We start from the raw sequence: 71,104 nt of genomic DNA, 5'->3' as shown, positions 1-71,104 counted from the left end.
GAGGGACTGATAAATAGATCCTTCCAGGAGCCAAGGCCAGTAGGAAGAGAAGTGGGTCAGTGCTGGTGGCTTGACAGGGCTAAGCTTGGAGGAACAAAAGAGGCAGGAGGGGCTGGCGGCTTGATCGGAAAGAACCCAAGTGCTAGGTCAGCCACTCAATGATGAAGGACTAGGAGCTGGGGAGATGGCTCAGCAGTTAAGAGCACGTGTTGCTCTGCAGAGAACTGGGTTTGATTTCACACACACACACACACACACACACACACACACACACACACAACCATATATGTCTCCAAATTCAGGGATTCCAAAGTCCTCTTCTGACCTCCTCAGACATCAGGCACACATGCATCAGACACGCATGTGGTGCACAAACATTCATATATGTAAGACATATTTTTTTTATTTTTTTTTATTTTTTTATTTTTTTTACAAATACATTTTTAAGTCTACCGTGGCCACAGTGTCTGGCCATCAAGTATATTAACACACAGCCACATCATACGTGAACTACCACATGTATGGCCTGTATATTAAAAGGAATTAATTTTCCTTTTCAGCTGCACATAGAGTCGCACTCTGTCATCGGCTGCTAGGACAATGAGGTAGGAGGATATCGTAGTTCAATGTTAGCCTGGATTTTATAGCTAGGCTTTGTCTATGAACAAAACAAGGCTAGGCTTTGGTGACATGGGCCTTTAATCCAAACATTCTGGAGGCAGAAGTAGGTAGATCTCTGTGAGTTCAAAGCCAGCCTGATCTACACAGCAAATCCTAGTCTAGCCAGGGCTAGGAGACCTCATCTTTTGGTTTTGGGGACAGCTCAGTAGACAGCAAAGCACTCACTGTGTACACGAGGACCTGAATTTGGATCCCAGCAATTATGTAAAAAGGCCAAGCATGGCTGTGGGGATGCGAGCCTGTAAGTCCATTGCTGGGAGTGGAGATGGGTGGGGATTGAGGGGAGGGCAGAGACAAGAGGGCGGCTGGAGCTTGCCAGCTCACATCCAGGAATCCAGCTCAGTGACAGACCCTGTTTTAAGGTAGTAAGAGAGAGAGATGCCTGCCATCATTTTCTGCCACTACATCTACATATATGGGGGTGCTCATTAGCACACACCGGGGGTGTACAAAACACACTCACGTACGCACACACATGCTTGCATTAAAAGAAAATTGAAAATTAAAACCGTTTTTTTCTGGACATTGAGGACAGGAAACAGAGTAGTATCCTTGCCATGTGTATTGAATGAAAGGCCCCCAATGGTCGCCATTTTTCAGAACCCTGCCTGAGACTGCGTTCTGAGCTTCACAGTCATTCCCACACTGTCCTGGACCTGTGGGGCTCTCCAAAACTGACACCTCCCAAGGCATCCTGTAGACCCCTCTTTATCCTAAAAGGACTCAACCCTCCTGCCTGTTGTAATAAGACATTTAAAGGTGTTAGCTTTTTCTAAACCGGCTAGCCCCCAAAGAATGAGACGGAGACCGATTAGACTTCTTTAACGAGCTTGAAGCACAGAACTGAGCAGATTTTCATCTGTGCTGATCCTCTACCCTGGTCTGGCTACTGTGCAGCCACATCCCCAGACTCACTTGCCCTCTTAGAGATGACCCGACTCACTCTCTTCCATGCCTGTCCTCCTGGTGAGTCATGGTGCTCTGCCTGCCTCATGGTGACCTTCTCCTGGGCCCTTACCGGACTCACAGCAAACTCCTCCCTCCTCTCTCCTGTGGAACCCCTAACTGGATCAGAAGTCCAGCCTTCCTATTGGCTCTCATTGATTGTTCGCTTTCCTATGGACCAGTCAGAGATGACTGTGGAGCATTCTGTACACCACGTTGATACGAGAGATGGCTCACTACTCATTACAATGCCCATGTCCCACGTCTGGGCTGCTAGCAGATCTCAGGACACAGAAATCAGCATCTGAATATGCAATGCACAAGACCCTCCTCCAACAGCTAATTTTTTTTTACCATCCTCACCAGATGAAACACTTTCTCCCACACTGAATTCTGAGCTCTCCACAATGAGGGCTGAGCCCCATATCCTCTCTCTCTCTCACTCTCTCTCTCTCTCTCTCTCTCTCTCTCTCTCTCTCTCTCTCTCTCCATGGTGTCACCACCATCATGGAGAACAATCAGCTTTGTGAATGACAGGGCATTAAATCTGGGACAGTGAACAAGATGGGCCAAGTGAGTGAAGGAGCTTACTGTGCAAGCGTGACGATTGGTCAGTGCCTGGAAACCATGGGAGTGTGGACGACAAGAACTAACTCTGCAAAGTTGTCCTCTGACCTCCACTGGAGCGCTGTGGTGTGTGCTCTCTCTCTCTCGCACACACACTCAGAATAAACTTAAAGAATTTTAAAATAAAAAATGCCTGGAAATCTGCATACCAAGAAGATATATGGGCCAAGCATTTTGTCTTATATTTTCCACTCAGACACGAGACACTGTCTTTGAAAATAAACATTGGTACCTCAGGCCTGTCACTCGAGCTTGGGAGGCTGAGGCAGAAAGATTGCAAGTTCTAGCCCAGCCTGACCTACATAGACACTTTCTCAACAAAATAAAATAAATGAGGCTTGGGGAATAAATGCTCAGTTGTTAAAGAGCTGGCTCCTGGCTCCTCTTTCAGAGAATATCTGTTTCAGTTCCCATCACCCACAAGACAGCTCACAACCCTGTGAGACTCCAATTTCAGTGCATCCGGTATCCTCTTCTGGCCTCTGCAGGTACTGTGAGGGGATTTGCTAGAAAACCCAACTCCGCCATTTTGAGCCAAATTTAAAACAAGCATCTAATAAATAGTAAATACTGACCAAGAGGTGGACGTTAGCCAGGGCCATTCCCCCCCTGAAATGCCAGCTACAATGGCCTTGCGCCACCTGCTGCAGGGGCTTATAAGGACAAACCAAAAGGATTACGCATTTTCCCATGAGGCCTTGTTATTTCCCAAGAACTACAATTCCCAGCATTCCAGGAAGACACCTGGTTCTTGGCAGGTGGGACGCACATGTTAATTTTGGGAGTTACATCTCCTCCTGGAGTTGCACATTAGATCAGTCTTTGACCCTATGACAGGCATTTGTTTGTTTTGGATCTGATACCCATCAGCACTGCTATCTAGAAGGAGCCTGCAAATGGGCAGGACCTTTTCATGTTTTTTAGTGTAGCCAGATTAGAATCTCAAATGGTTTGTTTAGGAACAATAAGTTCTTAAATCCATGTAACACTTTTTTTTTTGCTTTGCATAAAACAGGCCAAGTGTCTTAATATGTTGTAGAACCCTTTTGCTTAATGAATCTATCAGTTGACAAAGGTGGGCCCATGCTTGGTAAGTCACAGGGAGCCATTTGTCCCTATTCCTTTTGACTCAGTCTGTCAGCCAGTTGGGTGGGACAGTGGATGATTCCAGCTGACATTAGTACATTGCTGTCAGGGCCTGGGAAGTCTGAAAGGCCAGTCAGATGCTGTGTCTGCTTATGAAAGACCCCCGGAGCGGGGAGACCCTCACTCAAGTCTCGGGATGATGCGACCCCCCCAAGAACTCACGTGAGACCGTCCTTGCTGTAATAAACATGAGGTTTATTGATAGGAACCAGTGCACTGGGGTCGAGACTCATATCCCATGCAGGGGCAGTGAGTTCGACCCCCAGTAACTAAGACAAGGGGAATTTAAAGGAAGAAACCTCAACCCAAGCGGGTAGGGAGGGCGTCATTGGAAAATGTCGAGAATACCAGTGAAAAATCACAAGGAGGAGCTTCCTGTTTCTCAAGATTGTTTACTTTATGGTCCATCAGTTCCTGGGAGAAGCTTCCTGCTTCTCAAGATTGTTTACTTTATGGTCCATCAGTTCCTGGGAGAAGCTTCCTGCTTCTCAAGATTATTCTCTAAGATTTTAATCTAACTTTATGGTCAGCTAGTACAGGTAGAGGGCAGGGTCTGGAATTTGAGGTATTTAGGGCTTTTTTAAACTTCTAACTTCTTAGCTGCATTTTTTTATTCTTTCACTTACCTGAGTTAGCTGGATAGATGAGCAATCCCATTGGCTAGACCGGCTTACGTCAGCCTCCAGCAAGCCAGAGCTCGGCAGCTTGCAGTGCACAGGTGATCCCTGGATGGACTCTGTCAGACAGGTGAAAATTCACGGAGAGAAATACAGACTAGGGACTGAAGCTAAAACTGTCTAGTTATTGGGGAAGGTGAGAAATCCCAAGACCAAGAGAAAAACCCATTTGTAAGAACAGGCAGATGTACTCATCTGGAGTTCGACCTGTGGCAGACAAATCCAAGTTTAGGGCTTCTTTGAGCTTCTGAGGCTTACATGAGTTTTTAGCTTACAAAAGGAGGTGGTAAAATCCATACAGTAGAAAAAGGAGTTAGCAGGGGTCTTTAAGACAGTAGGAGTAGACTCGTGTCTTTGAGCAGGTCGTAGCAAAACTATAAATCATGTTTCTTTAGTGAAAAGTTACATCTAAAATCTGTCTTTTAACGTGAGGCCTGTGAGCAAGGCAAACCTGTTTGTCCTCTTTTAATAAGAGCTTTAATTAATTAATGAAGCGATTGATGGTCTGAAATGGTGGTTGGTCACCTTGGGATAAAGGAGGTAGTTGTCTGTTGTCCCCTACCTGACAAGCTACAGTTAGTCTAGCCACCAATAAGATCAGAGACCTGAGAAGGATGAGTTGTACTCTATTTATGTATATGAGTACACTGTCGCTGTCTCAGACAGCCCCAGAAGAGGGCATCAGATCCCTTTATAGATGGTTGTGAGCCACTTCATGTGGTTGCTGGGAATTGAACTCAAGACCTCTGGAAGAGCAGTCAGTGCTCTTAACCACTGAGCCATCTCTCCAGTCCAAGACATACATTTTTAAATCAATCTCTGTTAGACCTTAGGTCAGGAGAGACATATTTTTAAGCTATTGATTAACCTTTTTAAATGTTGTAAGCCTCTAAAACTTTTTTTTTTTTTGGTTCTTTTTTTCGGAGCTGGGGATCGAACCCAGGGCCTTGCGCTTCCTAGGCAAGCGCTCTACCACTGAGCTAAATCCCCAACCCGCCTCTAAAACTTTTAAATGAAGTTTAATACCTCTCAGCTGGGATTTTGCAATATCTAAATAAAGTACCTTTTAAAGAGACAAGTCATAGAACATAACCATATTTTTCAAAAGGTAACACCAAGTTCTAACAGTGTAAACAATATATTGTTTCTAATGTTAATACTAAGTAGGTTATTTTTATGTTACAGTGTGGCTGGCAGCATGGAGGCATAGTTTTGATATCTTATTAAACAAGCATTGTTTTAAATTCTTTAACAAATCTGATTTAAAAAGACAGAACAGGGCTGGAGAGATGGCTCAGTGGTTAAGAGCACTGACTGCTCTTCCAGAGGTCCTGAGTTCAATTCCCAGCAACCACATAGTGGCTCACAACCATCTGTAATGGAATCCTATGTCCTCTTCTTGTGTCTGAAGACAGCTACAGTGTACTCATATATATATATATATATATATATATATATATATATATATATATATATACAGAGCAGAAATTACCATAAGTCATGTGGCAGCCCTTAGTTAATTGCTGGCATTCTAGGAAGTTACCTGACTTCTGGGTGAGGCTTAGAGATTAATTTGGGGAATTACAGTTCTTCATGCAGGCAACCACCCATACTCATAAGATAAATTTTAAAAGATTTGACATATTTAAAATATATGTAAAATAAGTTAAATTAAAAATTAATAAATTGAACAATATGCCCATTGTCTCTCCTTTGGTTCTCATTGAATGAAAATCAGGGTTTTATTGTAGATATGAAGGTGAGTACAGCCAGAGGCATCTGGAAGAATCTAGACTGAACGTAGCCAGCAAAATAGACCAGGCCATGAGAGGAGAGGTGGGGTTGGGGGTGGGCAAGAGAGAAAGACTGGAGAGAGGGTGCCAAGAGGACCCAGAGAGTGCATAGGAATCACAAGGGGAGTAGCCAAAATGGCCGAGTTATATAAGAATTGAAAGCTGGCGAAGCTCAGGGGCTAGAGAGGTTCAGAATAGGGAAAGGGTATGCCATGCAGGAGGCTCTTGTGTGTAGGGAGCAGCACGCATATATAAAGATGGCGACGACATCCGGTGTACCAGTACCATTCTGGTGGTAAACAACAGCACTGCACATGTGCAGAGTTGCCTTGGGCACTTGCCCAACTTGGGCGATACTATGCTAATGAGGCGATTTATGTTCCACCAATCCCTGGGGGACAAACAACATAACCATTGCCTGCTATCCATAAAAGGCGAGCGCTTTTGTCGCTCAGGGTCCCCGTATCAACAATGAGGTGGTCCTACAATAAAGGCTGTTGAGAAGAATCCGATAGTGTTGCGTCTTCTTTGCTGGCCAAGTTGGGCGAGACAACTGGTGGCCTATACGGAGAACCGAGCACATCCTCGTGGATTCAGAACTCTTCAGTTCCAGGATGGTGACGTCAATAAGTTCCCGGGTAAGGGACAATAAAGTTCTCTGGAGGTAAACAGAGACTATGAAAGCCTTGGTTTAAAGGCTAAAAAGTTTAAGGAACACAGCAATGCTTTTCTCCCCCAATTGACCCTTTGTGGGAAGGACTTGTAATTTTGTTTCTTTTCTTCTTTGTGTGGTGGATTTGTTTTCTTCTGAATTGCCACTATCCCGGACGGGAGTACATTTGCTGGGAATAGCCAACAAGTGCCAGGCTACGAAGTCGTGTGTAAACAAACAGGCCGGCCCACCCTGCTCATAAAACCGCTCGTAAATAAAAGTTCCCCAGATAACGTGGGACAATTCAAGTCCACGGTAGTAAGCGGTGATAAGGCATCCAGGTATGGAGCAAGTGTAGTGAGTAGGAAATTTAATTTTATGGACCCCGCTCTAGTGGTGGTGTGTTGGTTGATAGCCAACGTTATTTTTTTTTTGAAACATAGTGTTTTATCTGTGCTCATGCTCGCGGCCCACACAGTAGGGGGGGAGCGAAACTAGCCACGGAACCACTACAGTGAGCATGGGGACTTCTCAGTCTCACCCAATTTTTCTGGCTCTTCAAGAGCTGTTTAAAAGAAAAAGGCTTAGGATGAAAAGAAACACTATAGAGAGATTTCTTAGTGAGTGTGATGCCATTGCACCTTGGTTTGCTGTCTCTGGGAATCTCATGGTGGGCAGCTGGGATAAGCTGGGGAAGGATTTAGATTTTGCTTGGGAGCAAAGAACCTTAAAGGTGGGGGTTCGGCCGGTATGACACTTAGTGCGTAGCTGCCTAGAAGATCAGAAATGCTGTCAACAGGCTATAGAGAAGGGACAGGCTGTGTTAGAAATGCTACAGGAGGAACGATCTAAAAAGGCTGAGAGTGAGGCGTGGGAAGACTCTAAGGAAAACAAGGACAAAAAAGGAATTTATCCATCCCTCAAAGAACAGGGTCAGAGAAAAAAAAATTCCAGTTGCTGCCTTTAGTGGCCTGATCTTCAACACTTGCTCACAGAAGGAGAGCGTTCATTAAAAGAAGTTCTTTCAGGGAGCCTACCTTATCTGCTGGCCTTACTCCAAGAGAGGTGTTGATCTCCAACATTAAGTTACCTTTCCCGTTGGTCATCATTGACATGGAGAGTGCCTTTGATCCTATCCCCTCAGCAGCCAGTTCCTGCCCCTATGGTCAAAATGCCCCAGGTTTGGGGACAGGGGAGCCCCTGAAGTAGTTTCAGAAAAAGTCTACAGCAGACTGTGAGTAACTTTGTTTTGCCAGACAGAACAGGCTTTACTCTAAGATGATAAGAGGAGAAAGTCTTGGCACCGGCTCTTCAGCTTACTCCAACTGGAGGCTGTGGCCAAGGTCAAGATTAATGTTTTCTTTTCCATGGGCCTTTAGCCCACTGAGACAGTTTGATAAAGGGCTGCTACTGAGGTCCTGAAAGTCCCAGGTGAACTGGTTACAATTCTTTTGTCAGCCACTTGACATCTAACACCCAGGTCTACCGCCAGGCTCCAAGGGTGGGTCTCCGAGGGGCTGGAAAATGCCCCACCAATCTGGCTAAGGTTATTTTGCTTTCCGCTAAAGATTGTGGCACCTTAAAAGCGGCCTATGCGAAAGTGGTTAAGGTGCTTGAAAACAATCAATTGTTCATAGCACCTGAAAAGGTTCAAATGGGCCAAATGGGGAAATATCTAGGAACTAAAATCACTCCTCATAGTATTCCCCCTCAAAAAAATTGAATTGCGGAAAGCTTATTTAAAAACATTAAATGACTTTCAGAAATTACTAGGAAACATAAATTGGATTCAACCCTATATTAAAATGCCCAATGTAGATTTACAACCACTCTATGAGATCCTAAAAGGGGATTCTCAACTTACTTCACCCCGTGCTTTAACCAAGGAAGCACGATTATCCTTATGGAAAGTAGAAAAAAGACTAAAAAAGACAATGCTAAGGAGGTACAAGGAAAAGGAGGATCTCCTTTTGTGTATACTGAGAACCTTTTGTCAGCCTACAGGAGTGCTATGCCAACAAGGACCGCTTCTTTAGATTTATCCCCATATTTCTCCTAATAAGACCCTTGAATATTACCCTTCTGCTGTTGCACAGCTTGCTGTGTTAGGTGTTAAATCTTGCATTCAGCATTTTGGTATTTTACCCAAGAAAATTATTATACCATATACAACAGCTCAGATAGAAACATTGTGTGCCTTCATAGATAATTGGGCCATATTACACTATAGTTTTGATGGAGAGTTTGACAATCATTATCCTAAGGATCCTTTGCTACAATTTTTTACTGAACATCCAGTGATCTTTCCTAAGGTCACTGCCTCAGAGCCTTTGTCTGGAGCGTTAGATATTTATACAGATGGCTCCAAAACAGGTGTAGGTGCCTATATGGTTGATTCTCAAGAACCAATATTAATTCAATACAGTTCAGGCACCCCCAAAATTACAGAATGTAAAATTGTATTGGAAGTTTTTAAAAGATTTCGTGATTCTTTTAATTTAATTTCTGACTCTGCTTATGTAGTTAATGCTGTGCGCTCACTTGAAATTGCAGGGCCAATCCGGTCGACTAGTACCATATGTCAATTTCTTTTAGAGTTACAAAAGGTGATTTGGGCCAGAAAAAAATAATTTTTTCATACAACATATTCGAGCCCATACTAGTGTGCCTGGTCCCATGAGCAGTAATAACGCCCTGGTGGATGCTAGCATCCGCAGAGAACTTATATTTCATGCCACTCCGGTAGACCTTGCTAAAGATTTTCATCAAGTTTCATGTTCCTGCTTTTACTCTTCAACAAAAATTTAAAACCTCTAGAGCTACAGCCCATGATGTGGTGTTACGTTGCCAGAATTGTGTTCAATTTCACCACCCTCCTCATGTGGAGATTAACCCTCGTGGTCTGATCCCGCTAAAACTTTGACAGATGGATGTCACACACATATCTCAATTTAGAAATTTAAAATATGCTCATGTTTCTGTTGATACCTGTTCTGGTATTATACACGCTACTCTGATGACTGGTGAAAAGGCTCGTAATGCCATTAGTCATTGCTTAGAGACATGGGCGGCCTGAGGAAAGCCTGATAGTCTCAAGACAGAAAATGGGCCTGCCTACACAACAAAGTCCTTTCAGACATTTTGCCAGACAATACAGGTCGGTCATACTACAGGAATTGTAGAAAGAACACATCGTACCTTAAAAGAGCTTATACAAAACAAAAAGAGGGAGTTGCCAGCGGCCGAACACCAAAAGAACAACTTTCTTTAGCTCTTTTTACTCTAAATTTTTTAATTTTAGATGCGCATGGCCGCTCTGCCGCGGATCGCCATGCAACTACTATACCTATGACTAATACAGAAGTAAAGTGAAAGGATGTCTTAACTGATAAATGGTGTGACCCAGATCCTGTGATTTCGAGATCTAGGAGAGCTGTTTGTGTTTTTCCACAAAATCAAGAAAATCCAATTTGGGTACCTGAGCGCTTGACTCGAAAATTGCCTTCTGCTCTTCCTGAAGATGAGACTACGAGTACTATTACTACTGGGAATGGTAATACAGGTTGATTCGCTCACCCTGTGGGCTATTGCCAGATCCTGGCCAGTACCCATGCCAGTTCATAACAATTCCACTGTCTTACCAACCTTATTCTCCACCTCCTGTTTGCGTGATACTCCATGTATAGTGCCAAATGGAGAAGTACCCCAACAGTATGATGCCACTAATCTTTCTCTATCACATACCTTATGTTTTACTGTTCAGAACTCCTCTCTGCCCTACATTTGGATACGTAGAGCTACATTAGCTAATTGGTTGGATCCTATGAGCCAAAACACTATGGACACTAGACCAATCTTAGAAACCTTCACTCAAATCATCCAGGGACAACAGTCAGACAGCGGTAACTTATCGAACAGCCAATCCGCTGATCTAAACATCACAACATTTATTATGATACATAATTATAACATACCATCGCCCCCGGGACAAGTAACCATATGTAACTTCACCCACCACAGAGTTTTGCCCATTTGCCCCCCATATCAAGAGTTCCCACCTGACTTTACCCCGTGTCAAAGTCCGGCACATCGAGTAAAACAAATCTTGCCAGGATTTGAGTTTTCCCCACCTCTTAACAAAACACAATTTAATTAGAAACAGAATAAGTCTGACATGAAAAATCTCTGGCCTTGGTTTCAATGGGTGCTGTCCAATGAACAAGAGACATATACATCCCTGACCCCCTTTGCTAGATTGCTGGGTGAGAATTTTACACTATATAATGTGTCAGCTACTAAAACATATGATACCAGTTTGTATCACATTCAGTATAATAGTCTCTTGACAAATGATGCTGCCACTAATGCTTCAGTATGTGTCAAACCGCCCTTCTTCTTTTTGGTAAGTAGTTATACAAGTAATGATGCTTTAAATTGTAATAGCTCAGATATAGAATGTTATTTGGCCGAATGTTGGGACGACACTAACAGTACTGTTGTACTGGTTAGACTTCCCTCTTTTGTGCCTATCCCTGTAGAAGCTAATCCAGATAATTTTCCCATACTTCATTTACTAAGAACCAAAAGGGATTTTGAAATTACGACAGCTATAATTTCAGCCATTGTACTATCAGCTGCTACAACAACTACAGCCACAATAGCCATGACTAATCAAGTACAGACAGCTGAGACTATAAATAAAATTGTAAAAAGAACTACAGTGACACTAGAGATACAAGAAGAATTCAATTTGACGTCAGGTCTTTTATTAGCTAATCAAAAGATAGATTTAATTCAAGAACAAATAAAAACACTATATCATATGGCTCAATTGTCCTGCGTTGCTTCCCTTAGAGGTTTGTGTATTACCCCCTTACAAGCTAACTTTTCTCAACATTCTCAACAGAACAAAGAAATCTCAAATTATCTAAAAGGAAATTGGTCCATTAAAACAAAACAACTATCGAGACAATTGCTAATACAGATTGTGATCCTTAACCGTACTAAGTTAAACCCCATCATGCTTAAAGACTTTACCTCCTGGATCACCAACGCTCTCTCATTTTTCAAGGAATGGGCTGACATGACAGCCTGGGGAGCTATTGTCCTCCTGGGATGCGGAGTATGTCTCTGGCTCTTCTGCCGTTTAAAAGGAGAACATGCCCGACACAAAGCTGTTGTTTATCAGACAATGATTGCTATAGAGATTGGTGCTTCTCCCAATATCTGGCTGGCCTCTCTGAAGAATTGAGAGTTCGCCCTAGATCATTTGTATCACTGTCATATGAGGTCATTGTATACAGAGACGGACAACTTTCCATGAGCTTGGACCAACCTAAGACACGGGACCCGGTGGCGATAAGATAACCCTATGACGAGTAAGGCCGAGTTTTGATGAGAACGACCTAAGACAGGAACAATGACGTTTTGGCAGGATATCCTGATCTAGACTAGTCATCACTCTCCAAAATTCCCCAAGGTGATCTTTTTATAAAACAAAAAAGGGAGAGATGTAGGGAGCGACACACATATATAAAGATGGCGTCGACATCCGGTGTACCAATACCATTCTGGTGGTAAACAACAACACTGTGCATGTACAGAGTTGCCTTGGGCACTTGCCCAACTTGGGCGATACTATGCTAATGAGGCGATTTATGTTCCACCAATCCCTGGGGGACAAGCAACATAACCATTGCCTGCTATCCATAAAAGGCGAGCGCTTTTGTTGCTTGGGGTCCCCGTATCAGCAATGAGGTGGTCCTACAATAAAGGCTGTTGAGAAGAATCCGACAGTGTTGTGTCTTCCTTGCTGGCCGAGTTGGGCGCGACACTTGTGGGCCTCGACATGCTTATAGGCACCAGAACCGGTATAGGTTAATGGAATACTCATATGTCCCTTCTGCCAAAGATAAGGGAACTAACTACTTTTAGCAAGCAAAAACTATCTTACGTCCCCGAGAGAATGCTGGCTTTTGTCTAAATGCCGGACTTTGGGAAAAGGAATTTTTTGCAAATCCCATATTTCAAGAAAATAGAGTGAAGCCTTCAGGACTTTTGCCTCTTACAGTGAGTGAAAGAACAAATGGGCGTCTGAACTTCACCCCCATCCTTTTCATTTTCATTTATTAAAATACACTGGAGCTCCAAGAGCCACAACTTGTAGCTGCCTCCTGGCTCCAAGACCTGGCAGCACCGACCTGCAGTCGGCTTGGCAACCAGTGGTGTCTCAGCGTTGCACCCTTGATGTCATAGGTGGGCAACATACTTAAAGAAAGTGCAGGAAGCTGCGACTGCAGCTGAGCCCAGTGACAGCCAAACTAACGCAGCAAGAGCTGATACTGAGTTGTTGGACTACAGAAGAGATGGGGATGACCCAAGTGGCTCGCCCCTGGGATGAGAAGTCCAGTTGGTGCGTCCTGGGACGCTGCACAAAGCAGGATCCCTGACACCTGTTTGCATACTCTTAAGTGTTGCTGGAACCCCTCTTTATCCAGTGTGAAAACAGGATCTGCAAAGTAAGGGGGTCTCAACAGCACCTCACCTCCTCTGCCACTCTTACCCTAAGCAAAGATGCCACTAGGCAGTTAGCAATGGCTGTTCAATTGGGGACCAAATCTTCAGAATCAATAAACCATGACCCTATTGTGAAAAACCATTTCCTGGGTGGAGACCTCTCATAACTATCTCTGGAAGTGACCACAGCTAGTCCTCTCTTAGAAGAAAGAGAACTCCACTGTGGAATAAGAATACCCTCACACTTAGTGAGAAGGCCACCCTCTCAGTGACAACCCCCGACCCCCCGCGCGCCCACTCCTAGGAGCACTACCCTCTTTCCTCAGAAGTGAGAAATCTTGGAACTTTCCACCACCATAAATGTGGGGACCGTGAAGAGTCTTCCTCCTGGGCAATACCCTAAACATACCTCATGCTGAATCCCTTCAGTCTGGGTCTGGGTTAGGGTGCTGACATCTGGACCCACATCGCGCAGGATATGTGTAATCAGAGGTCAGCCAAACCTACTATGGGGGAAGGGGCTAGAGAGGGCAAAGACATAGGCAAGGCCTGCAACAACTCCTCTCCCTCCATCTTCCCAATGCAGGAGTGTCCAGATGATGTGGGGAAACCTACTCTTGTAACTGCTCCTTAAAATCACTGATTCCTGTCTTCTCCAGTCTTGTCTAGCCTTGTCCATGACCACAGCCTTCACTTGCTGCCTTCTCTCCTGAAAGCCCCAGCCATCTCCTAACTCTGGTTTTATTTCTTTAGGTATGGCCATCTGGGCAATCCAAAGGTAGGAAGACTGTCCTCTTAAGATTCTCTTTCAACCAAAATGAACTTGCAAATATTTTTGCTCCAGCCTGGAGGTGTTGAATATGTCAGGGACACTGTGTTACAAAACAGCCCAGCTCTTTGCACTCCCACAGTTGTAGTCCAGGGGGAGTCAGGCACAAGCTAGATAGTGTAGGGAGCAATGGTATGAGGACGTGGGGCATTGGTGTTGGAGAGAGGAAGGTCCTGAGTTCTATAGTCTCAGTACTCAGGAGGAAGCAGAAGGATCCCATGAGCCCATGAGCCAGCCTGGGCTACAGAGTGAGGCATTGTCAAAAATAGGTTTAAAAATATCTGATGAGGGGCTGGAGAGATGGCTCAGTGGTTAAGAGCATTGGTTGCCCTTCCAGAGGTCCTGAGTTCAATTCCCAGTAACAGCATTGTGGCTGACAACCATCTGTAATGAGATCCAATGCCCTCTTGTGGTGTGCAAGTATACATGCAGATAGAGTACCTGTATATAAAATAAATAAATCTTTTTAAAAAATCTGATGAGAGGAGATGAGGAAGGGCAGGGTTGAGAGGGCTGCTAAGGAATACCAGGAAGAGGTCAAGACTAGGAGAGCACACTAGAGAGATGGCTCAACAATTAAGAAAGCACTTGCTCTCTTGAAGAGGACCCCAGTTCAGATTCCAGCATCGAGAACAGATTGTGATTTCAGTTATAGGGGATCTAACACCTTCTTCTGACCTCCACTGGCATCTGTATGCATATGGTACAAAGGACACACATTTTTAAAAAAAGACTAAGACAGAAGCTGGGTATGTTGGTATTTGCCTGTTATCCCAGTCGTTGCATGCTGAAACAAGAGGACTGTGAGCTTATGGCCAGTCTGAGCTAGTTACACATCAAAACCCTGTTTTAATAAAAGTTAAATACATAATAAAAAAAGCATCTGACAGAGATGTAGGAGGTACCACACAGGCAGAAACCCAGAAGATGGTGAGGCAGTCTCAGAAGGGAGAGAGACAGAGCACTTCTAGTGCTGTGTCAGATCCACACCCCTTAAAAAACAAACAAAAATCTGTTATGCATCTCCCAGGAGATGAGATGAGGAACCTAGTGATGCCCAGAAGGTAGTCCAGCCAGGCTAAGCCCCAGTAAATCCAAGCATCAGGCCTCTGACCCTGTACCTGATCCCACCAGGTCTGTCAGAAGTTGGAGCCACTGTGGCCTGTCTCCAGGCAGAAAACCGAGAGCTAGACCAGAGCCTGGAGTGGATGGATCGAGACACTGAGGTTCAAGATAACTCGTGAAGCCAGACAAATGGGCAGTAAAACCGTGGGTGGGGGAGGTGTTGACAGTCTCTCCTGTTCCACAAGAGCTGGGTACTGGGGGCGGAGGCTGATGTGGTGCACAAATGTCTGCTCTTCCCAGGGCCCCATCCCAGTTACCCTTTTCTTTTCCCAAAAAGCAAAAGTGTCAGCAGCCCCAGCCCTAGAGCCTGAGGTGTTAGTAAGAATCCTGAGATGTTAAGGGACTATGAGGAGTCACGGATCAAACAGAGGCCTGGAACCCACTCAGCCCACCATCTTCTCCCTAGTATGATGTCCTCTAGGCAGCCTGCACCCTCCAGATTCAATTCCTGTAGAACCTTCTGACCCTTAGACGAATTGATGTTTTCTTAATTCCTGATAATGATTTTATAGAACTCTTGGATCGATTCAAGTAATTTTAATGCCCCTGTAGAATAAAAAGCTGCAAATAGAGTTCTGTGCCACAAGCTAATTGCACTGGGAGGATAAAAGAGGCTTGAAACAACGTATGACATGAACTATTGCTTTAAATTTACTGTGAACTTATGGGATGTGAAAGTGTTTGGAAAGACGTTGTAACGGATTATTCTGCTGTAACAGTTCAATCTGACAATTGCTTTTGTGGCTATGACGTAATTTTTTGTCTAAAAAGTTATTAAAAGCTGAAAGCAAAAATGAAGGCGTGATGTAACCTTTTTCTGCTTCATCTAGTGTGCATGTATGTGTGTCTGTGTGCCTGACTTTGTCTATGACTCACCAATGTTGTAAAGAATATTTTTAAAACCCTGGTGCAGAATTTCTTCCTGCATAGACCATTTATGTTCTTGAATGAAAGACACACACAAGTCATATTTTTTAAATATGCCCTAGGCAGCACAATAACTGGGCTTCACCCAGGCTCCATCACCAAGAGAGGGTCCCAGTGGGTCTGAGAACGAATCTGGGACCTGTCAACAGGATTCAAGGAGGGGGAAAAGACTCCGGATTCCATCAGTGTAACCACCAAGAGTAAAAGGGGAAACCCCCTACAAACCAGACTGGACTGAGTGTGCCTACCTAGCAGCCAGTTGACGGGAGTCCGCCATAACCAGTTAAGGTTGTGGCAGTGCAGTCTCCCCAATCCTACAGGTGAGAACGGGAACACTGGACACTTAGTGTCTATCATCCAACAACCTGGGGACTGTCTAGAATGGCCAGACTTGGGGACTTGCCAGCCAGCCACTGTTGGATGAAGGAAACAGGGCTCCAAGAGTACCATGAGAAACAAGGATTGGGGGATCACTGGTCCATCCAAGTCATGACACAATAAAGGAGGGATACTCCTGCACAGAAATGGGGTGGCAGGGGTGTTTCTTTTCAGACTCCGGATTAGGCACAAATCACGGCCAAATACAGACACAGTGCACAAGAAGATATTCCAGCATCTCCCCCTTTTAGTCCAATAAAAGACTCTAACATTAATAAACTGTATATAATAAGAGCAATTACATGAACTATCAGGTAATAATTATACTCACTGGGGGCTGGAGAGATGGCTCAGTGGTTAAGAACACTGACTGCTCTTCCAGAGGTCCTGAGTTCAATTCCCCAGCAACCACATGGTGGCTCACAACCATCTGTAATGGGATCCAATGTCCTCTTCTGGTGTGTCTGAAGACAGCTAAGTGTGCTCATATATTAAATAAATGAATAAATAATTATTTTTATAAAAGAATTACATTCACAATGTCTAGTCCATTTGTATTTTGCAACTTTGTGAATCCAAAGTTCTGTACCTAAATCACTTTCTACCGTAACTTAGATTTATCAACCTAAAAACATGTTCTTAGATCTTAAATCATCTTTTTACATCCTAAACAACTTAAACTTACCTGTGAAACTAACTATTTGGTCTTCAGTCCCATCACAGACCTGAGAAGGATCAATATTGCCTGAGTAACAGGAATGACAGAGACTGACGGCTGCCCGACCCATCACCCAAAAGTCCCCTGCTATGTGGAAGCATCCATTTTCATTCTATAGGGCCAGAATATCTGACAGCCATTTCTGTGAAGCGGGAATTATGAAGGCCTCGTCTCAGCAATGTTCGGTAGTCCACTTCCTTATGCCCTGCTTGTCCAGTTTGGACAGCATGCAGTCAGCAATTGAGGCATTGAAGCAAGGGCAGCTTTATGCCCAGTGGCTTAGCTCTGTCACATTTGAAGCAAACTCCACATGGAGGTTCTCTGATAGATGTCATCTTCTTTTAATTACATTCGAAGTGCTGCCAGAGGCAGGCATGTCTCTGTCAAAAAGCCTTTTATTATTAATAATCTCTTTTTAAATATTAATATTTATTTGAGTGTGTGTGTGTATGTGTGTGTGTTGTGTCTTCAGGCACACCAGAAGAGGGCATCAGATCCTATTACAGATGGTTGTGAGCCACCATGTGGTTGCTGGGAATTGAACTCAGGACCTCTGGAAGAGCAGTCAGTGCTCCTAACCTCTGAGCCATCTCACCAGCCAATACTGTTGAAGTGTCTTGAACTGTTATATTCTGTAGATCTCTGAAGTGTTTGAAGACAAACCTCAGTCTATAGTATCTATGGTATGTTTGAACAGTATGGTTCTTTGCTTCTAGCCATTTACTATCTGATTAATTTGAAAACATCTATGGGAGGCTAAATAAAGATTAGTTAAACTAGTACATAACAAGACCTCAAGTCTGCTTGACTGACTACTAACTTGCATTTCTTAATTATCCTAAACTGTTTGTAATAATAGCTTTCGAGAACTTAGAACTTTATATCACATTTTTAGATTCATTTCATAAGTACAATACCTTAAATATATGCATACATGTATATATATTACCCTTTGAATATATATAATATTCTACCAAAAGATAACCTTAAATTTGTATCAATATACAAAAATCCATATCAATGTAAATTATTTGACACGTTGGTGCTCTTTAATTTAAAAAATAGATTCAGTAATCTACCCTTGTACATTTCTCCTCTTCTTTCTTCTCATACCCTCTCCTCCCTTTCCCCCAACACTAGATAGGAGAGAAAGGAGGTTAGAGAAAAGGAAAAGAAAGAGCGAGATCCCTGACTCTAACCTCCTTTACCTTGTTTCCTCCCTGACCAATAGCAGCTTATGAACACCCCATCCCCCCACCCTCCACCCTCCACCCCCCACCCCCACCTTGCTTAAGTGACAACAAGCACCTGTCACCCTCTGAATGACCAAAGCACACCTCTTTAGGAATGGGGGTGTGTAGTTCTCTGGGGCCCGGTGTGCTCTCCCACGGAGATCTCTTGCCTGGCTAGGTGTGTGGGTTCTGGCCAGAGGAGAGAGAACTCGGGCAGGGAGGGGAAACAGCTTTCGCTGCCCTCGCTGCCTTCGCTGCCCTCGCTGCCAGTCCTTCTTTGTGATTGGGTTGCTCCCGGCTGGGCTGAGCCAGCAGGGGCTGACTAGCTGGCAAGGGGTGCAGGAGAGAGCTTCTGGTGGTGATGATTTTGGGAGAGTGGATCTCTTCCCCAAGTGGCAGTGTTACAGCTCTTACGACAGAAGCTCTCAGATGATGGAATGATTCCTGCACACCTTTAATTCTGAACTGGACACTCAAATACAGTTTTCTGGACGGGTCAGTGTCTGACAGCAGGTTCATCCTATTGCTTTGGCTTGAGAGCTTGGGAAGACCTCATCTACGTATTTGGGGATGTGGTACTGCTTCTATGATTGATCTGTCTGGAGCCTATGTGACCTGTGGAGGAGGGGTTTCGGGGCATTACCCTACATTACTGCTCTGTCTCCAACCTCTCTGCAGGGGTCTTTGGGGCTGCAGATATGTGACACCCTGGTATCCTAGGAGATGGGAATGCACCTGCACCCCTTTTAGGGTCTCCCGGGGATTTGACCTATCTCCACCAGGAATCAGGGTACCTTTCACTGCCCTCCACCCTACAGGGGTGCCACCCTCTTAATACTGCTTCCTACTGTCTAGGATCAATGGCATCTTCTGGGGCCCTAAGAAAACTGAGGTATTTGTCAAGTCCCGGAAGAGTTAGCTGCATCATTTGCTGCCAGTCTCTGCAGAATGGGAAAGTGCAGGGTTAAACTGAAGTCCTGACTGGAACAGGCTGTGAGGCTGGACCGTCTTAGCCATTGTGAAGTTGTTCTGGATGCAGGTTCTAAGGAAGCAGCTACTGAGGCAGTCTGTGGGTCTGGATTGCCTGGACTGCTTGTCTTGTCTTCACTGGTGTCTGGTCCTTCTGGTCTGAAAACACAGAAACGTTCACTGACACATGCATGCAGTGTGCACAAATCAGCTTAGGATGATTCTCTGCCCTATGGTTGAGCAGGTGAAAGGCATCAAACTTTATTTGGACTGTACAGACGAACTATAATATAAATCTCCATCCATGCCACGTAGGATGGCAAGTAATCCTAAGTCATGAGGGCCCAAATGGCCAACAAGATGTGTGGCTACGCGGAGGCTTTCGTGTCTCAGCCAGACACAGAGCTGTCCCCATACAGAGGGATCGGCATTCACGTCACCTGTTGCTCCTTCCTCCAAGTCACAGCCAAGATTTTCAGGAGTTCTTCCACAGTCAAATCTGTGCTTAATTAATTGAGAAGGAATTCCCAGCTTCTCACTTCCCACTGAAACAAAAACGCATCCTCTCCCCGATGCAACACATTTCCTGACTTCCATTCTGAGGCCTTTTGTCCTCATCCCAGCGCTCTCTCCCAATGGGACCAGGATCCCGCCATTTCTGGACTCTGCTTCGTCTTCCAGCCCTGTGTGTGATGGGGTCTGGACACCGTGAGAAAAAGAAAGCAGAGGACTCGGGACCACAGCATTCCTCACGTTACTACAAGTGGGTGTCAAGTGTCTGTCTGCTTCACGTTTGCTCAGAATTGGGATGGGTGGACCACATGACAGCTCTACACTCTGTGTCACCATCCCCCTCTCCCTGTGGTTGCCAAAGTCAAGTTCCACAGATTTCAAGGCCAGTCTATGGCAAGACAGTGAACTGGCCAGCCCTCAATGGTGACTGACGACTGCAGCCATGCCCTTGACCCATGCTGCAGAACTGCCTGTTGTGGCTCCCTAGCCCTTCAATAATCACTGCCCCTCTCATTCCGTCTGTGTGGGAATCTCCTGAAGTTGAGGTTTCCTCCTCACTCTGACTGAAGCTCACTGACAAGTCCCCCAGAACCTAGTAGAGTCATCCAGGTGAGCGCCGGCCTCTGAGTCCATTTCTAGTCCTTCTACAATCGCAGAGCTCCTGTGTCCACTCGGCAACCCTGTCTAATGCTCCCGACCATTCTGTGTGCATCACACAGAGGGCAGAATCACCGACACTGCAGCACGAAAACTCCACAGTCAGGGGTTCGACACTGCTGTCATATACTTGCTTCTAGGTTCCCCTCGACTTTCCACTTTATTCAGAGCTTGATGTACGAAACGAGCAAAGACAAACAGGGGCTTCCTGAGCATGAGCCTGGTGTCCAGACTGCAGCATCAGACTGTCTCTTCATACCCAGGGAGTCTCCCAGTGCTGGTGTTCTCCCTCTGCCTCCCAAAGCCACTGGGGGATGCTTCCCACTGCATTAAGGTCACGTTCCCATTGGCTGCTTTTGCCTCTGGACCAAAGGCTTTATCAGCATCCCCACCTCTGAAGTGGCAGGCACACTGGGTGACATTTTTTGGCATGTCACCGAGAGATGGGCTCCGCCTGTGAACCTGGAGGGTCCTGCAGCCCCACCCTGGCTCTCTTCAGGAGTGTGTGAATGTTCCAGTTCATTCTATGCCCTGATCAGGGGGGTCTCCGTCGTGGCCAGCCCATGGACAGCACAGCTTTCATGGCCGTTTCGTGGTTCTGCATCTCTCTGTGGTGTCCTCTAATGACCGAGATAAAGCTATGCCGAGAAGAGCGGGGAAAGTGGGGACAAGAACAGCTACAGAAAATAATGACAAGAACGTTAGGAAAAAAAAATGTGTGTACACAAGAGTCTACTGTCTGACTATAGATTGAGTCTCAACTGGTCCCTGAGCTGAGGTATGAAAGGCACTACCTCTCGGTCACCTGTTCCCACCAGGAAAAAACTCACAGCACTGCTCCCATTGTCAGTGGCTGAAAATGTTGATCTGATAAAACACTGAGATGTTTTGTTTCTCAGGAATGACTCTAAAACGCCAAACGTAGAGTAAATTAGAAGAGACACCAGCAATAGCTTAAAGGCCCAGTGTCACCTGCTGTCCTTCCCTGAGAAGCTTCATTAAGATGGCCATCAAACCCCAAGTACATGCATATGGGATGATGCCCGTCTTGATGTAATGGCCAGTTGGTCCCTTCATCCAGCCCTGCTTAAATCCCATCTGTTAAGAGAAAAGGAGAGCTATTCAACAGCCATCAAGCTAGGTGAGCTTAGAGAAAAGAGATTTGGCGGGACTCTACTGTAAGAGACAAGAATGGACCAGAGGAGTGTGTGGTGGAGGATGCTGGGGGTGTCTGGGAGGAAGCAGTGCATGATGGTTCCAGATGCAGAACCTGGGCTTGAGGCAGAAGAAGCCATGTAGGCAGATATCCAGGTGCCAGACATGGTGGACACAGCAGCACCACTGTCTGCATAAGAGACCCCAGGATGAGGGGCAGCCAAAGTGGAGGAGGGGGGAGAAGCATTTTGCTGGAGATCGTGAGTGGACAGAGCAGGGTCATTTAGGAGGTGAACTAAAGGGGGTCCCACAATCTATGATGGCTGCTCTTTCTTCCTCAAGTCCACAGAGAAGTCCCAACCAGTTGTCAGGGATTGAGAAGGGCATGGGATGTGGAGCTAAGGTTGTTTCATGGGTCAGCCAGGAGGGTGGGGTTGGGGTGGTTTCCTGCAAGTAGATTCTTTTGTGTAAGTTAGGCTGTGCTCTAGAGCGTAGGACTTTCACTTTCGGTGCTGTGCATAACCAGCAGGCAGCTGCTCCTTACTGGGATCCTGATGTTCAGCTAGTGAGCGGATACGCACGGGAAGGACGGCTGTGTTCCCTTCTACCTCAGGCACAGGAAGATTTTCTGGTAAGCTCTTAAGCTCCCCTGCCTCTTCATATTCCCAGCAACTCTTAAAGAGAGAAACGACCAAGGTTAGACATCAGGTCAGAACACAGTCTAGACTTGCAGCCAAGATGGCTCTGGTTGTCCCTCTCTCCCTCTCTGCCATGAGCTCAAGAGGTGGAGACCTATCAGACGAGATCGCTCTGCTCAAGGACTGCCTGAGACCAACTCAGCCAGCTCCCAGGGGAAGGTGGCTGTTGGGGGTCCCCACTCCTTTGGGGATGGAGGATACGAAGGCTGTAGAGGAAGGCAGGCAGGCAGCCACTCAGGGCCCACTGGTCCATGTGTCCTGTGCACCCTGAGATTGGCCCAGGGTACCTATTGCCACCAAGGTCACAGGAGACAAACTTTGCCTGGCATGGGAGATACAAGGTGCCCAGGAGCTGTGCCACACACTGTGTCTCTCAGCATGTGTCTACGAGAGGCCTGGGGGAACCTGGACCTTGGTGGGGATGTCTTGAATCAGGCTGAGCAGGTAAGTGGCAGCCCGGCCTCCCCTGGACTCTGCCCAGCCTGTGAGGGGTGGTGCAGGAGGACAGGCTGTCCTGTGTGTTTGGGTGGGTAACAGTGTGGGGCAGGGAGGGAACAGTTGCAGAACCACATATTCACCTATGAGCCTTGTAATCAAAAGGTCAAAGGCCAGACCACAGGTGGGGTAGGGAAAATTATTTCTGGGTCTGCAAAAGCAAAAAGTCCTAGAAATTTTAAATATTTTTTATTAAAATCCACACTTTTCCTTCAGTGAGGCTGTGTCTTCAGGAGCTAGAGGCTCGATGTCAAATGAATGTCTCCAAGCCTAGACTGCAGCAGGCTAGGCACATTGAAGCTGTTTCAGTTGATCCAGGCACCACAGGTCATTTAGGAGGTGAACTAAAGAGGGTCCCACAATCTATGATGGCTGCTCTTTCTTCCTCAAGTCCACAGAGAAGTCCCGACCAGTTGTCAGGGATTGAGAAGGGCATGGGATGTGGAGCTAAGGTTGTTTCATGGGTCAGCCGGGAGGGCGGGAAGCTGCTTGTGGTGGCAGTGGGGGAGGGGAAAGAAAAAGGGAGGAGTAGGAAGAGGGGGAGGAGAAAGGAAGAAGGGAGAGCTTGTGCACAGTTAGGGAAGGGAGGCTCCCAGCCAGGTCTCCCCCTGGCCATCAGAAGGGAAGGGCTGGGACCTCCCACACTTCCTCCTGGCACACATGCAGCAGGCATCCTGAGAGGCTTTTTAGAGCAGATCAGTAGGGAACAGAAGGGAAGGGTGAAGGAGGCCTGGCCTTTCCTTTCTCTGTTGCTCTCATTTCTTTTGTGGTACCAGACATCAGTCCCAGGACCTGTGCACTGAACAAGTGCTTTACCACTGGGTTATCCCACCAGTTCAGAGTGATGCAGAAACAGAAAACTCAGAGTGCACATGTGTCACCCATGTAGAGGGTCTCCCCAAACCGCAGTCTTTCTGTCTGACAGCCTCTGGGTCATGTATCCTATAAAACAGGACATAAGAGGTAGGGAGAGAAGGCTCTCTTGTCATTCTGGTGCCTTTGGCAAGACCCTATCTTGCCTTCCGTGTGTCTGGTTGCTCATACACCTGGGTCACTCAGTCATTGTGTTACTGACTCCAAGTCTGGAAAGTCATGTCTGCAGGAAACAAGGTCCAGAAGGAAGGGCAGCCTGGCAGAAGGCTGGGCAGGCATCTGTGACAATCACGGTGACTATCCTCCTGAGGTGAATGAAGGCCAGCAGCTGAACTTTAATTGTCCTAGGACAGGGCAGGACAGCTGTGGGTAAAGGACCAAAAGGAAGCTTTATGTGCCCCTTGTCACTGACAGGGGTGCCTTGTTGCTGCCTGGCCTCACTCCTCCCTCCCCACGTGACAGGATCTACAGATTTCTGTGTAGTCTGTGCTCTGCTGTCCTGGTAAAGGGACACTGCTGTCATCAAATGACCCTGTGTTGGTTTTCTCTTCGATGAAAAGGGCTCACCATGGGGATCGTAGGCTGGACCTAGGGCAGTAGAAAGAGCCTGTCATAGGATCATGGCTTTGGATAGGAAGCCTGAAGGAGAGTCTAGGTATGTGCTGCAGAAAGCTAAGACCGGTGTGTCCATGGTATCTGTCAAACTCCACAGACAAAGAATGGGAGGCAAAGCTGTACTCGACAAAGAAATAACACTCATTCTTCCTCACTAGTGAAAGGCGCCTCAGGACGTTCTGAGGCTATAACCAGCTACCTGTGAAGACATGTTTTACCAAGAGAGATTAATGTAGCACACAGCAGGAGGATGGGAAGGCTCAGAGGACGGCACAGACACCAGCTTCCGGGTCTGGCAGGGTCACTGCATTATAATAAGGGTATGGTGATGGGAGAGAGTGAGGGATAATCCAGAATCCAGGGTCAGTGACTCTTTAAAACAACTCTCTATTGATTTTTGTGAATTTTACATTCTGTACCCCAATCACACTCATCATCCTGTCCCTTTGTATCATTCCTCTGCCCTTGCAATCTCCCTCAAAAAGAGAATAAAATAAAATATAGATAGATACATAGATACATACATAGATACATAGATATATAGATTGATACATAGACACACAGATACATAGATATATAGATACACAGATACATAGATACATAGATATATAGATACATACATAGATACATAGATAGATACACATACTGATACATAGATACACAGATACATAGATACATAGATATATAGATAGATACGTAAATACATAGATAGATACATACATAGATACATAGATTGATGAGATACATAGACCAGTTCATGGATACAGCTGTGATGTCAGGGAAGGAGCAAGACCATCTCTTCCCAAGTGCTGCAGAAGATGAGGACCTGGGAGAGATCTCCTGCTCTCATGACCTCAGAGCCATGTCTCTCACCTGTCACAAGTGGAGAGGGGTGTTGGGGGGTTGTAGTCACCCTTTGACCTCACTTGCTCTGGTATCCAGAGAGAACCATGAGACACCAGCCGTCATTACCACTGTCCCCACTCCATCCCACAGTTTTGTTTTGTTTCTCTTCCTCTTAGCCTGGATTCACAGACAGCTGTGAGGAAGACTTTTGAGAGATCCCACACCAGGAAGCAAGGACCCTTCAGCCCTCATGGCCGCCAGAGGTACTGACTCCTCTTCTCTGTCTATTGCCTATGTGTGATCTAGAAATTTGGGCCTCCACACTGAGAGCCTGTTGAGTTAAGGACAGGAAGAGACTTCCCAAAACAGACTAAGGGGACTCTCCTGAACCTGGGTATAAGTTGTTTTCTTGACTCTGTCTAGGGGTCATGCTCAGGAATTCTGATCTCCTGTCCTTGCCCCGCAAGAGGAGTTGAGACAGCCTGGGAAAGTGGAGGTCATCAGGTCATATGGCTTAGTGAGAATGTCCAATGTCTGAGGAGACTCCAGACTCCCCACCACACAGGAAAACTCTTCTCTGTGTCTCCTTTAAACCAGGTTTCACATGTTTGGCAGCTCCTGTCAATGAGTCCTTCCACTCCTACAAAAACTCACCAGACGTAGTTTACTAGCAAGGGTTTCTATTGCTATGACTAAACATTGTGAACAAAGGCAACTTTGGATGAAGGGGTTTATTTCATTCCCATTTCCATACCACAGTTTATCATCAAACACAGTCGTGGCAGGAAGTCAAGGAGGTAAGGAACCTGGGGACAGGAGCTGATTGGCTGCCCTAGAGAGACAGTGCTCACTGGCTTCCTCTTCTTAGTGGTACATCTGCATGAGAATGGTTACTAAGAACAAAGGAAAGGAATCAACTCTAGGCTGTCTTGAAATGTCCTCTGCCAACAAAAGTCATCCAAGGGGTTGGGGATTTAGCTTAGTGGTAGAGCGCTTGCCTAGCAAGCACAAGGCCCTGGGTTCGGTCCCTAGCTCCAAAAAGAAGAAAAAAAGAAAAAAGAAAAAAGTCTTCATCCAAAAGTCTTCAGTTTAGCCTCGGGAACTTTTTGGATACGGGTAGAAAGCAGACACATTCTTTAACATAAAATGTTTTTTTTTTAAAACTATTATATATAAGTACACTGTAGCTGTCTTCAGACACACCAGATGAGAGCATCAAATCTCATTACAGATGGTTGTGTGGTTGCTGGGAATTGAACTCAGGACCTCTGGAGGAGCAGTCAATGCTCTTAACCACTGAGCCATCTCTCCAGCCACACAAAATGTTTTCTAGCACAGTTGCTAATATGACTCCCCTTTGAAACTCCTGAGCTAGGTCTCCATGGACCAACACATTGCTCTCAGCGCCTCTGTCTTCCAAGATCCTACTAGGATGTCCCATTAACCCCTACACAGGGTCCACCCACTTTCCTAGTCCTGAGTTCCTACGTCCTTCAATCCTTCAGAACCAGCATGGTCAGCTGTGTTACAACACCATGCTTCTCCCTGGTGCCCACTGCTGTCTCTGTAACTTTCCTATTCCTGTGCTAAGATATCATGGCTAAGGCAACATGTACAAGAAAGCATTGAATGAGGAGGGAGAAAGACAAAGACAGACATACACAGACACAGAGAGAGAAAGCTGGAAATGGCTTGGCCTTGTGAAAAGTCAAAGACCATTCCCAATAATACACCTCCTCCAACAAGGTCATTGTTTGTGGGATCAACCAACTAGGAACCAGGCATTCTGATACATGAGCCTATGGAGACCAATCCAAATGCAACCCAGCACAGCTAGACCTAATTTTCCTGAGTGCAATCAGTTCTGACACTGTGAATTTTGTTTTCTTTGAAATGCTTCTTTAATCCAACAAACCAATGTCACAACCCTCTGAGGAGTCGAAAGTCCCATTCACAGGCTCTGGTGTTGACATTCAAGAGCCTTAAGGCAGAAAGAAGTCATCCTTTCAAGATGGTCACTATCGGAGGCAGAAAGATTCTCCTTTGGATTGCTCAGAGCAGAGGACATTCCATTTCATTGCAAAGCACCATGACACCTTCCTGGTGTATGAGTCTTTGAAGCTGCCATCCTGTGGCACCCACAGCCTGAGGTCTTGAACAAAGTCCTCTGTTTCTCTTTGTTCTGAAAGCCAGTGCCTGTCATGAGGAAATGGCAGGTTGGCTGGGGTGTGAGCCCACTTCCTGCTTAGTAGCAGCAGCCTGCTAACTGAGAGTCTGCACATAACCTCTCCTGTGTGCATAGAGAGGGCAGGAAGGGAGCAAAGGAGGAAGGGACAGGTACACAGAGGTAGATGATGATACGTAAGTGTATAGTTAGCAGTTCTCAACATGGGGGGTGTAACCCCTCTGGGGGTCAAAGGATGCTTTCATAGGGATCACCCTAAAACCATCAGAATTATGAGGTATTTACATTGCAATTCACAACAGTAGCAAAGTTACATTTGTGAAGTAGCAACAAAAATAATTTTAGGATTGGCAGTCACCACAACATAATTAATTGTGGTAAAGAGGCACAGCATTAGGAAAGTTGAGAATGACTGAGATGATAGATTCATAGAGATAGATGGATGGATGGATAGATAGATAGATAGACAGACAGACAGATAGATAGATAGACAGATAGACAGATGGATAGATGACACTATAAACATGAGGTCTATTCTGTTTCTTAACAGTACCACACTTCCATGAATTAGGGATATATATTTATGGCATCACCTAATTCTCATACGTCCCTTTCTTAAAGGTCTATATCTGGCTGTCATAAGGCCTTTTATATATGAATTTAAGGGCACAACTCATTCCTTAGTGCTCCATAGGTACCCAATGGCAGATGCTCGTACCCAATTCCATGTGCTCGTTACCATTTATGTTTGTCCATACTGTTCTCTGACCTGAATTTCTTTTTCTCCCCAAGTCTTGAGGAAACAATTCATTCAGGATGTCACTGAGTATCTACAGGACACGGTCAGCAAAAAAGACCTGCAGCTCCTGTTGACCAAAGATGAAGCCTGGAAAGTGTTAGTGGCAGAGGCTGAACTGTCCAGGTAATCTCCAGGGGACCCCCAGCTTGTCCCCAGTTTCTCTGTAATCCCACATCCCTGTGCTCATCTACAGAGTTCACACTGGGGAAATATTTTGATAGCGATGGCACAGACCTTGAGTGAAGGCGTCTTCATCATGTGCCTGTCATGAAGTGTGTCTTAGCATGTCTTCACACTTTGACATCTAGGGACTAAGGACCAGGGTAGAATGCAAAGACCTAGGTTTTATGACGTAAGTCTGAGTGTGACAAGACAGGTCATGGGGGAGCCCATCTTACAGTGAAGCAGGCCGTCTTCCTGATGTTCTGACCTCTCCTGTTACAGAGATGAGGAAGCTTCACTGCATGAGGCTCTGAAGCTGCTCCTGAAACTCCCCACCTGGGAGGACAAAGTCAGACTTCAAAAGGAACTGCAGGACAGGAAGAAGTTTGTGGAAGCTTTTCCTCAGTTGAAAAGGAAGCTGCAGGAAAACATCAGGAAGCTCCGAGCTCTGGCCGACCATCTTGACCAGGTGCACAAGGGCTGCACCATCTCCAATGTGGTAACCAACTCCACCAGCGCTGCCTCAGGCGTCCTGAGCATCCTGGGTCTGGCTCTGGCACCCGTGACAGCAGGGGGTAGTCTGCTGCTCTCCGCAACTGGCCTGGGACTGGGAACAGTAGCCACTGTGACTGGAGCTGCCACCGAGATTGTGGAGCAAACAAACAAGTGGTTGGATGAGGCTGAGGCCAGGCGCCTGTTGTCAGACACCATGGACACTCTAAACACAGCTCTTGTCCTGGGTCAGAAAGCACTCAAACTTAGTAAAAAAGCCTATGATGTCATCAAGCAATTGAAAAGCTTGGGACAGCACATTCGTGCCATTAGGGTAGCCAGAGCCAACCCTCGCTTACTTGCAGATGCCAAGCGCCTCATGACTTCTGGAAGACTCTCTGCCCCACATGCTAGTCAGGTACAGAACGCCTTTGAAGGCACTGCTCTAGCAATGACCAAAAAAGCCAGAATCAGGGGTGTAGCCACTGCAGGTGTCTTCCTTGCCATGGATGTGTATTTCCTTGTGAGGGACTCGATGGAATTATGTGATGGCGCAAAATCAGAGTCAGGCAATAAACTGCGGGCCCTGGCTCAGGAGCTGGAGGAGAAGTTGAAAGAGGTTGCCCAGATCTACAAGAGCCTCCTGGTGTCTTACTGACGGCCGCCCCAAAGAACACGGAGGTCGGTGGAGATGATCTGGACAGATAGGAGGCACTGAGGCAATTGTTAGAGGGGGAATGAGATGATCAGCTTTCACTGTCTTCTTGACACAATCTAGAATCGTGTGGGGAGAGAGTCTCAGTGTGCGATCCTCTAGCTCAATGTCCTGTGGGCCTGCCTGAGAGAGACTTTTCTAAGTGACTCTAATTAATGTGTGTGTCCATTCCTCCACCGTGGGTGGCAGTGTTCTCTAGATATGGATTCTGAACTGTACAATAAAAAGCAGACTGAGCACCAGTAAGCATGCAGGCATGAATTCATTTCTCATTGTTCTTGCCTGGATGCAGTGTGGCTGCTGCTGCAGTTCCCGCCTTGACTTCTTCCTAGTTGGGATTTCCATTGCTGTGAGCAGACTCCGTGACCGAGGCATTGCCTGTGCCGTATCTGTCCTAACAATTGGACTCTGTAGCCTCAGGATGGCCCACTTGTGACTACCATCAATCTAATAAACAAACACAAAACAACAACAAAATCAAGTTAACTCTGGGTCAGGATCTTATACCCACAGCACCCCACACTGAGGTTGGGCTCTCCTCTGAGGAATCCCAGAATGCTGGGTGTCTAATATTCATGTAAATCAGTACCAGTCCTGCTCCTGGACCACCTTCAAGGTTTCAGAAACCTCCAACCCTGCTACCCTTTCCCCTGATACTAGCACACTTGTCTTCATGCATGACTGTCTTGAGGTGAAAGGTGAAACCAGGTATGTGGAGCCCAGAGTACTTGCTTTAACTGAAATGTTTTTTAGCTCAAGCCAGGCTCATCAACCCAGAGAGCAGAATCTGAGCCAGGTTCTTGACAAGAACTGCCACGGTGAATGGCAGCTCCTTTAATCTGAGCCATCTCTCCAGCCGGCTTTTGCTATCATTTGTGTTTTCATGGCCCCAGAGTTTGGTTAAAATCCCTTTTGTAATGTGTTTTGTTTCATGGACAAACAAATGCACAGGTTTGGAGACATCTGGAAGTGCTAGGGCTGGCACTGAAGTCAGTCAGAGCCTCAAAAGCCTTTGGATTCGTCTCAGTCCATACTAGGGGCTTGGTGACAATCCTCTGTGGTGCTAAGGTCTTGCCATTTCTGCAATCTCTGAGACCCAGAGGCAGCAATACCGAGCTACACCTAGGAAGTCGTGGACAAACTTGTCTCTTACTCTTTGGAGTTGGGATCTGAAGGGTGGCCTCTGAATCAGCCTCCTCTTTCCTCCCCTCAGCTGGTAGCCAGGATGGGAAACCCCTGGGTGTGCAAAGCTGGGCTTTCTTAGCTGACGTTCTGTAGCCCAAGGTCTGTAGCTCGTGCAGCAGCCCCTCGGTGGCCCCTTCATAGTTTATTTTAGCCTTAGAGGCTAGGCGGATGCCGTTTACAGATTGTAAGAGTGTGAACCCAGAGAGACACCGACACAAGGGCGGACAGGCAGGTCAGCACGTAGTGTCTCATCAAACAGGATTGGAGAATTTTAATTCTTCAGGCAGCCTGGTCCAGGTAAGTTGCCTGCTGTAACCTCCCTCTGGCTCTGTCCATGTAAAAGCAAAGATGGGTGGTTTTAACTGTTTCTATGGGAGGCTGAAGAATGTAGCTTTCTGGTGCAAGGCAGACAGAGCACACCTGTGTCTCTGGAAGAATCAGACTCATGAGAATCAGAGGTCCCAGGTTTCTTCACAGGCAGGAGAGGTGTGTTCCAGGAGGACTGGCAGGGCACCAGGATGCCAGTCTCTCTGAACCGGGCAGTGTGGACCGCAATTTCCCTTTGTGTTTCCAGGCTCCTCGGGTATTGTTTAACCTGGATGTGGTAGCTGAACTGGTTAGTTGAACACTTACAGGAACTTGGTGTTGGGCCAGTCCTGGTGTGTTGGTTTCTACCTATACTTCTGGGAATCTTTGTTGTCAATCTGAGAGACAGTGCCACTGTATACTTTGATTGGAGGCAGGACTTTCAGCTAGAAAATTTTTCTTCTGACAGTGCAGGACACCAAAGTTTTGCAGGGCATGTGTAAGTCCAACTGTGTCTCATCATCAGAGAAGGTGACGGTGCCTTTCAGTTTATGCAAAGGATCTGGTCTCTCAGTTGGTTCTGTTGTTAAACACCTTTTGAGCTGCCTGCAGCCAATATCATCGATCTGAGCCTTTATATTTTTCTAACTTTAACTGTTTCCTACCATCTAGGCCTGACTGGGTGACAAAGCAAATCTCGCAGCAGCTGTTTTGGATCTTCCTAAAAGGACCCTGCAGAAATTATTTAAAGTCCCCTTGGTCAGTCAATGTTGGACAGAAGGGACAACCCATTCTGTCCAGGCTGCACGGCCCAGCAGTGACCCTCACCCCACGATTCCCAGTGTGGTTTCTCTACTTTTTGCAGAGAATGGTACGTTTTGAGTTCTCCAGTTATGCAGATCACTTGTTGGGAAGGTCGAATCAATTACGAAAGAGGAAGAAGCAGAACTTCTCTTTTGCCCAGCGGAATATTTCCTTTCCCAGAGGCTGCTTAGAGGAGGTAGTGGGCGGGCAGCAGAGTCAGTGTGGGACTTGGGAAGTATTTCTCCTCCCTGTGTGCACTCTGCTTAGATGGCAGCCTCCCCCTTGCATAAGAGGCCCATCCCCTACCCACCTCTACATAGGGACTAGGTCTGATTCTGCTCATGAGCGGGGGTCAAGCAATGAAACAAGCAATTGCTCTGGGAATGGGAAAGACGAAGGTTTTGGGGAGTTCCCTGGGTGACCTGGCAGAGCCAACAGAACTCAAGTCCCTGACAAGAGGGCACACATCATAAGGTTGGGGTGAGATGGGGTCTCACACCTGAGAAAGCCACTTGCCAATACAGAGAAATAGAACTGGCAGGAACACACAGACAGACACAGTAAAGAAAACCAGAAGTGGCTACCACACACTCATTCATACATCTGAGCAGACCAGAGAAGTCTAGGGATGTTTCCCACAGATCCTGGATATTGGCTCAGTGGTTATATCAAGCCTTTCTTTGTGTCCTAAACAGAAGGTGCCTTGACCAGACTTACCTCTAGAGGTGACAGACCAGATGACTTTCTAATTGGTTCTTTTGGGGGTAGAAGTGTCAGACTCTTCAGAAGCATTAGGTAGAGGTTAATCAAAGGGACCTGAAACATCTCAGTCACACAACCTAGGGGATCCTTGGACAGTACACTCTTCCCTGATCTGGGAATACCTGTGGGACTTGCAGAAATATTACAGGATATCTACTAGAGAAACTACTGAGACATGGGCTAGAGCCAATAGACAGTATGTATTTGCCAGCCAGCAATGACAGCAGGGTTCAGAATCTCAGTGGAGCTTCACACTTTTTTCCTTAGGCTGAGCTGTTAAGCACAAAACCATATCCTAGGTTGACACACTTCTATTAACAAGAACAGTTAGCCAGAAATGGAACTGTAAAAACCAAAAGAGCAAGGTTAGTACACTTAGACACTTCCCAAGACCTATGGACTTTGATGGACTAGGTCTTCGTTTTCATTGGTTTATGTGGTGTTGTCTGTGCACTGCGGTTTACAGCCTGGATGGTACTTCCATCAGGGAGTCAGTTGTGCTTAGATCTGAGGGCCTACTAAGGTCTAGGAGCCTATTACACTGAGAGGATGTGATATTTAGTGGTTCCAGTTTCAGAGGTCCTGGTAGGAGAACCCATGAAAGCAGGTGTCCTGACACTGTGCCCGGCCATGATCAACATCAACAGGACCCAGGAAGTCAGGGTGGTCCTGAGGCCTCAGGTGCAGAAAGAGGACCTGAACAGAGCCCAGGAGGTACAGGAAGTGTTCTGAGGAGGGTCCTCTAGTCTGTAGAAGGACTCCTACAGACTACAGAAACCCTTACTTGAAATGGACTCAGCCACGGAGAACTTAGAATGACAGGCCAAAAGTCACTCCTTTGAGTGGGTCAACAGGAAGTGTGGGGTGAAGCTATAGCATTCACCAAGCTGCAAGTTTCCTGTGCTGTTTTGGTGGTGACTTTGTTGTAAGTAGGGCTTTCTCTTTCACTTTCTGCTTTGGGTGTATAAGCAGCAAATGGCGTTTGGTTATGACTTGGATGCACAGATGATCCCTGGACCCACACAGCTGAGTACTACCTGCCAAAGATTTCTGGTAAGTTGGGAAATTAAGTTCTCCTAACTGCATACCTCCGTAGTGTTGTATTTTATAAAAAGAGGCAAGGATAGTTTTATAGAGCCAAGTATGGTGAGGTAGGAAGGGTGCTTCAGTAGGCCCATGCTGAGGCATCCCTTCTCCCTGAGGTACCAGCCATAGGTCAGATATTGTATAGAGTTTGTTTGGGGACATGGGAAATCATGGGAAGGGGTTAAAATTTGGGCTAAAGAGAGCCACATGAGAGAGAGAGAGAGTTATGAGAGAGAGCTGAAGAGAAACATGCCCCCCCCGTGTGTGTCTATTACAGGAGATAATGGTTTTTTTTTTTTTATTAGGAATGGGGACCGTTGGGGCCTTTAGCTCAGTGGTAAAGCGATTGCCTACCACTGAGCTAAATCCCCAGGCCCCATCTATTTGGTCCCCAGCTCGAAAAAAAAAAAAAAAAAAGAAAAAGCCTGGAAGGAGTCCTGGGGGTTTATTCATAGTGTTTGATGTCTGAGAACAGTTAATGAATTTAGGGAAGTGAGGAGAAGTAGAGGTGATAGAAGAGAGAGGAGATTGTGGGCCCCAGGTGACCTTGAAGGAACAGAGAGGGGGTGAGGGTGAACACGCAGAGCAGAAGTCATGAGAGGATCCTGTGCTGAAGTAACATCTAACATGATATAAATTGTTCAATGGCAAACACACAAACAATAAGCTTAGCTGGGTGGGCTCTTGCCCCGAAGTCACCATTTCTTAATCCATTTATTGCCTCAAAAACAGGATTTAGCTCCATTGTACTACCTGGTGCCCTTTTATTGCTTGCACCATACATTTTGAATTTTCCCTTTCTAAGCTTGCTACACTTGATCAGAAAGCACTTCATGAACATGAACCTGAGGACAAAGTCTATTCTGGACTTTTCTGAGACTTCCTTTGTCAATGCAACTAACCAAAATCTCTTTACTTTAGCCTCAGTCAAATTCCCTTCAAAAATGGGAAAAAGCAGAGCAAATTCTTCAAAAATTCTCAAGAAAAATCTCCAATGTTCAGATCATCCTAAAGAATGTCTTTTATATCCTACATCAGGATGGCCCATTAAAACAACTCTGAGATTCCACTTTCAAACCAAAGTCAGAATGTCTACATTCCCCCAAAAAAAACATGGACAGCAGATGCTATCAGGATGTGGAGAAAGAGGAACACTTCTCCACTGTTGGTGGGGTTTCAGACTCTAAAGAACATTCCATGGAAATCAGTCTGGAGGTTCCTATAAAAAAAAATTGGACATTGAACTTACCTGAGGGTCAGGCCATTATCATCTCAGGGATATATGGCAAAAGATCCAACATAACAAAGGAGCTGAGTTCTTTATCATGTTTTGAAGGCAAAAGGAGAAGACTAACCAGAGCTAGAGGAGGATCTCAATGACCTGCCACAGAGGAATGGATTTCTCTGTCAAGGGCACATCTCACAATAGTGCCACTACTCAGCTATCAAAAACAATGATTCAAAATTCACACATGTAAATAGATGGAACTAGAAAATATTTATCCAGCCAGCAACTAGTGTTCAAATCCAGTCACAAAAGTCAGGCACAAAAATCTATATTCTGTGTTGACACAATTCAATTAACAAGAAGAGTTAGCCAGAAATGAAACTATAGAAACCAAAGGGCAGGTTAGTACATGTAGATATTTTTGCAGAACTATGGGCTTTGACAGATTAGGTCTTTGTTCTCATTTTTTTTATGTGGAACTTAAGTGTCTGCTGAGTTTTATGACCAAATGAACTTCCATCATGAGACAAAAGTGTGGATGTCTGAGGGCCTTACTTAACTAAGGGTAGGAACCTAATTCTCACTGAGAGAATGTGATATGGAGTGGTTCAAAGTTGGAGCAAGAACTAAAGGAAAGGCCATTCAGAAACAGATGTTCCAGATGGGGTCCATCCTATCCCAGGAAGCCACAAAATCCAGACAATATATTGAGGCTGCAGGTGAGAAGAAAGGATGCTGACAGAAGTCCCAGGAGGTCAAGAAGGATCTGGGGAGGTTTGAGTCTGTAGAAGCAGGTGCTTTCCAACCATTGAACTGAGACCAGGGATCCCCACTGAAATAAAGGGTCAGCTGAAGGAGAAGGGTTTGCAGAACAACAATATCAGCCAAAGACTACCCAGACCTCCCATGAACTAAACCACCATTCTAAGAGAACACAGGGATGGGCCTATAGCATCCAACAAGCCACAAGGTCCCTGTGGATGGCTTTTCAGGCATGAGTTCCTTGAAAAGGGACTTGGTCTTTTCATTTCCTTCTTTGGGGATTGTCAGAGGTGGGAGATGGTATTTGGTTATGCCTTGGGTGCACAGATGGTCCCTGGATCCACACAGCTGTTGAAGATTCCTGGTAAGTTGGGCCTGTAGGGGCTCAGCCTGGGCACCAGGATGCCTAAGACTTGACCAGGAGACCTCAGACAGATGGCTGCTGTCACTCTGTCTATTGGGAGATGGAGGAAAAGAATGGAGGGTGGGGACCAAGTCTCTATGTTCTTGGGGCCTGGATACCCAAAGCTGGCTTGTCAACCTGACTCTATCTGGAATGACAGGGCTACATCCAGAATTGGACCCAGGGTTTTCTCACCCAATCCTGATCTTGAGGCTGGGAGATGCAAGTTTCTGACCTGGATCTTGGTGTGGTGATCTGGAGGCAAAGTGGCTATGAATCCCAGGAGACTAAGGCAAGGAGATCTCTGAGTTCAAGGTCACCTGGGACAAAGCAAGTCCCAGATCCAGACATGGTGGTGCACACCTTTAATCTGGGCCACTCCTTCTGCTGGAGACCTACATAAGGACATTGGAAGAAGGAAGATTCTCTCCTTTGCCTGCTTACCTTGTGGAACAGAGCAACTGCTAGATCTTTGGACTTCCATTCACAGCTGCTGCTGACCATTGTTGGCCATGAGGACAGCGGTCAGGAGTGAGATGGGCAAGGTGGTGTACAGTGATGGCTTAAGTGTTGATGTGAGAGAGAACCCTAGGTCTGTGACTTGGGGAGAGCTGAGCTTTAGGAAGAGAGACCTGGTGACTTGTGGACCTGAGGAAATTTAGGAATGAGGCAGGATCAAATTGGCTAGCAGAGAGGGAAAGCCTACAAAGGAGGAGGGCATCTACACACTGAAGTGGGGGGACAGCCCTGGTCAGTGTCGGGACTTTAGTGTCAGGATCCATCTATGTAAAGACAAAAGGCCTGGGAGTGACACCCAGGAGTATGGAGAGGAAATCTTTTAAGATTTGGAACTGGAAGTGAGTGGTGTTGTCAGGGATAATGGAGAGGATAGCCTAAGGGTTAGAGACTGCTGGGTGTGGAGAAGCAGCAGCAATGGAGGGAAGGCCCTGGACCAAGGACGAGGTTCCAGTGGGTTCTGACTGTTAATAAGGGAGAGGAGCTGAGAAGTAGAAGCCGTTTGTATAAAAGGAAGTGAATGACGGATGTGAGGCCTCGGAGGCTGGCTGAGGGTAGGGGGACTGGGGTTGGAGATGTAGGTGGAGGGTCTTTGATGTGCTTTGAGAGAAGGGGAGCCAACCCCATAGGAACCGAGAGAGACTTTTAGACTGGTCTTGAATTATTTTCAGATCAGTCGTTATAGACCTTTAATACTTTATTAGACCTGCAGGAACTTCCTCGAGATGAAACCAGTTGGCAAGGCGAACTGTTCGTAAGAGACTGACTTAGGAGGCAGCTTTGTGCGGTTGTTAAAGCCACAGTTGGTCGTCAGTGGCCTCAGAGATCTATGAAGGGTTAATTTGAGTAGGAAGCATAATTTAAATGGCACCAATTAATTGTACCAATTAAAATGGCAGAGCCTCACTTAGTCGGTGGTTGGGGTTCCCGGGGTTCATTACAGAAGCAGCCAGTCTTGCATTGTCAGAGAAGAACCGCGTTTCATCTTCAGATGTCCCACAGAGCAGTAGGCCCTCGGCTGTCACACCCAGCTCTGAGCAATTTTTCCTGTAGAGGAGGAACTTGGGAAAACTGTACTTAATCTGACGAGGCAGAGACCGACAGTGAACCCAAAGTGTCTGTAGTTTGTTCAGGTTCCTCTCGGCAGGTGAGGCACGGGCTGTTGTCCAGTGGTTAGCGTCACCACAGTCCAGGTAGAGTTGTCGGTGTGGTGTCCCATCTCTTCTCTTTGGAGACCTTAAAGTTCTCTTTTTAGGACGCTTGTCTGCTTGTTGTGGGGGGTGTTTTGTGAACATTTTAAACGCCGTATTCGGCAGATCTCTGAGGAGTTTGAAGACTTAAGTATGTATTAAGTCTACATCAGTTCAGGTTTAAGCTTGAAAAGAAACACGTGAACAGTTAAATAAATGCCTATTTCTGTAATTAATCATGATTATAAGTCTAGCTTGGAGCCCGTTAAAGATTTCGATTATTTGTAAGGTGACATATTAACTTTCATGTCTTAATTATGTTCAGCGGTTTACAATGTTAACGCAGCTTTAATAACATTAAGATTCACAGCTTTATCCCCGTCCAGTCTGAGCCATAGAGTTAAAGATTTAATCAGATCTTTTAGCATTAACATAAACCATAAATGTAGTAAACTTTTGCCAATAGAGTACATGTCACAGTTCCACGCAGGTCTGTCAGCGCTTGTTAGAACAGGACGGAGTTAAGTCTAGGAAAATGGATGCCTTGACTGGCCTCACACCTTAACAAATAATGCCTCACATAGAATAGAGGAGATGAGGGGGAGGTGGGAAGCAGCAGTCAGCCTGGTGGTTTTGGACCAGAGCCCAGAGTTTACAGTTTTGACCATGGGTCCCGATCCTTTACTGAGATGAGCTAGGATGCTGGGACAAAGAAGCACTGAAATGGACAGCAAGTCCAAGCCTGGGCCAGAGGAGGGAGGCAGCTGCTTGTTACCATGTCAACACAGAAGTCTAGCTTTCACCTCAAAGGGGGTAAGACGTAGTTCATTCTGAAGCCAAACGGGAGGTACCAAGGCCCAGGAACACAGGCTTGGGTTACCCCAAAGTCCTTCTTTCAACACAGTAACTATTTCAAGAAGCTTTCATAGGAAGAGGACGAAGATCATAATCAGCATACTTAACCAATCAGAGAGAGAGAGAGTACAGAAAAACTTAACCAATGAGAGGAGAGAGAGAGAGAGAGAGAGAGAGAGAGAGAGAGAGAGAGAGAGAGAGAGAGAGAGAGAGAGATAACAGAAAAACAGAAAAATCTCTGTCACGGGCCGTAGAGGCCGTCTGAGAATGTCTTAAACTAACAGTTGGTGAAGGTTAGTGATCTAAGTTATTACACCTGAACGTTTTGATCTGTTACTCAAGGGATGTTACAGACAACAGAGAGGTGGTGAAAAAATGGCTACTCGGGGCACTAAAGATGGTCAGAGACAAATGTACTTAGGCTCTTGACATTCCGTCCTCTCCACCGTCATCGAAGTTCTGATGCGCTAAGGAGCGTCCTGGCAGGTTCAGTTGGGGATTCCCTCTGGAAACTGTTATGTGCACCGTGCACATTTGTGACTGAATGTTGAGTCCTAGACCATGCACTCAGAAGCCAGGCAAGGGGACGGGCAGAGCATGGGAGTGATCCAGAGAGTCCCACAGTCAGTGCAGCTGAGACCACAGAGGTGCATCCAACAGTGGCAGATGAGAAGGGTCTGAGGTAGCTCCTCTGGCTGGGTTCGTGAAGAGGGCTAGACTGAGGGTGGTCCCAAGGGGTGGCTTGTCCGGGATGTCCTCTGGGTCCTCAACTGCTCAGCAGGGGTGACTCTCACGTGCCTTTATGAGCTGAGAGTATCAGCCCAGAGCTTCTGGTTGCGACACACCTGGGGACAGTACATACTGCTAAGGACCCCTGTGTCCCATCCACCTCCGCTGGGAAAGATTCTTTCATAAGTAGATAATTCTTCCCATGCTCACAGCCACTCTAAAAAGGAAGGACTCTTGCCCCACGTTAAGCATGTGATTTAGGCGCTGGCCCAGGTCACAACTTCAGCAGCCAAAAGATGAATTTGTATCTGGATAGAATCTAGTTTCATTTTCCTTCCTTCAGCCCTAAGCAAAAGAAGGGCAGGAAACCCTTCAGAAGGGCCCACCCAGGGGTTGAACTAAGTGCCAGACTGCCTGATATATGACTAAGGAACCTGAGAGGGGACGTAGCTGTTTTTTAAGATGTTCTCTTTCTCTCTATTTTTGATGTCCTGTGAGAATGGAAAGACTTGAGTAAGGCAGGGGATGGGAGTCACATACCTGTGATCCTAACTGGGAGTTGCAGGCCTAAGGTTAGAAGTCCAAGGTTCTCCTAGACTTCTTAGCTAAGGTTTACTGCTGTGAAGAGACACCATGACCAAGGCAAGTCTTATAAAGGCAAACATTTCATTGGAGCTGGCTTACAGGTTCAGAGGTTTAGTCCAGTATTGTCAAGGCAAGAGCATGGCAGCGTCCTGGCAGGCATGGTGCAGGAGGAGCTGAGAGTTCTACATCTTCATCTGAAGGCTCCTAGTGGAAGACTAGCTTCCAGGCATCTAGGATGAGGGTCTAAGTCCATGTCCACAGTGACACACCTATTCCAACAGGGCCACACCTTCTATAGTGCCACTCCCAGGGCCAAGCATATTCAAACCATCACATAGTGATGTTTTGAATAGTGAGTTTGAATAGCTACATAGTGAGTTTGAGGCCAGCCTGGGCTATATGAAACAATGAGGTTGGGGGAGCAAGAGAGGGGAACATTGGAAGAAACTGAGACAGACAGGCACAGAAATTACTAGAAACACTCAGAAAACCAATAAAGCCAGCAATTGGAGGGCATAGCCCCAATCTGACTTTCCTTCTAGCTGAGCAATTCTGTGGGGTTTGCTTTTCTGCAAGGGCCCAAGGCTCAGATGATTCAAACTACACTGACTTCCTGCAAGACTGGAGAAGCCAGCAGGGAGCAGGTGGCTTGTGGGGCCTCTCTTGGGATGGGGGCTGTGTTTCAGGGATGCCTGGAGCACTGGAAGGTGTTTGTGGTGAGAGCTGGGTTGGGCATGGTGAAGGTGGAGGACACATCAGTAGGAGGGGGTACTGGATGAAAGGTAGGAATTTAGAGATTTGAGGGAGGAGCCTGCAGTCCTGAGCCCTGGGCTCCTTGCCCAGGGAAGGTGCCAAGCAGCCACTGAAGGGGTGAGTTTGCTGAAAAGCTCCCTCTGCCCCATTTAGAGAACCCGGGAAGGGAAGCTCCAGCCTGGGCTTTCGGCTGGTCAGGAGCAGGCAGGACAGGGCTCACCTACACTTCTTATCTGGGGGGCACTCATTAGAGGGGCTCACATGTGAGTGACCAGCAGGAAGGTTCACAGTACACAGCAAGACCAAGGGTTACACTGAGAGAAGGTGTGTGTGCGTGTGTGTGTGTGTGTGTGTGTGTGTGTGTGTGTGTGTTTCCACATCATATTGTCCATACTAGGAGAGTGCATAATTACTGAGACACACCCATACACCCATACTGAGTAACATAAAGGTATATGACCAATCTATAGAGGGGACAGCAGTGGCTTTTGCATTATAGACTCAGAGATCTGCCTGCCTAGTGCACCACCTACACCACCCCCCAGCTTGAGGGGTGTGTGTGTGTGTGTGTGTGTGTGTGTGTGTGTGTGTGTGTGTGTGTTTCCATATCATATTGTCCATACCAGGAGAGTGCATAATTACTGAGACACACCCATACTGAGTAACATAAAGGTATATGACCAATCTATAGAGGGGACAGCAGTGGCTTTTGCATTATAGACTCAGAGATCCATCTGCGTCTGCCTGCCTAGTGCACCACCTACACCACCCCCCCAGCTTGAGGGGTGTGTGTGTGTCTGTGTGTGTGTGTGTGTGTGTGTGTGTGAGTGTGTGTGTGTAAATCATAGCCTCTTTTCAAGTTCCCTGATTCTACTAGAGCCATCTCAGCACATCTCAGGGACTCCTCCTCTGAGTGTTTCTCCTTTCTGAGACCCTACACTGCCCATTCATGTCGCTCCTAAATAGAAAGACTTAAATGGACCCCAGAGGACAGACATCATTTCTGAAGCATTTTAGTTCAATCGTGAGCTCTTTGATTTTTCTCCTCCACTCTTAAGTTGCTGTGAATACCCGGCCGGGCACCGGGATGGTGAACCTCCCTTGCTGTCCTCTCTGCCTCCCTGTTGGAGACTCCACCTAACAGGCCATTCCTCCAGGCTGTCTGCCATCTCTCTGTTCTCTAGACAGCCTCTCCTCCCACTGTGGCTTATTCAGCTTTCTTTCTATAGTTTACACTTCCAAGTATTAGTTCGAGCAGCTGATCGGGGCTTCCCTGGTTCCCTTGGCAGCCTGGGAGTCGAAGCAAGCAAGGTCTGATGTCTCAGAGGCTGCATGTGAGGCAGTCTTCAGCCCTTTCTAAATGCGTGACCCTGGATGAGTCACTTCAGGTCTGTTTTCCTCACCTGTGAACAGGAACAAGAGTAGCTCGCACTGAGAACAAATGCTTCAGTGACTAGGTGGGAGAGCAGTCCTGAGGGAGAGCTGCCATTGTCACCAGCTCTCACCATAGCAACAAGAACATTCACTGTCAATTTAGCCAGGTCCCAGCAGGTGGAGCTGCTGCCTTCCCTACACTGCTAAACACGGTTTCTTTCCTTCCTCTGTTTCCAGGGGAATCTCAGTACAGTTTCTGTTGGTCTATGAAGTCACACACACACACACACACACACACACACACACTCACACACACAATCTTCTGGTGAAAAATGAAGGAATGAACCCCCTCACACACGGCCTTTGTTTAGATGTGAATGCCCTTTAACCCAGTTATCCACTTAGACAAACATCATATGAAATAACCTCAAATGCAGGCACTGACAAGAATGAGAACATTCTCTGCATTAGTATTTGCATGTGATTAGGAAAATCATGAGGTCCAAGAGTCACAGAGAAGAGCAGGAGTCGACAGTAGCACACTGCAGGGCAGGGACCAGGCAGGACTCCAGGGCCTGATGGGACAAGGATATCATGGAAGCAAGGAGGGTGTGGTCCTTGGAAGCAACAGAGGACCCCAGTGAATTTGCTAAACTGAGGACCTGATACTTGGTACAAGGCAGTGCTGTGGCTATAGAAGAACCATTTATAACATAGGCATGCTACAATGCACACATGTAATATGAACAGGAGGGAGTACAGTGTGTTTTTAGATGGTGGAGTTTGCTCATCAGAAAGTGGGATGTGGATTAGAAAGTCCCAGATTCAAGGCCTCACTCTATCAATACTGAAAAGTCACATCCATTGTGTGTAAGGACTTCATTATGTATGAGTAAGGAGTCAAGAGCATCAGGGAGAGTAAGGGTTGTGGCTTGACTAGGAAAGGCCACCACAGGCTAATATATTGGATGCTTGGTCATTAGGGTGTGGCGATACTTGGGAGGAATTAGGGCTTGTGGTCTTGTTGGAGTGTGTCACTAGAGGTGGACTTTGAGCTTTTCTCTCTCTTCCTGCTGCCTGTGGATCTGGATGTACAACCTCAACTTCCCTAACACCCTGTCTGATCCCATGCTCCCCACCATGATCATAAATGAGCTAAACCTCTGTAGCTGTAAGCAAGCCTCAGTTAAATGCTTTCTGTATATGCCCTGCCTTGGCCATGGTGTCTCTTCCCAACAATGAAACAGTGACTGAGAGAGTAAGTATTCAAAGTAACAATGTAACAAATTCAAAGTAACTGTGTAATAAACACAGTTTCCGCCTGCAGAGGCCACCAGAACATTTCTCCCCATCTCTTTCTGAGAGTCAGTCCTTTCTCCACGGCTGTGTTCTCACCTGATGCCTTCTCCAGTGTCCCCAACAGAACAGCAGTCCCCAATAGGACAGTGTTCCTCTGCCTTGCTGGGGAGAGAGCAGCAGGGCTGGGATCACAAGACCAACATCATTAAATAGCAGTGACAGAGCCCAGGGAAACAAAAAAAAAACTGTGGGTCAAGTTCTTTGGTCCTTGGCAGCCACTGTTGAAAGAACTGTGCGTCCCAGATCCCTGATCGCTAAGCTGTCCCCATTCTATCTCACAGGGTGCCTTTTCCTCCTGTAGCCTGGACCCTGGTGAGCTGTAAGGAACACCTGTCAAGTCCTCTGCCTGACTCCTAGACCTAGCAGCCATATTGGGCACTCCAGGTAAGCAGTCTTGTTCTACATGACCTATGAGTGCCAGAGCCTCTACGCTGAACTCCTGCTGGGGAGTCAAAGATACAGATGAGAAGCCTGTCTTAGGGTTTTACTGCTGTGAGCAGACACCCTGACCAAGGCAACTCTTATAAGGACAACATTTAATTGGGGCTGGCTTACAGGTTCAGAATTTCAGTCCATTATCATCAAAGCATGGCAGCGTCCAGGCCAGGCATGGCGCAGGAGGAGCTGAAAGTACTACACCTTCATCTGAAGGCTGCTAGGAGGAGACTGGCTTCCTCGAGGCTAGGAAGAGGGTCTTAAAACCCACACCACAGTGACACACTTCCTCTAACAAGGCCACACCTCCTAAATAGTGTCACTCCCTGGGCCGAGCATATTCAAACCACCACAAACCCCAAAGGGAGCCGAGAGAGTTTCCTAGTCCTAGGTCAGAGCAACTCCCCTTCCTCACTTTGTCTTGAGTAAATTCCCAGGAGTCACCTCTTCAATACCCAGCCTGAAAAATGGAAGCCAGAAAAGGAGACAGGGACAGAGGAAGGGAGGGGGAGAGGGAGGCAGGGAGGGAAGGAGGCAGGGAGGGAAGGAGGCAGGGAGGGAAGGAGGCAGGGAGGGAAGGAGGCAGGGAAAAAGAGACATTAGAGTCAACTCTATTTCATCACTTTCATGGTGGCTTACTCTCACCCGAGCCTGGGGCACAGTCCTTGGGGAAGCAGTACATCCTGCTCCAACCCAAGCCATCCTGGAACTCACTCTGATGAGAAGCCTGGCCTCGAACTCACAGAGATTTCCCTGCCTCAGCCTCCCAAGTGCTGGATTAAAAGCATTTACACAACTTGTCCCTTACTCATTCAAACTCTTGTGCACAGTCCTCTAACCATATACATTTCCTTCCCATCTAGAGGAGAAATGCTTCCTTGAGACTCTGTTTTTCTGCCTCCTGGATACGAGGAGCCTAGAGGACCTGCAGCTCCTGCTGACTGAAGAGGAATCCTGGAAACATTTTGTGGCAGGAGTTGGTTTGTCCAGGTCACCTCCCTGAGGGACGCCTGCAGTAGCAGAGTTCAGGCCTGGTTGGCTTTTTCTAGGCAGGAATACTCTCCCCAGACAGACCAAGTACTCAGGGTTCAGGGTGTCTCTTCTCAACAAATATTCCCCTCTCCATGTTCTCTACCAGGGAAGATGGCAGCAGCCACAGGGAACAAAATTATTCCTGCCATTGCCGTTCCTGTGACCATGTTAGTTTATTACCTTCTTCTTTATTTGGTCACCATTGACTGGCACTGTGAGAATAATAAGATAACACATGTGGGGAGTCCAGCATATGGCCAGCACACAGTAGGCAGCCTGCACGCAGTAAGTGTTCATCAAAAGTTAGCTTTTCAAAGTTTTTTAGTATGTTTGTGTGTATGTGAGTGTGTGCATGTGTTTTACATGTGGGTGAGTTTATGTTACAAGCAATCTTCCTATATCAGTCAGTCTCCCCTATTACAGGGAAGAGGAAGATGCCTGATGGGAAGCTCTTGTTGAGAACTTTACAGATCCTGATGAAGAAGAAGAATAAGATGAACTCCAAAGAAAGTGACCTTCTGGACAAGAAAGAGAGGTACTCAGGCAAAGACTCAGTGAAGCATTTTTCTCTCTACATGGGAAGAGAAAAGAACAGGGTTAGAAAACAGTGCATAAGAGTTTAAATGGATCAGGGACAAGCTGGTTAAGTATGTGTCTGAGCACCTGCCACCAGACCTCTTTTAATGATGTCACCCGTGTTAGTGACTGAGTTGTGTCCCTAAACTCATTGGTAAAGCCCTATCCCTAGTGACTGTATTTGGAGATGGAGAATTTAAGGACCCACAGTATTGAAATTAAGTGAGGGCACGTGCGCGCTCCCTGACCCATAGTACAATCAAGTTCATAGTACATCAAGGCCCAGAGAGGACACCAGATCCCCTACAGCTGAGCCACCAGGTGTAGGTGCCAGGACCTGAATTCACTTTTTCTCCAAGAGAACCATACATTCTGAATGAAGGAAAATAACAGCGCCTTTCTTTGCCTGGAATTCACCATTATGACTAGAGTGGGTGACAGCACGAGTGTAATTTTTACTCCCAATAAACCCGTATAAAAACACACTCTCCACTTACTCTATTTACAAGCTGTTAGCCTAGATTGAGCATCTCCATCGCCACACCAGCCTACCCCCCAGCTATGACACCCTTGCTACTTGCAATTTCTCCCCGCCATGTGATTCTGCTCCATCCTCTCTTCCTCCTCCTCTCTCCTCTAGACCTTTTACTTCCCCTGCCCAATCACAGGCTCTCGCCCTTTTCTAACCAGTAAAAATGGGCAAAAGCTCCCCACGATGTCACCTGAGTCCGTGACAAGTGCTCCTTTGAAGCAGACTGTTTAGTTCTTGAGTAGCTGAGCCAGCTGCGGGCCACGGCCAGTTAATGTCTCCTGGTGGCTTCTGAAAGTCATTGAGTCCTCAGCTGGTTTCTTCTGATTTGTACCTTTTATGGCCTAACCTTTTGTAGGCAAATTCGATATCCAAGATAATTAATCCCTTCCTTGTATTTTTCAGGAGTGATTTGCAATCCTCAGCAAGGCAGGGGTTTTTTTGTTTTTGTACTTTTTTTTTTTTTTACTTCATCAAGCATTCTTTCCAGGAAACTTATATCTGAATGAGCCAATAAAATATCATCCATTTAATGGTAAATAATGGATTAAGGAAGTTGTTTGGGAAATATCTCCAATGGCTATTGTACAAAATATTGGTAGGGCTATTAAACATTCTTGGGGCAGGACCTTCCGGTCTTTTTATTGGGTGTACTGAGAAAGCAAACCTGTCCTTATCATGTCCATGTACAGGAATTGGTGGGAAAAAAACACAATCTTTTAGATCAATCACTATGATAGGCCATTCCTTAGGCAACAATGGAAGGCAATGGGATTCCAGGCTGCAGGGAACCCATTGGCTGAATAATCGTATTAATCGCTCTGAGATCTGTCAACATCCTCCATTTGCCAGATTTTTTTTTTTAATGACAAATACGAGAGGATTCCAAGGTCTGGTGGACTCCTCTATATGCCGAGCCTCCAGCTGCTCCTGGACTAGCGCCTGCAGTTTTTCTTTTGTCGTAGACCATTGGTCAACCCAACTGGGTTGTTCAGTCACCCACCTTAGCAGTAAGGCTGTTGGTGTTTTAACAGGAGCTCCCAGTGTAAAGCTGACTTCTCAGCCCCTGCTGCCTGCTTATGGACAGACTGGACAGTCTGTAACTGCCTTTGGAAACATTGCTCAACATTTTGATTTTTTTTAATTAGGTGCCTGACCGGTTTTCTGGCCAGCCTGTGAAGCTGAAGGGATATTAATTTGTGTTTTCCACTATTGCAACAGATCTCTTCCCCATAAGTTTATGGCTGTATCAGCCACATAGTGTATAGGGAGGTGTCCATTCCTTAATTGGTTCTTGACTGTGTCAGAAAAGGAGGTGGAAGCTAATTGCTGGGCGAAGGGGAAAAGGTGGGACTTCCGGGTCCCAAGAGGAAGAGAAGGGACACAGAAAAAGTTTTCGGACCAGGTTTTGGAGCAAGGACGAAGCAGCAAACATATAGGTCCTGAGACCCCCTAGAGTGTGTAGCCCCTGCCTCAAGCAGGGACCAGGGAAGAAGGAGGGAGCTAGTTGATAAGATTAGAGCGGGAAATTCTTTGGCCAGCCACTGGGTTATCTGGCTAGTTCTAAAATAACAAAACTGTCTAGTGTTTTCCATTCGCTACACTAAGATGGGCAGGAGGAGAAAGTGGGCAGCCAGGGTGGTTGTGGGCGGCTTGGAAAAGCGAGCTGTGAGGGGATGGGATTGGGGAACGATCACAGTTCCAGGGAAAAATGACCAACTGGCCATTGGCAGAGCTACACTGGGAGCTCAGACTGGCGCTGATCATGATCTGGGAACTAAGCCAAGAGCCTGGCTCTGGATAAAGGAGCAAGAGTGTTTTTAAAATTCCAAGTAACAGTGTATGGCCTTAATTTTCCTATAGGACCCTCAGGCCCTGTACATTTAAGTCATCTAATTCTTTGCTTTCTTTGGAATAAAGTTCCAACTCCTTGAAACTGGATGCCTACTTCTTGAAGTGGCCAATCTGAAGGCCAAGATTTTAGGAATAGTGGTGACACTGGATCCGGTATCGACCATTTCTTCAGTTGCAATGTTGTTTACCAATACTCTAAGCTTGGACCTTTGATCCTCTATAGAAATTTGCCAAAATATTTGTTGTTGGTCCCTTTTTAAGTTCTTTGAATTATCTGTAGAATTTGCCTTGACCTTGTTATCTGGTCTCACAAGGTCTATTTTCAGAGTGGTGGTGTTGAATTGTCTTGAGGAAGAGAAATCTGCCTGTCTGGCATTGGGGCTGGGCCTTCACCAAATACACTGTCCCCATGAGTGACTGGGGTCTCCCTCCCTCCTGGAAGTCCTTGCCTTCAGTGTCTCCTTCCTCTGGGTCAGAGTGACAGAAAAATCCCCATCTTACTTTGCCTTTCTCAGGCTGAGAATTCCTTCATGGAAGTGCTTAGAAACCTACCTGTTCTGACTTCTCAATTTTACCTCCTTCTTTTTTTTTTTTTCCTTCTTTTCTTTTTCGCAGCTGGGGACCGAACCCAGGGCCTTGTGCTTGCTAGGCAAGCGCTCCACCACTGAGCTAAATCCCCAACCCCAATTTTACCTCCTTCTGAAGCACTGAGATGCCTTGGGAATGGGGCCACATGTGAATGGGGATTCCCCACATGTGAATGGGGAGTCCACTTGTGTTTCTTTACCTTCACTCAGTGCTGGGTTTTGAGTGGATGGATCTTAGCTGTGAGCATCTCCACCAGCTCAGGAGTACACACCACTGCAGGGCAAAAAAGACCTCAGGCTTCAAAGAATGCCCTGTCTCTATTAGGGATGCAACTTGCAGAGGCTTGCAGCGCAAGGGTCCAGACAAACATGGACGCTCCTGGCCAGCAGGACAATGTAGGGCAGACAGGCCATGTCCCAGGTCAGACCAAGAGATGGCTGTTCCTAGGAGAGTGCCCTCTTCAGCAAACACTAATGTTCTTCAAAATATGGGGTTATTTCTTTTTTCCAACCTCACCTCTCTTCATTAGAGTTCCAAGAGAGAAGTACTTTGGTAGTGATGACACTGACCTTGAGGGGAAGGCTCCTTTATTGAATGTTTAGCAATAACAGGGTGTGCTGGAGGGCACCCTAGAGAGGCAGCTCAGCCATGAGGAGCACAGGCTGCTCTTCCAGATGACTGAGTCAGTCAGTGCCCAGCCCCCTCACAATGGCTCAGAACTGTTGGAACTCCAGTCCTAGGAATCCGATGCCTTCCTTCCTCTGTCCTCCATGGGCCCCATGGGTGAATATGGTACCCAGGCACAATGCAGGAGAAGCACTCATATACATAAGATAAAAAATTAAAGGTCAATTATAGATGGTTTTGAATTCATTGGTCCTTAGGAACTGAGAATGGCATGGCTTGTCGAGCATGTGCATCACGGTAAGGAAGAGCTTACAGAGCCGTAACATTCTCCAGTGCCTCAGCGTGAATGCTCTGTGGTTTCCACAGCACAGATCTTACTTTACAAGCTGTCTTCCTCACTCAGCTCAGCTCTCCCGTTACAGGAAAGAGGAAGATGCCTTGAGGGAGGCCCTTGGTGGGAATACAGCTGATACTGATACAGAAGATGAAGACCAACTCCAAAATGATCTGTGGCACCAGGAAAGGTTCTTGGAGGCTTATCCTCAGGTGAGGCTGGAGCTCGAGGAGTGCATCAAGAAGCTCCACACCCTGGCAGACAAGGTTGACAAGGTGCACAGGGACTGCACCATCTCACAGGTGGTGGCCAGCTCCAGCAGTGCTGTGTCTGGAGTCCTCACAATCCTTGGCCTGGCTCTGGCACCTGTGACAGCAGGAGTCAGTCTGGCACTGTCAGCCACTGGCATGGGGCTGGGAGCAGCAGCGGCTGTGACTAGTGTTTCCACAATCATTGTGGAAAAAGTAATCGTGGTGTCTGCTAAAGGTAAAGCCAGAAAGCTGGTGCCAACCAAAGACACGATGAACGGCATGAAAGAAGTTTTGGAGCAGAGTGGCCCCAGACTTGTTTCTGAATCCAGAAATTTCATCCAGAACGTGATAAACCTTAAGGATAACATTCAAGCCATCAAACTGATCAAAGCCAACCCTCGCCTAGCAGCTAATGCCAAGTTTCTCATGACCGCAGGGAAGACATCAACCCAAACTCCTAAACAGGTGAAAGAAGTCTTTGGAAGTACAGCTCTGGCAATGACCAAAGAAGCCCGGATCATGGGTGCAGCCGCTGCAGGTCTTTTCCTCCTGATAGATGTGGTCAGGCTTGTGAAACACTCGAAGCATTTGCATGAGGGAGCTAAGTCAGTGTCTGCTGCAGAGCTGCGACAGCAGGCTCAGGACCTGGAGCAGAAGCTGCAGGAGCTCAACCAGGTTCACGACAGCCTGATTCAGTGACCGCTTCCCCTTCAGTGCAGCTCAGAGGACTGGGAGGGAGTGTGCTGGACAGAGCCGTGAACACATGGGAGGCCCTTTTAGTCTCCATACTGCCTTGCAGTTCAGCCGAGTGGGCCATCACAGTGACCGTTCTTTTCTCTCTGACTCCTTCAGAGCTACGGTAGGACAAAATGTAGAAGCTCTCTTAAGAACCCTGGAAACTTTGCAGGTGGATTCATAGAGTTGATCATCTCTTCCTCCATCACTGGGCAAGTGTGGTGGCAGCCTCGTTCCATCGCCACCCAGAAGACGGTGAAGGAAAGAATAAATACAAAGCCAAGGGAAGTGGCTGTCCCATCACCCACCCAGAGGGTACTGTGTACAGGCTGACAGCCATGCCATGCCCAAAGAGGCCTCGAGTGGGATAACAGTTGTGAGATCATCAGGAAACAGATCCAAGCATCGCTCGCCTGGTCAGCTCAGGGCAGGATGCTGTGTGTAGACAGAGCATGTGTGCAGATTCTGGGTCTCCTGCTCACAGAGCCCTGAACCCTGACATGGACACCTGTAGAGGCCAGAGGAACATCAAATGGCCTTAGAACTCATGGAATATGGGCCACCTGATAGCACAACCAGGATTGGTGTGCCCTGGAGAAGCAGAGCCCTGAGGACTATGCGTCCTGAGGACTTCTTGCTGTTTTCCCAGTCTCCGTGTCCTTCCTAATCCCTGTAATGTGTGAAGAGTCTAATGGGGCTGCAGCCCCTCACTGAGCAGGATCATGGGCACACAATAATAGTGTTTGACCTTTTTCCAGCATTGCTGCTGGAGCAGATTAATGATTTGCTCGCCACCCTGGGAAAGAACTTAGAAATGTAGTTTATTAACAGTGACCACCACACTTACAAAGAACTTGGAGATGGGGAAATTAGGTTAAGATGTTTTTTGCTAGTGACTCTGATGTAAAAATTCTAGAATACAGTTTGAAGTTCAGAAAGGCACCCTCTTAATAGCTGAGTTAGGGATATTTTATGGTCAGGGAACATGAACAATAAAAGGCTGCTGTGAGATGCCACTCTTGCTATAACAGGGCTTGTGATCAAGGTGATGATTGATTTCTTATACCCATTTTTGCCCTCAACTTCCTGATGCAATCTAATAAAAAAAATTGATGAGTAGATTATTCATGCACTCTGAGAATTTAAGATAGAAATGACTGATTTTTAATATAAATGTTTAGATTTGTGGCTCTGTCAAGATTTTTATAAGACTGCCTTTTAAGATAAATAACAAAGTTAATTGTTTCTTTCTAACTGCAGATTGTAGCCTTCCAGGAAAAAACAAAGGGCCTGAGAAAATGATCTTGCTTGCTTACACTTTGTTAAGCTATAAAAAGTTACTTAGTTACAAATGTTGTGGGTTGTTGGGAATAATTTGCTTTTTCTTCACCTGTGATATGTAAAATGTTTTTTATGAAAAAGGGATATACTGTTTCTTTGTAATCATTCACTTAAAGATTAATAGAATATAGTCACATTGTAATTTTTATGCTGCTTGAAAGAGTTTGCTTGGATATATAAGATGTGGAAGAAAAATAAACTGTTGGAGCTTGTTTAGCTTCACAACTCTGTGTGTGTGTGTGCGTGTGTGTGTGTGTGTGTGTGTGTACGTGCGCACGTGCGCACGTGCACTTGTCTGTGTGTATCTGCATGTGTGTGCATGTGTGTGTATGTGTGAGCATGTGTATGTGTGTATATGTGTGCATGTGTGTGTCTGCATGTGTGTATGTGTGTACATGTGAGTGTGTGCATTTGTGTGTTTGCATGTATGAGTGTGTCTATTGGTGTTATGTATGTGTATATGCCTGTATTTATGCATGCATGTGTGTGTGTGCGTTCATGAATGTGTGCCTGTATGTGTGTGCATGTGCATGTGTCTGCATGTGTTTGTATGTGTGTGCATGTATGTGTGTGTGTATGAACAGGATTCTTTTCTCCCTTTTTATTTTTCTTGCCAGCCTTCAAAGAGTTCAAAGGTTTTCTTCCCAGGCACAGGGAGTTTGGGTCCCACTGAATCAAACTTTATTCTCTTGAGAAAAGTCCGCTGAGTGAGAAATCACCAACTCAATGCCCTTGCCTCAGTTTCCCCTGACCTGTCAAAGCTGGCCTTCAACAAAAGTCCATACCCATGTACCATATTCACAATTGACATTAGCTATTCCTGTTGCTATACACAGTTTACACCTTCAGATACTAGAACATGGCTGCTTATCTCTCCCAAGTACCCACTCAACCCCTTCTCTTGGCCATATCTTCAGTTGATCATCTTTCACCAGGACAGGAGAGGAGGGCACAGCCTTCACTAGGATGCCTGTAGGTAGTAGGACCACATCTACCAGTTATGTGAGGAAGACAAGTCAGTTACCACTTCCTGGCTTAGTGTCATCGCCATTGAGATTTAGTGTAAGAAAAACAGAATCCTAGACATGGAGAGCTTAAAATATGGTCAGTGCATAGTAGGTACTCTTTTTTTTTCTTTTTTTTTGGGGGGGGCCTGGGGACCGAACCCAGGGCCTTGCGCTTGCTAGGCAAGCGCTCTACCACTGAGCTAAATCCCCAACCCCCATAGTAGGTACTCTTTTTTTTTCTTTTTTTTTGGGGGGGGCCTGGGGACCGAACCCAGGGCCTTGCGCTTGCTAGGCAAGCGCTCTACCACTGAGCTAAATCCCCAACCCCCATAGTAGGTACTCTTAAAGTTGCCCTTGAGAGCCTAGTGCAAAGAAACTAGAGTCAAAATTCTCCTTGTAGGAGAGAACTTGTTTTGGGGCAAGTCAGGGAAGTGTAGACAAAGTCAGCCTGTGATCCAGTTCTGACTCAGTCACTTTCCTCCCATCAGAGGAGCTAGAACAACAGCAGGATCCTTCTGTGGGCTTAGGAGGCACAGAGCCCATGATGCAGATGCACGGAGCTGGGTTCAATCCTAAATGTCCTTGCTAAGATCATAAGCCCCATAGAGTGGGAAAGAGTTCAGTCTGATAGGACATGGTGACAGACTGGATGAGCAACACATCAGGGATGGAAAACCAAATGTCAGCATCCTTCTCAAAGCCCAGAGTAACCAGGACCACGGTGACATCAAGGGGTCAGGAGAGACTGTGAGTGACCCTAGAATGGAGGTATAGGTGGAAGGTAGGACAGCAGGGCCAGAAGGAGAGGGAAGGTTGAAGGCACAAAGCAGAGGTCCAGCAGAGGACATGCAAGAGGAGGAGGGTACCTTTATCACCCCTGCTCTGATGTCATCCAAGGGTGTGCATGGATGTGCTTGAGTGAGCCCTCCACATGCAGGCTTCGCTACAGAGTTCTCAGGTAGCATTTGGGACTCTTCTCCGTTCTACTCAGAGCTCCCTGAATATCGGGACGGGTGAGACAGCTTCCACAGTCAGCGTGGTCAGAGGACAATTTGCACAACTGGAGACTGAGGATTCCCTGGGTCCTTATCCACAAGAAAAATTCCCCTCTTACACGGTCCAAATTCGGGAGGAATTCAACTTAGGGCCTAGCACTTGTCAAATGCTCCTGAATCTTTGTATGTAGCCTTGACTTGCTCAGTGAGGCCCAGGTGCTTTTTCTCCTCCATCACAGGAGCAGGAGGCTGTGGTACATGACGCTGTGAAGGAGCACGAAGTACACAAGGCTGTGGGGGACAGTGACAGCCTCCAAAAGAGTAGGACAGGAAGAGGTTTTAGATGGTTTTCTTTGTCTGAAAAGGAAGTTCAAGGTGACCATCAGGAAGCTCTGAGCCCAGGGTCTCCAGATTAAAGAGATGCACATGGGCTGTGCCTTCTCCAACGTGGTGACCAGTCCAGGAGCACAGCCTCTGGGGTTCTGGGCATCGCTGGTATAATTCTGGCCTCCCTTCACATTAGGGGACGGTTGCTGCTCTTAGGAGTTGAGCCGTGGCTGGGAGTAGCAGCTACTGCCGTTGGTGCTACCACTGTGTCTGTGGCTAAAGCAAACAAGTTGTCAGACGAAGCTGAACCCAGATGCCTGGTTTCAGCCACCAGGGAAATAATTAATGCGACTTCCAGTGAGCCTGGCTAAGGCTTCTGGGGAGGTTTCTAAAGTACTGAATGCTATCATCAGAACTTTGAAAGCAATCGGGTAATGTGTCCATGCCATCAGGATAGCCAGGAGGATCACCACTGTTAAATTCCCTGCCTGGCATCTGGTCAAGCACAGAAAAAAGCCTGCTTGGTCAGTGAAGAGAGGGGCCAGAGTCAGAGTGGCAGTGTTTGGGATCACCTTCCTTGCACTGGATGTGTATGTCGTTGTAGCAGACTCAAAACACATCCACACGGTGAGGCGATAGTCATGGATGCTGAAGCAATAGGACAACGGGTGGCTTGGGAGCTTGAGCTGTGTCTGCAGAACTTGTCTAAGCCCACAAGACTGCAGTAAGAGTGTGCCAGTGACACCTGGCTCTAAGCAGCACAGGGATCAAGAAAGATGGCCCGGGCACAGTGGGCAACACTGGGGGTATTTTGTTATAGGGGTAAGTGGGTGAGAGCAAGTCTGTGGAACTGAACACTGAGGAGTTTGTGTTTCTGGGACTGACAACAAGGTTAGTGTGGAGAGCTAGTGGGTCAAAGAGAAGACAGCAGAAGGGTCTGAGGGTCTGAAGCGAGGGGCAGAGAAGACTAGAGGATGTTCCCCACGCAGAGTGTGAAAACACAGAGTGGGCTGTGCAACGAGACGTCTGGGGAAACTGAAGCAATAACATGCAAAAGCCAGAGAGAGTTTTGATATGGCTCCTCCCTCTTCTTCCCCATGGGTGCTGTGAGCTGCGGCCACAGCCCTTCCTCTTCAGGAGCAACAGCGCCAACTCGCCCTTTGTCTATTAGGTATTGACTTCCGGGTAGTGACAGAGCTGGTGATGGTGTTGAGGGTGGCATTGTAGTGACAGGAGAGTGGGTGGAGTCCTTGCCAGGGGTGAGGCCATCTAAAGGACCAATGGAATTAAAATGGATCCCTGTGTGGTGCAGGGACAGTAGTGGTGCAGGTGAGAAAGAATTTATGTTATACATGTGTTGCCATTAATGTGCACTGAGTAGTCAAAGTGCTCTCTACACTGTGGAAGCTTAACGTATAATTCCTCCCTCAGGGCTCTAGGATTGTGTAGAAATAAAGTGAACTAAAGGTTTACTCTTAATATTCTCAAGATAAAATGCTCACTTCAGCTTCTGAATCCCTGTGTACTTCAGAGGAGCCCCCACAACCCCTCACACCACCCATACCCACCAAGGGATAACATTGGGGAAAGATACCTCTCAAAGCAGAAATTGCAGAAGATGCTGGAACCTTGTCAGCCCTGCTTCTGTAAGCACACTAAATTCAGTGGAACTCCATCAAAAGTGCCCTCTGCAGGTGGCTGCACAGGGACCAAATTCAACACAGTTTTCAGCCCATTGCGAACAGCCAGAAGAACCAGGTTGGGGCTACATTTTGCAAAGCACTAGCCAGGTCCAGGCCAGAGAGCATAAAATGAACCTGGCCTCTCCAACTCTCTGTGTGCCACCTGCTCCTTTGCTGGTCAGATTTTACACCACAGCACATTTCAGGGGAGTGAGTGTAGACTGACTTTATCAGAAGCCAAAAAATTTGTGGTGGCAGAGTGTAAACCAATTTGAAGTCAAGAGCTACATTTTTAGCCTGGGCAAGATGGCTCAAAGGATGAAGGCTCTTGCTACCAATGTGATGATGTGGATTTGATCCTGGAGAACCCATAGTAGAAGGTGAAGCCTGACTTCCTCATGCTGTTCTCTGACAACCCTCAGCCTGCCGTGGCAATCACCTAGCTCCCTACCAAACGCAAGCAAGCACACTAAGTAAATGTAAGTAGATATCATTCTTCGAAGGCACTGATGTTATTAGAAATTGAAAGGAAAAGGAGGCACTGACCATATGCTTCCAGCTCCTTCCAGAGTTGGGAATACAGTTGCTGACCCAGATGACTTCTCAGATCCCCTGACTCTGTCTGCCTGCTGACTTGGGTGGAATAAATACTATTGACTGTTCAGGAAAAATGGACGAAAACCAACCATAAACAGAAAGTGGCATGGGACAAAAGGAAGGTACAGAAAGTGATGGGATGCCATGCACTATACTCTTTAATGGGAGCTATGGATGAATTGAAGTCAGGGGAAGCAGGAGGTCAAAGGCCTGCCAGGGGTTAGAGGGAGGGTTGTGTGGTCAGCAGGATAATGATGGCATCCACCAGAGCTAGAAATTGGCTGCTCTTGTCTCATTGACCCCAAGGATGTCAGGTGTGTGTCTAATACTGACAGCACAGGGTCCTGTGGTAAGGTGTCATGTGCCACTGAAATGCAGGGAGACTGGGCATGGACAGCAGGGAGGGAAATCTAATGGCCACTCTTGATGGTTGCACCTCAAGATTCCTGCAGTCGAGCCAAGTTGGATCCTTGCCATTACACACTGAGCCTATGTTGTGTCATCTGATTGGCTCCCTGAGTACCAGATGCGTGACTTCCCTTCATTGTGAACCCTCATCGAGGATGTCAGGAAACTGAGTCCACCACAACCTTCCTGTGCACTCACTCTCTCTCCCTCAGTCAGGCACGTCCTTTGGTCTCTGCCATCTACAGGTCGCACTAGTACAATGGTTGCCACACATGCCTGGCTGGCCTGGCTGGGCACAGGGGCATTCTTCAGCCATTATGCAAGGCCAAGACTGGCTAGGCTCAGGGGATTCTATAAAGGTTTATGCAAGGGCCAGATGCAGAGAGACAAAGAGGCTACTTTTGGATTCATCTTGGCTCATGCAAGAGCTTCCAGAAATCTCTTCCTATGATACTACGCCTACACAGACACTAAAGGGGGCCTTCTTGGCCCTTGAAAATACAGATTTGGTTAAATACTGCTTTCAGCTTCCTGAAGGCTTCCATTACCTTTAGACAAATTCCCACAGTTTTATGCTAATAAGTGAATGCCGAACCCAGGGATTCCCCAGAGGCACCTTCAGGGATAATGACCTCACATGTGGTTTATTAAGAAACCAATCTAGAGCACACTTACTACTTATGAGGAATGGAGAGCAATGGTGGATAAAACAGCACATGCTTCATTCCACTGCTCCCATGAGAGGTCAACCCTGCCAAAACCTTATGCACAGACTTTCAGAGACCATCCTCAGAATTTCCAGTTATGGAGACATGAGAAAGCTCTGTGTGGGTCCACCCTAGGAATCTGTTCTCCACTCGCCCACACTGGACATCTGAGTGGAAGCCCTCACTATCCAGGAGCAAGAGCTTCAGGTCTACAAACGGATCCCTCTCCCTCTGTCCCTCCCAAGGAGCCTGCAGTGCCCAGTGAGTCCTTGAGTCCCTGCCATTCTGCTGAAGACTCCTCAATGTCTCTGTCCATTGGCCCATTTTCCCAGGTGGCCTGCAATAGACTCTCATTTCTCCTGAAGAAGTCCACAGAGCCATGGTCACCTTTTAGCTTCCCATCTGAATAACATGCTTCACTTCTTGGCCAACTGTCACCTGTTTCCTACTCTACATTCTTTCTGAGATGTCCCCTAGGTGCCATGTGCATCAGACACCAAGTGCTGAAGTTTCCCTTGTGCCTGGACCACTGAACTCCCTTCATGTTCTCTAGTGCATTAAGGGTCTTTGGGTGGTAAGTGATGCAATGGAGATGGTTGAACAAGAAGAGTATCCATCGAAGGGAATCAGTGCATTCAGAGAATGGAAAAGAACATCAACTCTGGTCCCAGACATGAGGACTCAGATCCAACACCTGGACACCCTACCAGGATTCTGCCATCAGATGGATTAGGTCCAATTGCCTTCACTTCTAATGCCCCGATACAACTGCAAACTCTCGGGAGACACACTAGATTGACTGAGGTGAGTGGATCTTGGACTGTCTAGCCAAAGGATGAAGAGGGTAATGGGTAATAGACATGTCCTCTGAAGGGTATCTCAGGTCAGGCAGAATGTGAATGTGCAATTACTCTATATAGTCACACCCTTAGCTGTAGCCACGCACGTTCCCCTCCTCCAACAGATGAATAACTTCACAACCTGTTACAGATTCCCAAAACCAAAGACCACAGCAATGCCCACAACAACACCTCAAGATGGTGGGACAGCCACAAACTCTCCTCTCTTCCTGAATCTAAAGGTTAGATCAGAGAACAGGGCTCATGCCTCCCTCACTCCATCCATCCATCCATCCATCCATCCATCCATCCATCCATCCATCCCTCCTCTGTGTGTGTGTGTGTGTGTGTGTGTGTGTGTGTAGGAAACAGAGTGTACGGTAGAAGCTACAACCTGCAATTGTTGCCTGGTCAACTGTAATGTCAACTTTGCAGCTGGTGTTCATATCAGGCTGTGAGCCGTGGTTTTTGAATGTGTCGAACAGCTCAGAGTCAAAGGCAGTGGTTATTAGGAACCCAGCCACACCCATCTCACTATGTCTACTACAACAGACTAAGTGAAACCTAGATGAAAATACTGAGATAGTTGAGGCTTAATGACAGACAGTGACACAGCCAATCTTCTGTGGCGAACAAGGTATGAGTGGTGGCCTTGTCCATTCCGTAGAACTGCCTGACGTGGTGACTCTCCTCGACCTTCCTCTGCCTCCTGAATTTCAACCCGATGCTATTTTGGAACAGTTACTCTTGAGGCTGGATCCTTGGTCTATTTAAAGCTCACTAGCTCCACCCTCAGCAGAAAGTCTTCAAGGTGAGCCACACACAGGCTCTGTGTCAATCACCGGACCCCGTCTAAATTGGAATCCCAGAGATGCTGTATTCCCTCTGCAAATGCATGTGGAGTTACTGACCACCACATGAGTCAAGCTGAAGGTGAGTTGTCTGCAACTTGTCACACATATGACAACCGGAAGTTACATTCCATCCTCTAGTTACTGTTCCTTTAATGGTCCCCTTGAAGACAGCACTTGTTCTTTGGGCCCTGAGGTCCCATCTGAGCAAAGGTACATAGTATTGTCCTTGGATTCAGGCTGTAGGCTAGATTGGAGTGGGTCTGTCAGTGGCTGCCCCTTCTACTCTCAGGTGACCACCCAGAGCTGTGGACGTGGGATATACTCCCTTCCCTGTGATTTGTAGCCTGGAATATTTGGCTCTTGAGTGACTTCAGCAACCTATGTCACATGGCTAGTTGGAAATCTCTGTCCCTACTATATGATGTTCCTAGAGAAAAGGGGACCAGTAGAAAGAAGGATCTGTGTTTCAGAGGACTTAGTACAGTGTTCAGAATGTTTTCGTTGAGTATATTCTCCTTGAAGTGGACTGGACAGATATAAAAACTGAGATAACAAAATGTATCTGACCTCACCCCCTCCGAATTCCACTAGGTGGTGCTGGTGTTCACCCTCTGATTCCTAAGCCATTACAGGTTTGCCTAGGTTGTTCAAAATCCCCACCTCTGAAATGGCAGCCACCCTGGGTTACATGTCTTGCCATGTCACTGGTCAACCAAGCAGTCCTTTAGCAGATCTTCCAGATGTCCAGGTAGGATGGGCTCTGCTTGTATACCTAGAGGCTGAGACCCTTATTTCTGTCTTTAGGTAAAGCTGCCCCAGGATCTAGATACACTACCCTCCATCTATTCAGTACTGCACTGATGTACCGGTTCCTTCTGTGTTTTTCTCTGAGAGTCCCTTTTAAGGCTGCCTCTTAGCTGTTGTGGATATTTTAATGGTTCTGCATATTGTTGTGGATTTGCTCACTAAAACCATGTTGATAAAGAAAAAAGATACAGGGCAAGGGATTTCAGAGAGGCAGAATAACAGAAATAACTTTAATTTTCTTAAATATTACTGGTTCTTTAAATATCAGTGTGTGTGTGTGTGTGTGTGTGTGTGTGTGTGTGTGTGTGTGTGTGTGTGTGTGTTCCAGTTGCCTGCAGTGCCTACAGAGATCATAACAGCGTGTCAAATCCCCTGGAGCTGGAGGTATAGGATGTTGCAATCCACTTGATATGGGTGCTGGGAACTGAACTACCCACCTTCAAACAACTAAGTATGGTAGCAAGTGTCTATGGTCTAAGTTTAAGTCTTGGCAAGTCCAGGAGTCCTGAGGTCTAACCATTGCCCCTCCCAAATGTTAAAGTATGTTGGCAGCAGTAGGGTTCAGGATCCCATGTCACCTGCTGTCCTTATCTCAAAAGCTGTGTGGGGATGGCCACTGAGGCCCATACATGTGTGGGACAGAACCTGTCCCAATGTAGGAGTACTTGGCCACTGCGGTCCAGCCATGCTGAAATCCCCTGCTTCCTAGAGCAAAGTTGAGCTCTCCCACGGCCCTCAAGCTGCCTGAGTTGTAGATTTGATACTTCTGTCAGCAAGAGGCTGTGTCTCCTCTGCTCCAGGGGTCATAGAGCCAATCAGGGAGCCAGTGTGTCTGCAGTGGAAGATGCTGGGGGTTTCTCACAGAGTCAGTGGGTGATGGGTCTCAGGGCAGAGCAGGAGCCTGCCACCTTCTGCATCAGCTCTCTCTTCATCAACCAACAGGGACAGAGATGTTCTCCTGAAGTGTACGAGGGGTTGGGATGGAGGTGTGCTAGGGAACTTCAGGGGTTTGGCAGAGCAGGAGGTGGTGGAAGTGATCAGGGGAGGGCTCCACAGTTAGTGGTCGTGGGTCTTCCCACCATTGGAAGCCCCACCCAAGATGGGTCAGCCAAAGCAGAATATGAAATGTTGAACTGAAGTCATTCTTTTGAGTAGGCAAAGTAGGCGAGATTCTTGGCAGCATCCTACATGGGCCTGTTCCAGTGTGTGGATTGGTCCACGGCCAACTAAGAGATGAGAGTTTCACTTTCCATTTCCTGGATCTGGCTATAAGGCTGGAGGCTGCTTGTCCTTATGACTCAGAGGTGCATCGGCCAACTGCCTCTACACAGCCACGGCCGTCTGATCCGGTTCAAGCTCAGTAAGTTGAGCCTCTTCACCCCTCTGCCTCTGCATCTTCATAAAGCTACCTCAAGACAGAGCATAACTGCCTCATTCTAGGAGTGGACTCGGGGAAGGTAAGTGTCCTGTGCAGCCCTGCGTTCAGAAAAACTGGACTTGTAGCCAGGTTGGTGTCAGGCTGTTCCTCTCCCTCTGCACTAAACACAAGGCAGGATGGGTAATCCCTCCGATGGGATCACCAAGTGGTCTCGGGCTCAGCGCAAGTGCCAGGACGCCTACGACCTGGACAGCAGGGTCTGGACAGAAAACAAATTTATGAGATGTCACCAGTTAGGGACATGTAGAAACTGAAGGATGTGGAGGAGAACAGGAGGCTCAGAACCCATAGGTTTTTTCGAGCATGCTGACATTGGATCAGGATTATTGCTGTCAAGACCAGTCTGGGATAAATGTTGGCTGGCAGATAAAAGAAGTCCACAGATTATGCCATGAACTGTCTTCGAGCCTGTCTTCACCCTGTCCAGGGCAACTGAAGACGGAATTGTGTTGTGCTGAGGACTCTGTGAAAGAAGCTGAGCGGTGGGTCACAGCCTGACTCCTTTGGGCCTCTGCTAGCCTTCCGTCCAGTCTGTGGGGGGATAGAGAAGACAGAAAGGGGTCTGTGAATTCGGAGGGGAAGGGTATCAGCATGGGGGCAGGGAGGGAAATATGAACAATCATGTAAACAGTTCATGACCTGTTTGTTAATTACCATGAGGTGAATGATCAGACCTCAGGTGTGTGGGGGTGGAGGCATTAGTCCTCTGTGCCTGTAGAAGCAGAGAACGTTCTAGAAACTTTGGGAGAAAAAAGGGAAGTGAGGGGGTGCAACCCCGCTCCCCTTCACACCTGTGCCTCAGGAAGGTCCCTGAGAGGGCCTCAACAACCTTCTTCTTGTGCTTGTCGGTCAAGACTGGGTCCCTCAGTCACTGGGTTAGGGGCCTCATGTCTGAGAAAAACAAATTCTAGGTGGAGAACAGTGAGGCAGGGTGGTGGTCCTGGTTTCTGCACAGAGTACCCTGACATCTGACGTCATCAGAGCCACTGTCCTTTTGAGATGAGGCCGGGAAGCTAACGAGATGCCGTCTTCCTGGAAGTGGCCCGGGCTGCTACAGCTTAATAGAGAAGCCAACCTTGGGTGTCCTGGCAGGGACACCCCATAGCTTTCTTCAAAGACACAGGAGCAGTTGTGTCCTCCAGCCCAAAGTCCCAGATGGGCTCCCATGAGCAGGTGAACCTGCAATAGCTCACAGTGCTGGGGAAGGCTCACCCAAGGCTGGATACAGGTTGGTAAAAAGAACCAGCCACAGTTCAGGGCTGTGAGCAGGAGGCCTGGGGGAGTCTAGATGTGCACTACAGGAAGTGTTGGCCAGCTGTGTCCATGGATTTCTCTACTATTCTGTGTATAGAGAAAGAGACCCAAGAAAGGACCCTGCTGTGGTGTACTGTTTCCACATAGGAAGGACCTCACTTTTTTTTTTTTTTTTATTAACTTGAGTATTTCTTATATACATTTCAGTGTTATTCCCTTTCCCGTTTTGCGGGCCAACTTCCCCCTAATCCCTCCCCCTCCCCTTCTTTATGGGTGTTCCCCCCCATCCTCCCCCATTGCCGCTCTCCCCCAACAATCTAGTTCACTGGGGGTTCAGTCTTAGCAGGACCCAGGGCTTCCCCTTCCACTGGTGCTCTTACTAGGATATTCATTGCTACCTATGAGGTCAGAGTCCAGGGTCAGTCCATGTATAGTCTTTAGGTAGTGGCTTAGTCCCTGGAAGCTCTGGTTGCTTGGCATTGTTGTACATATGGGGTCTCGAGCCCTTCAAGCTCTTCCAGTTCTTTCTCTGATTCCTTCAACGGGGGTCCTATTCTCAGTTCAGTGGTTTGCTGCTGGCATTCGCCTCTGTATTTGCTGTATTCTGGCTGTGTCTCTCAGGAGAGATCTACATCCGCTCCTGTCAGCCTGCCTTCTTTGCTTCATCCATCTTGTCTAATTGGATGGCTGTATATGTATGGGCCACATGTGGGGCAGGCTCTGAATGGGTGTTCCTTCTGTGTCTGTTTTAATCTTTGCCTCTCTATTCCCTGCCAAGGGTATTCTTGTTCCCCTTTTAAAGAAGGAGTGAAGCATTCACATTTTGATCATCCATCTTGAGTTTCATTAGTTCTAGGCATCTAGGGTAATTCAAGCATTTGGGATAATAGCCACTTATCAATGAGTGCATACCATGTGTGTTTTTCTGTGATTGGGTTACCTCACTCAGGATGATATTTTCCAGTTCCAACCATTTGCCTACGAATTTCATAAAGTCATTGTTTTTGATAGCTGAGTAATATTCCATTGTGTAGATGTACCACATTTTCTGTATCCATTCCTCTGTTGAAGGGCATCTGGGTTCTTTCCAACTTCTGGCTATTATAAATAAGGCTGCTATGAACATAGTGGAGCACGTGTCTTTTTTATATGTTGGGGCATCTTTTGGGTATATGCCCAAGAGAGGTATAGCTGGATCCTCAGGCAGTTCAATGTCCAATTTTCTGAGGAACCTCCAGACTGATTTCCAGAATGGTTGGACCAGTCTGCAATCCCACCAACAATGGAGGAGTGTTCTTCTTTCTGCACATCCTCACCAGCATCTGCTGTCACCTGAGTTTTTGATCTTAGCCATTGTGGTGGGTGTGATGTGGAATCTCAGGGTTGTTTTGATTTGCATTTCCCTTATGACTAAAGATGTTGAACATTTCTTTAGGTGTTTCTCAGCCATTCGGCATTCCTCAGCTGTGAATTCTTTGTTTAGCTCTGAACCCCATTTTTAATAGGGTTATTTGTCTCCCTGTTGTCTAACTTTTTGAGTTCTTTGTATATTTTGGATATAAGGCCTCTATTTGTTGTAGGATTGGTAAAGATCTTTTCCCAATCTGTTGGTTGCCGTTTTGGGACCTCACTTTTTGTCTTCATTCCTGGATGGCTCCATCTTGGGACTGTAACACATTATCTGCAGGGATGCAATTTACAAAGGGAGATACCCACAGAGCTCACCACAGGCAGCTAGAAGGCCTCGGAGCATGGTCCAGACACTAACTTTACCTTTGCATAGGATCTTGCTCATGCACAACAACAGGATGTCCTCCAGGATCTAAACAGAGCAAGCAGAACGCACGCTTGCCTCCTCCTCTCAGAGACCTCATCCACACATGGCCTGGGAACTCAGGCCCCTGAAACAGTTGCTCAGCTGAAATTAGCTATTATAACTCGAACATAATTCCCATCCCCTTGGAGTCGGCAAAACATTCTTCCCATCTCTCCCTTTATTGTGTTGACTTGATTCTTTTTCACAGCCTCGGTTTCTCACACTTACTTACCTTGGACACCACAGGGCAGGAGGCCACTGCCCTGGCTGGGGTGAGGGAGACAGAATGGAGCTGGATGATTGACCTCATCAGGGAGTGGCAGTGGAGCTCAGGGAAAGACTGAGCTCTGTGAATTAAGTCCTTTTGAGTCTTGGCAGCGACCCTCGAGGGGGACTGTGGAACAACTAGACCCATGGCCACCTGTCTGCTTTTGCTACAGGGGTCCCCCACTTCCTCCCACACTGTGTTTCTTCTTCCATGGAGCCTGAGCATCTGGTGAGCTGTAAGGAAAACCTCTGAAAGATCCTGTGACTGGTCCAAAGACCCAGAAGCTCTCACAGCCTCTCGAGGTAGCCATAACTATCTACCTTGCCCGTGTTCTGCTCTCAGACTAGACCTGGCAGCCTTTACAGCAGACAAGGATGAGGTCACCAAGGATCAAAGCCAGTGCCCTGACCATGACAGGGAGAACCTGAGGGTATGGAGGACAGCAGGCCATGTGGCCTAGTCACAACTCCCAAAGTCAGTGCAGATGAATGACTTTCGTGTAATTTGTGAGGCTTCCATTGAGGAAGAAATACTTCTCTTAGACTCTTGTCTGAAGAGGGCGATTTGGGGCTCTGTAATCTACGTAGATCCATGCACTGTGACTATAATACAAAACTAATATTCACCTTACTGTGTTCAACATGCTCTGATGCGGACTCAATTTCTCCTCTGAATGTTCCTCTTGAGCCAAAAAGAAAAAGAAAAGGAAAAAGCCAGATCAGAACCAGATAGACTGAAGTCACCCGTGAAGGAACGGGCACCACAGTGTTTGTTGCCCCAGATGTCTCTGGTGGATGTAAACCAGTTTTGAGTTTTTCCCCCCTTTCCAGTGCTCAGTCTTTACTTTCTGTTTGCTCTAAGCTGAAAATGGTTCATTTCCCTGCAAAGCAATGTGGTGTCTCTGGCACACAAGTTATCTTGGCTCCCATCCCACAATGCCTCAGGGTGAGAGATTTTCCCTCAGCTCTGGAAGCCAATGTCCATCATGAAGGTGAGGCAGGTTGGTTACTGTGAGGGGGACACTCCTGGTGTGCTTTCCAACACCTCGGGGGAGGGAGGTTGTATGGAGAAAGAGGGAAGAGAGTGTGAGTCATTGCACAGGACTGCGGATGAGGGACCCATGTTTATACTGATTTACTGTAATTACTTCACTCCCATGGAGACTGTATCTGTAAATATAGATACCGGGCCTCACGGCTAGAACATAAGAAACGAAGGACACAGTTCAGATGGTGACAACACTGGTGACCAACACATCAACATAGCTTCCTGGGACAAACGCTCAAGACACGACATTAAGCACCTGAGGCTCCATGCCAGGCCGGCTCCTCTACCCTGTCACTGACTTCCTTCTGTTTTCCATGTAGACAGCAGACACACCATCAGGGAGCCCCTGGGTATCTCCAGAACATGGCAAGCCGTGGATACCTGCATCACCTGCTGACTGCAGAGGAAGCCTGGGAGGAGTTTGTATCAAAGGCCAAGTTGCCCAGGTCACTGCTATGGGATGCCCCAACACTTCCTCTAATCCCCACATGACTGGTTCTCTCAGGACAAGCATAACCACTCCAGCCAGTCCCAATTGGTGGCCTCTGGGAAATATTCTAACACGTAGGTCAGTGGGTCCCAGGATCCACCTGTCTCTACCTATCCGAGCATGAGATTATAGAACCAGGCCACCCGGGCCCAGCTGTTTTAGCTTGGGTTTGAAGGATGGCACTCAGGTTTGTGTGCTTATATGATGAGCACTTCCTCAGCTGAGTGTCTCCCCAGCCTTAAAATGACTCAGCCCCTATGAAAGACCAGAAAGCCTATTTAAAACACCTAACATCACTCACCAACGGGGAAACTCCACATGACTCTAGGGTCCTTCCTGGGCCCTGATAATTCAGATCACTGTGGGGCAGGTTTGTTTTACACAGAGACGAGCCGTCTTTCTCACACTGCTCGCCTCTGCTCTTACAGGGATAGGGCAGCGGCCCTCCACAAAGCACTGAGGGATCTGACAGCACTCTTGGCCATAGCAGACAGAGGCAGATCTCGGAAAGGCTGGAAAGGCAAGGAGAAGTTTGTGAAAGCATTTCCTTGCTTGAAAGCAGACTTGGAGGAGCACATCAGCCAGCTCCACGCCCTAGCCAACCATGCTGAGGAACTGCACAGGGGCTGCACCGTCTCCAACATGGTGGCTGACTCCTTCAGTGTTGCCTCCGACATCCTGAACCTCTTTGGTCTCTTTCTGGCACCTGAGTCAGCAGAGGGAAGTCTGGTGCTCTCGGCAGCAGGCTTGGGGCTGGGGGTAGCAGCTACTGTGACTAATGTTGCTACTTCAATCATGAAGGAAACAAGCAGGGTTTTGGATGGAGTCGAAGCTGGTCACCATGGTTCAACCGCCATGGATATACTGGAGGAAGCTGGCACAAGTGTGGCTAGGATTGCCAGCGAGATCCCTCAGGCTACCAGAGATATCACCAGAGACCTGGAAGCCCTTGAGCAGCACATGAATGCCCTCAGTCTGGTCAGAGCCAACCCTCGCCTAGAAGAAGATGCCAGGGCCCTCATCAATGCAGATAGCATCCCTGCCCAACGGGCTAAACAGGTGCGGGCCAGTCTGAAAGGAACCCCTCTGTCGATGAGCAAGGAAGACCTGATCCGCAGTGCCACCACCACCGGGGTCACCCTCTTGCGTGATGTGGGGAGCCTTGTGAACGAGTCGAAGCAGTTGTACGAAGGGTCTGCTTCCGAATCGGCAGCAGCACTAAGGAAGCTGGCTCAGGAGCTGGAGGAGAAGCTAGGGGAGCTCATGAACGTCTACGAGACAATCTGATCAGGTTCCAGCCAGTCACCCCATCCCCCAAGACATGCAGACATCAGGGGAGAGGACCTGGACAGAGGTAGGGACCATGGAGGTGCTGTTAGAAGGAGAGCAAGACTACAGTCAGGTCCGAGGGACATAGTGTGGAGGCCTGCTGATGAACACAGCAAGGTTAGAGGACGGAGCAGTGGATCAAATGAGATCCACTGGAGCCTGAGACGAGGGACCAGAGGATGTGCTGCAAGAGGGACTGGGAAGATTGAAATCTAGACTAAACATGGAGAAAAGGCAGTTTCGAAAGACTAGAAAACCCTCCTCATCTGAGCCCCTGGAAACCCCACTAAACACAAACCAGAGAGAAAGGTGTGTGCTCTCTAAACAAGTCGCAGCCCCCAGCTCCCCAGCCCACTCCCACCCTCAGGGGTGGCATCAAATAAATTGTTTCCATTGCTATTCACCAAGTGTCTGATTCAGTTCTTTATCCTGGGACATGAGAACTTGGAGACTTTGACAGGGATCCTTGGAACTCTCAGCATAGCCTGTAACTGCTGGTAGCCAGCCCGGGTTCTTTACAAGAGCACCAGACGCAGTACGGTACCCTCCTATGCAAGCTCTGGGACACTATGGCTCCCTCAGGAGGCTCAATGTCTGTGTGGGTGGGTACTCCTCCCCTCCCGTCTTTATCCTTGGGGTTTTGTTCCTGTGGATTATGGAGCCAGGGTGGACAGTGTGCCTGAACCCTCCCCTCCATCCCTGAGGCAGTAACTGAAAACACACACACACACACACACACACACACACACACACACACACACAAGAACTGACAGCAAGTCCCAAGTCTAGGGTCGGAGGCCCTGCTCATTACCGTCGTCAACACAAAAATCCAACGCTCACCTTGAAAGGCATAAGACATAGTTTATTCTGGAGCCAAATGGGAGTGATCACAGACCAGGAAGGCAGATTTAGGTTATTCCAAAATCCGTGCTCCAACATAGCAACTAACCACGTCGTGACCCCTTTGTAATAAGAAAACAAAAAGTCTCGAATCAGAGCACTTTTCTGATCCATTTGCGGAAACATCAGAGACAGTGACAGCAAAGCAGAGGGACAAATCTCAGCTCCAGGCCTCAGATGCTGGCTGATGACATCGTTAGCTTGCGGGTTGGTGAACCTAGGAGTCTGTTAAGTTAATACATCTCGAAAGGTCGATATCTGATAGTCTCCGGATGTTAAGGTCAATGCAGAGATGACAAGGAGTGGCTATCGGGGCAATCTAGATGGTCAGAAACTACTTTAATTACTTAGGGCTCTCGATCTGCAACATTCCAACCTCTCCAGTTATTGAAGTTCTAACCAGCTAACGAGTCTCTTGGGAAGCTCAATAAGGGAAACCATCGGATGGGCTCACCAAGGATTGAACTTAGTTCCAGACTGCCTCATATACAATTAGGAAACTGGAGAGGGAATGTGGCTGTGCTGGGTGCCCTCTGGGAATGGAGGATTTGAAGGATGTGAATCGGGAGAGGAGAGAACCCACAGTCCATCCACCCATCCTTGTGTCGTGGCCACCCTGGGGTTGACCCTAAGGTACTGCTGCATGAATTGAGGGTGGCACATGTGGCCTTGTGAGACGCAAGGAACCCAGAGCTTGGGCCATGACTCTCACTGAGTGTATGTCTGTATGCCAGGTTCCACGGGGGAACCTGAGGCCCAGAAAAGACTGCCCTGCTCCATATACTTGAAGAAAGCTAAGTAGGTGGGGGTCAAGCCTGTACCCTTGGCCTTAGCCAGCCTCTCTTCAGTCTGTGGGACTGTAGAAGGGAGACAGAGGGTGTTCTGTGTGTCTGTGTGGGAAAGAGTGTCAGTGTGGGGACAGGAGGCACACAGTCCTGTGAACGGTGCCATAGTGTGTTTGAAAGAACAAAGGTCCAGGTAGGGGCCACCTATGTGCCTGTACAAGCAAAGAATATTCTAGAAACTTTGGACTACTAAAAGATAGCATTTCCCCTTTAAAGTCAGAATCAGAGCTCTGTGACATTATGTACTGTAATTTCCATCTCAGAATAGCCTTCCCAACAATAGGATTGGCTGCTCTGCTCATCCCTAGCCAGTATCTGCTCTCCTCGGCTGACACGTGCATGCCACAGAGTCCAAGGGGAACTAGGTACCAGGAAACCTGTGCTTGTCTCTGATCCTGGAGATGCTCAGAGGGAAGAAGCCAGACAACCCATTCTGGATCACACAGCTGTGGGGGACTTGGAGTCTAGACTGTAGAAATAATTTAAACGTCTTTCTTGAACCAATTTAAACAGCATGCTAGCACAGTGAACGCAGGCGCACACATAGTTCCCAATCATACCTCGCTTCACTCAGCTGTGGATTTCAAACTTCATCACACAAGTTTCCAAAAGTGTTTATTTCTTATCGGTTTTTGCCTCTGGGTGGCTCGGCCACGCATGCGTGTTGTGGACTCTGTTTCAGATGGCTATAAAGACGAACCAGTTGAGAATGTAAGGCCAGCCTCTAATCTGGGCCACACCTTCAGCTGGAAGCCTATATAAGGACATGGAAGGAGGAAGTGTCTGCTCTTTGCCTGCTTGCCTTCGCCTCACTAGCGAGTCCGTTTCTACACAGGCACTAGGACTCCAGAGTGTACTGAAAACCAACTGAGACATCCAGCCTTGTGGACTGAGCAGCTCCTGGAGTCTCCAACCTTCCGTTCATAGGCAGCCTTTGTTGGACTAGCTAAACCACAGTCTGTGAGTCATTCTAATTAATGAATCTATATTAGTGATTCTGTATACATAGAGTCTTTATATAAGCCCTGTTGCTCTATAGAACCCTGATGAATACAGATGGTCAGTTCCTCCTACCTCACTATGGCCTTACAGCTAGCTAGTCTGAGCTACCCCTCACACCCTGACAGGAGGTTTCCTCTGCTCACTCTGCTGCCTGCCGAGCATGTGGATGTGTGGCCCCACCTGGGCATCCTACAGTCTTGGCTGGGTTGACTCTCCTATAAAGCTCCACACTTCCACAACCCGACAGCTACAGCAGAGATGAGCCCCTAGAATGGGATCAATAGACATTGTCCTGAAATGTAAGTTCTTTGGCCACTAAGTTAGCTTTAAAATGCATCTCTGTATTTATGTGATTTTGTTTTTGTCGATTATGACTCCCTCCCTGTCCCTTAAAGTCCCAAGTCCCTGTTAGCAGTATTGAACAGGAGGCTGGGCTTTAGAAGCTGACCTTGGTTTCCCTTTGGGGAGGGGACTTCAGAATACATGCCATGTCTTCTGTTTTTTGAAAGATTCTCTTTCTATTGCCTTTTGACTTCAGGTGAGTGAGTATGGGAAAGCTCGAGCAAGATGATAGGTGGGAGAAAATACACCTGCTACCCTGACTTGTGGGTGGTGCACACCTGAGATTAGGAGTTCAAGTTCTCTTAGGCTACACACTGCGTGTGAAGCCAGACAAGGCTACAAGAACACTTGGAGAGCTTTGGCAAGAAAAGGAAACTATCAGAAGGGTGTTGCGCAGTCCTGAGCATGAGTCACCAGCTCTCACCATAGCAACAACTACATTCATGCTCAAACTAGTCAGGTCCTGGGAGGAGGAGCTGCTGTCTTCTCCAGATACTGCTAAGAATGTTTGTTTTCCTTCGTCCTCGGCTC

The 71,104-nt window shown here is 47.1% G+C and overlaps 3 protein-coding genes and 1 pseudogene across 7 annotated transcripts in view; all 4 read left to right on the top strand.

Moving 5' to 3' along the window:
* Positions 1–25,241: 25,241 nt before the first annotated feature.
* On the top strand, positions 25,242–29,664 carry LOC116913703 (apolipoprotein L3-like). Its single transcript, XM_032918002.1, has 3 exons — positions 25,242–25,330; positions 28,045–28,174; positions 28,496–29,664. The coding sequence occupies exons 1-3, from the start codon at positions 25,318–25,320 to the stop codon at positions 29,361–29,363; spliced, it is 1,011 nt and encodes a 336-aa protein (XP_032773893.1). The 5' UTR covers positions 25,242–25,317; the 3' UTR covers positions 29,364–29,664.
* A 3,443-nt stretch (positions 29,665–33,107) lies between these two features.
* LOC116890002 lies at positions 33,108–50,720 on the top strand (annotated as a pseudogene). The gene is made up of 6 exons (XR_004386521.1): positions 33,108–33,191; positions 33,450–33,530; positions 43,599–43,629; positions 44,616–44,742; positions 45,208–45,319; positions 49,381–50,720. The product of XR_004386521.1 is annotated as an apolipoprotein L2-like (transcript).
* Positions 50,721–61,154: 10,434 nt separating this feature from the next.
* Positions 61,155–67,879, top strand: LOC116913694 (apolipoprotein L3-like). Its single transcript, XM_032917990.1, has 3 exons — positions 61,155–61,299; positions 65,986–66,111; positions 66,584–67,879. Exons 2-3 carry the CDS (start codon positions 66,029–66,031, stop codon positions 67,440–67,442), a joined length of 942 nt encoding a protein of 313 aa, XP_032773881.1. The 5' UTR covers positions 61,155–61,299; positions 65,986–66,028; the 3' UTR covers positions 67,443–67,879.
* LOC116913668 (apolipoprotein L3-like) overlaps positions 61,211–71,104 on the top strand; it is a 15,982-nt gene continuing 6,088 nt past the window's right edge. For 2 of the 4 annotated variants that reach the window (XM_032917973.1, XM_032917958.1), the window contains exon 1: positions 70,007–70,189. The gene's annotated coding sequence lies outside the window, so the exon portion shown is untranslated. Of the gene's footprint in view, positions 61,300–70,006; positions 70,190–71,104 lie in introns of those variants that run through there. The other 2 variants (XM_032917966.1, XM_032917979.1) reach the window with 2 other exon arrangements.

The sequence above is a fragment of the Rattus rattus genome, chromosome 1 (genome assembly GCF_011064425.1).
Source record: "Rattus rattus isolate New Zealand chromosome 1, Rrattus_CSIRO_v1, whole genome shotgun sequence".
NCBI lineage: Eukaryota > Metazoa > Chordata > Mammalia > Rodentia > Muridae > Rattus > Rattus rattus.
This window is presented reverse-complemented; position numbering and strand designations above follow the sequence as displayed.

Coding starts and splice junctions, on each gene's coding strand:
- LOC116913703 (XM_032918002.1), top strand. Junction 28,175..28,495: donor GCAGAGGCTGAACTGTCCAG/GTAATCTCCAGG, acceptor CTCCTGTTACAG/AGATGAGGAAGCTTCACTGC.
- LOC116913694 (XM_032917990.1), top strand. CDS start 66,029: ATGGCAAGCCGTGGATACCTGCATCACCTGCTGACTGCAGAGGAAGCC. Junction 66,112..66,583: donor TCAAAGGCCAAGTTGCCCAG/GTCACTGCTATG, acceptor CTGCTCTTACAG/GGATAGGGCAGCGGCCCTCC.